Below are 72,089 nucleotides of genomic sequence, written 5' to 3' on the forward strand. Positions count from 1 at the left end.
CTCATAAACTAGAGTCATTCATGACAATTATAACCCTGAGTTGTTCATAGTATCTAGAGCCTTGAGCTCATGACCTAGAGTCATTCGTGTCAACAACAACTCTGAGTTGTTCATAGCATCTAGAGCCTTGAGCTCACGACCTGGAGTCATTCATGTCAACCATAGCCCTGAGACATTCATAACATTTAGAGCCTTGAATTCACGACCTAGAGTCTTTCAAGTCATCGACAACCTTAAGTTGTGCATAGCATTTAGAGCCTTAAGCTCATGACTCAGAGTCTTTCTTGTCAACCACAACCCTGTGTTGTTCCTAGAATCTAGAGGTCGGAGCTAATGAACTGGAGTCATTCATCTAATCCACAATCCTAAGTTATTAATAACATTTATAGTCATGAGCTCACAACCTAGAGTCTTTCGTGTCATCCACAATCGTTAGTAGTTCATATCATCTGGAAGCTTCAGCTCATGACGCAGGATCATTCATATCATCCACAACCCTAACCAATTCATAGTGTCTAAAGGCTTGAGCTCATGGGATCTTGAGTCATTCATATCATCCATAACTCTGATCTCTTTATAACATTTAGAGCTTTCGTCTCACAACCTAGAGTAGCTCATGTCATCCATAGCCCAGAGTAATTCATAGCATCTAAAGCCTTAAGCTCATGATCTAGATTCGTTCATGTCGACTACAACCCTAAGTTATTCATAGTACCTAGAGCCTTGAGCTCTCGACCTAGAGTCTTTCATGTCATTGACGACCCTAACCCGTGTATAGAATCTAGAGCCTTGATCTCATGACCTGAAGTCTTTCTTGTCATCGACAACCTTAAGTTGTACATAACTTCTAGAGCCCTAAGCTCATGACTATGAGTCTTTAATGTCAACCACAGGGTTGAGTTGTTCATAGAATCTAAAGGTCTAAGCCCATGACACAAAGTTGTTCATGCTATCCACATCCGTAACTTGTTTTTAGCATCTAGATCCTTCAGCTCACTACCCGAAGTGGTTCATGTTAATTACCACCCTAAGTTGTTCATAACTTCTAGAGCCCCGAGCTCACAACCTAGAGCCATTCATATCTTTCACAACCCCGAGCAATTCATAGCATCTAATGGCATGAGCTCATGACACAGAATCATTCAAATCATCCATAGCCTAGAGCGGTTCATAACATCTACAGGCCTAAGCTCATGGGATCCCAAGTCATTTATATCATTCACAACCTTGAGTTGTTCATACCTTTTAGAGCTCTAAGCTCAAGACCCATAGTATTTCATGTAAACCACTACCTTGAGTTATTCAAAATATCTAAAGCTTTGAGCTCATCACCTGGAGTTGGTCATGTCATCCATAGTCTTGAGTTGTTAAGAGCATCTAGTGTCTTGAGCTCAAGACCCAAAGACATTCATGTCAACCACAACCTTGAGCTTTTCATAGCATCTAGAGCCTTGAGATCATGACTCCAAGTCATTCATGTCTTCCATTGCCCTTATTAGTTCATACTATCTAGAGGCTTGAGCTTAGGAAGTAGAATCATTCATATTATCCACAACCCTAAGTGATTCAAAGCCTCTAGAGGATTGAGCTCATGGGATCCTAAGCCGTTCATATCATCCACAACTCTAAGTTATTCATAGCATCCAAAGCCCTAAGCTCATGACCCGGAGTAACTCATGCCATCCCCAACCCTGAGTTGTTCATAGCATCTAGAGTCCTAAGCTCATGACTCGAAATCATTCATGCCAACCACAATCTTGAGTTGTTCATAGTATCTAGAGCCTTGAGCTCGCAACCCAGAGTTGTTCATGTCATTGGCAACCTTAAGTTGTGCATAGCATCTAGAGCCTTATTCTCACGACTTGGAGTCATTCATGTCAACCACAACCTTGAGTTGCTCATAAAATTTAGAGACCTGAGCTCATGACCTGAAGTCATTCATGTTATCCATAACCCTGAGTTGTCAATAGCATCTAAATCCCTGAGCATGCAACCCATAGTCGTTCATGTCATCCATAACATTGAGGAGGTCATAGAATCTAAGGGCTTGAGCTCATAATGAAGAATCATTCAAATCATCTATAACCCTTAATGGTTCATAGCATCTAGAGGCTGAAGCTCACAGGATCCTAACTTGATCATATTGTCCATAACTCTTAGTTGTTCATAGTATCTAGAGCCTTAAGCTCACAACCCGGAGTCTTTCATGTCAACCACAACACTAAGCTATTCATAGCATCTAGAGCCTTGAGCTCTCAACCCAAATTCTTTCATGTCATCGAAAGCCTATACATGTGTATAGAATCTAGAGCCCTCAGCTCATGATATGAGTCTTTCATGTAATCGACAACTTTAAGTTGTGCATAACATCTAAAGCCTTGAGCTAACAACTCAGAGTCATCCATGTCAACTAGAATCCTTAGTTGTTCATAGAATCTAAAGGCTTAAGCTCATGACTCGGAGTCGATCATGTCATCCATAACTCTATGTTGTCAATAGCATCTACATCACAAAGCTCATGACCCGGAGTCAATCATATCAATTACAACCTTGAGTTGTTCATAGCATCTAGAACCTTAAGCTCACGATTGAAAGTTGTTTATATCTTTCATAGCCATGAGCAGTGCATAGCATCTAGAGGCTTGAGCTCATGACATAGAATCATTCATATCATCCACATCCTGAGCGGTTTATAACATCTAGATGACTAAGCTCATGGGATCCCGAGTCATTCATATAATCCACAACTCTAAGCTATTCATAGCATCCAAAGCCCTAGGATCACGACTTAGAGTAGTGCATGTCATCTACAACCCTAAGTTAATCATAGCATCTAGAGCCCTAAGATTATGACCCAGAGTCATTTATGTAATCCACAACTGAGCTATTCATAATATCAAGGCCCCTGAGCTCATGACCTGGACTCTTTCATGCCATCGATAGCCTAGACTCGTGTATAGCATGTAAAGCCCTAAGCTCATGACCCGGAGTGATTACTACTCAAAAAGTGCTATTTCATAGCTTTTAATTAACTATTTTAAACACTTTTGAGTAGTAGTTATTGCCTTTTAACCCAATTAACATGTTAAGGACCCTTGCAATCGTTTCTAATCAATTTGTGTTAAGTTTTGGTGTTTTGATAGCTTTTTGATCACCAAAGCAATATGAGATTGAGGAGAGTTATTTGGAATCCATGGCAAAGCAATGGAAAGCTCAGAAACATAAAGAACCAAAGCTTTGAAGTCCTTTTCCATAAGCAAAATCCGGAATGCAAGGAGGAGAAGCAAAGAGAAATCTGCCATGAAACATTCTTGATGACAGTCATGTCAGCCAGTTTTGGAGCACTTCATGGAGTCCAAATTATGCATGCTATAAGTCTTTTGAAGCTCAGGAAGTCAGAAATCCAATGCTTCAAACGGTACACAATTCGGAGATGAAATGAAGGAGTTACAGCCATTGGAAGCCAATCACTCCAAGCTGAAGGAAGAATTTTGCACGGCTGCGAAATCACCCTTTTGCTGCGAAATGATTTCGCAGCCATTTTGCACAGTGCTGTGGAATTCCTCCTCGAACACTGCAAGCTGAAAGCCAACTTTGCAGCACTGCGAAATCAGCCTTTTGCTGCGAACTGATTTCGCAGCCCTTTTTGTGCGTCTGCGAAATCTCGCGACCTCGTTTTCACCTGCGAAATGGTCCTTAGTGCTTCTCGATATTTGTGACCGACACTTTTGGATATTTTGCTTCAGATTTTTGATGTCTAAATCCCCATTTTCGCCTTGTAACCCGCCAATTATAGGATTCCTTAGTTATTAAGTTTGGAAAAGGGGTGAATAACCTCAGATATTTTGTTTTGTAATTTTCTTTATATATAGCTCTCGGGAGCCTGTTCTCGGGAGGAGAAAAGGAGGACGATGGATCCTTTGTACAGTTTTGCAAGGAAGTAAAATATAGAGCCTTTGCTCTGCCTTACCTTCTCGTTTTGATTGTATTGTATATTATTTACTTTTTCTTTCTAGCCAACCAAACTCTGAGGATTTTTCCTCAGAGGATGAGAGGCTAGGCTCTTTGTCTCTTGGAGCTAAGGTAACCGGGTAAGTTTTCGAATGCATAAATTGGAAGTTTTGTTGTTTTAGTTTTTTATGAAGAGAAAGTGTGACCCATTAATGGTTTTTATCTTTTTAGTTAACTTAAAACGCCTTTAAATCACCTGGGCCAACACTTGGTAAGGCAAGTGATCTCCGTCCATGGAGATTCACTAGTTTATCTCTTGCGAGCCTTTGGGAGGTGGTTTGAAGGTAGGATTTTCTAGAACAGCCAACACTTGGTAAGCTTTTGGACTCCAAGGAGACATCCATTAGTTATCTCTTGCGAGCTTTTGACGGGTAATCCAAGGTTAAAGATCACCTTGAATGGAAAGTGCTAGGTGAGAGGTACGAGCCATTGCAAGGTGCATCAGTAAGAGGGATTGAATGTTTGAACCCATTAATGGGAAGCATCTGTACAACACTGGTTAGAGAATTAACTATATGTTAATTCTCTAATGCGAGGAAAAGAAACAAGTGACCAGAACTCCCTTTTTGTATGAGGAATCTGAGCCTAGTGATCTGAAACTCCAAGAAACACTTTTCTTTGTAAGTAAAATCAGTTACTATTTTTGGTTAGTTTAAATCTAAACCTTTTTCATTCAAACATCTTTATGTTTTCTTTTAAAGCTAACCTTGAAATGAAAAGACACCAATTCAGCTTTGAATTAATATCATTTGCAAAGTGAAAACCCATCCTAATGAACGATCCTAGAGCCACTATGCTATAGTAGTTTTGTCTTTGCTACCCTAGTATATGGTGTAATAGGTTATAAATTTTGTTGATTACTCCCTCAATCAAGGAGCACTAGCTGGACACGAATCAGCTGAGACACCAATTGGGCACGAATCAAATGGCGCCGTTGCCGGGGATGGTGCCACTTTACATTGATATCACCTTTCTAGAGTACTTGTGATCTTCATCACAAGTTTGGTGACTTTTCTTTTTCTTTTACTAATTCTTTTATATATGTTTCTTTTTATTTGTTCATATTATAGTATACCTTTTATTTAGTTTTTAGTTTACCTTAATTTTTTCCTTAGAATCATTTTTCTTTTGTTTTCTTTTGTTTTCTCTGTTTTTAATTCACAAATTACTAGTTGTGCATGCCATGTTGAATACGAGATAGCAGAGGAAGCTATGAACTTCATGAGTTATGTGGCTGAAGTTTCAAGAGGATGTGATGAACCAAATGCTAGAGATATGGGGAGAATGAAGTCTCAACCTAATGCTAAGGGTGAGATGTATATTTTAAATGACGGCATAGACATGAAGGCAAAGATTGCAGCTATGGCAAGGAGATTGGAAGAGCTAGAAATGAAGAATATGCAAGAAGTGTAAGCCATCTCTTAAACACCATTGCTACCTATGCCTTGTTCCATTTGTCGATCATATGAGCACTTGGTGGATGAGTGTCTTACCATTCCAGCCGTGAGGGAAATGTTTGGTGATTGCAACACCTACAATTCCAATTGGAGGGACCATCCAAATTTCTCTTGGAAACCACAGCCGCCTCAATACAAGCAACCTGCTCAAGCACCATAGCAAGCCTCAAACCTTGAACAAGCTATGATGAATCTTAGCAAGGTCGTGGGAGACTTTGTTGGAGCTCAAAAATCCATCAATGCTCAGCTCAGTCAAAGAATTGACAGTGTAGAGAGTTCACTGAACAAAAAAGATGGATGAAGTGTAAAATGATCTATCTCAGAAGATAGATAATCTCCAAGATTCAATCTCAAGGTTTGCCAACCTCAACGCAGTGCAAGAGAAAGAAAACTCTCCTTCTCAACCTTATGAAAATTCCATGAGTATCCATGAAATGGAGGCTAAGGAGGGAGAATCTTCACAAAAGAGGGAAGTCAAAGAAGTGATCACTCTAAGGAGTGGTAAAGAGATTGATCTGCCCACATGCAAGATAGATCATAAGGAAGAGAGTGAAACAGAGAAAGAAAAGAGGGAGGAAATCAAAGGAAATAGAAAGAGGAAAAACATAGAGAAAGATGACTATGATCTAAGTATAGATGAAAAATCACAGAGGATAGTCATCAAGGAAGAAATGATGAAACACATACCTCCACCTTTCCTCCAAGCTTTGTATGGCAAAATCATACAGAGAAAGCCCCAAGTGAGAAATGCAAGCTTCATATGGGATCCAGGCAAGCTAAATCAGGAGCAAATTTTTTTATGGACTTAGTCTTTTTAAAGACTAGTGATTACTACTCAAAAAGTGCTATTTGATAGCTTGTAATTAACTCTTTTAAACACTTTTGAGTAGTAGTTATTACCTTTTAACTCAATTCGCATGTTAAGGACCCTTGCAATCAATTCTAATCAAATTGTGTTAAGTTTTGGTGTTTTGATAGCTTTTTGATCACCAAAGCAATCCGAGATTGAGGAGAGTTATTTGGAATCCATGGCAAAGCAATGGAAAGCTCAAAAACATGAAGAACCAAAGCTTTGAAGTCCTTTGCCATAAGCAAATCCGGAATGCAAGGAGGGGAAGCAAAGTGAAATCTATCATGAAGCATTCTTGATGACAATCATGTCAGCCACTTTTGGAGCACTTTCTGAAGTCCAATTTATACATGCTATATGTTGTTTCGAAGATCAGGAAGTCAAAAATCCAACGCTTTAAACGGTTTGCAAATCAGAGTTGAAATGAAGAAGTTAGAGCCATTGGAAGCAGATCACTCCAAGCTGAAGGCCAATTTCGCAGGGCTGCGAAATCAGCCTTTGGCTACGAAATGATTTCGCAGCCATCTTGTTTGTCTGCGAAATTTCGCAGCCATTTTGTGTGCCTACGAAATTCTCCTAAAGCTTCCCGATAGTTGCGACTGACACTTTTGGATATTTTTCTTCAGATATTTTTGTATAAATTTCCATTCTTTTCCTTGTAACCCACCAATTATAGGATTCCTTAGTTATTAAGTTTGGAAAAGGGGTGAATAACCTCAGATATTTTGTTTTGTAATTTTCTTTATATATAGCTCTCGGGAGCTTGTTCTCAGAGCATCATGTAATCCAACAGAATATATAGATAGAAAAATATATAGAATATACAAAGCCTTGCTCTGTTTTTCCCTTCTCTTTCATTTTCATTTCTTTTTATTTCTAGCCAACCAAAATCTGAGGATTTTTCCTCAAAGGATGAGAGGCTAGGCTCTTTGTCTCTTGGAGTGAGGAAAGTCGGGTAAGTTTCCACATGCATAATTTGGAAGTTTTGTTGTTTTAGTTTTTAATGAAGAGAAAGTGTGACCCGTTAATGGTTTTTATCTTTTTAGTTAACTTAAAACGTCTTCAATTCACCTGAGCCAACAATTGGTAAGGCAAGTGATCTCCGTCCATGGAGATGCACTAGTTTATCTCTTGCGAGCTTTTGGGAGGTGGTTTGAAGGTAGGATTTTCTAGAATAGCCAACACTTGGTAAGCTTTTGGACTCCAAGGAGACATCCATTAGTTATCTCTTGCGAGCTTTTGACGGGTAATCCAAGGTTAAAGATCACCTTGAATGGAAAGTGCTAGGTGAGAGGTACGAGCCATTGCAAGGTGCATCAGTAAGAGGGATTGAATGTTTGAACCCATTAATGGTAAGCATCTGTACAACACCGGTTAGAGAATTAACTATATGTTAATTCTCTAATGCGAGGAAAAGAAACAAGTGACCGGAACTCCCTTTTTGTATGAGGAATCTGAGCCTAGTGATCTGAAACTCCAAGAAACACTTTTCTTTGTAAGTAAAATCAGTTACTATTTTTGATTAGTTTAAAACCAAACCTTTTTCATTCAAACATCTTTATGTTTTCTTTTAAAGCTAACCTTGAAATGAAAAGGCACCAATTCAGCTTTGAATTAATATCATTTGCAAAGTGAAAACCCATCCCAGTGAACGATCCTAGAGCCACTATGCTATAGTAGCTTTTTCTTTGCTACCCTAGTATATGGTGTAATAGGTTATAAATTTTGTTGATTACTCCCTCAATCAAGGAGCACCAGCTGGACACGAATCAGCTGAGACACCAATTGGGCACGAATCAAATGGCGCCGTTGCCGGGGATGGTGCCACTTTACAATGATATCACCTTTTCAGAGTACTTGTGATCTTCATCACAAGTTTGGTGACTTTTCTTTTCTCTTTACTAACTCTTTTTATTTGTTTCTTTTTCTTTTTTCATATTTTAGTATACCTTTTATTTAGTTTTTAGTTTACCTTAATTTATTTTCTTTGAATTGTTTTTCTTTTGTTTTCTTTTATTTTCTCTGTTTTTAATTCACAAATTACTAGTTGTGCATGCCATATTGAATATGAGATAACAGAGGAAGCCATGAACTTCATGAGTTATGTGGCTGAAGTTTCAAGAGGATGTGATGAGAAGAATGACGTATCAACCTAATGCTAAGGGTGAGATGTATATTTTGAATGACGACATAGACATGAAGGCAAAGATTGCAGCTATGGCAAGGAGATTGGAAGAGCTAGAAATGAAGAAGAGTGTCCTACCATTCCAGCCGTGAGGGAAATGTTTGGTGATTGCAACACCTACAATTCCAATTGGAGGGACCATCCAAATTTCTCTTGGGAACCACAACCACCTCAGTATCAACAACCTATTCAAGCACTTCAGCAAGCCTCAAACCTTGAACAAGCTATGATGAATCTTAACAAGGTCATGGAAGACTTTGTTGAAGCTAAAAAATCCATCAATGCTCAGCTCAGTCAAAGAATTGACAATGTAGAGAGTTCGTTGAACAAAAAGATGGATGAAGTGCAAAATGATCTATCTCAGAAGATAGATAATCTCCAAGATTCAATCTCAAGGTTTGCCAACCTCAACACAGTGCAAGAGAAAGAAAACTCTCCTTCTCAACCTTATCAAAATTCCATGAGTATCCATGAAATGGAGGCTAAGGAGGGAGAACCTTCACAAAAGAGGAAAGTCAAAGAAGTGATCACTCTGAGGAGTGGTAAAGAGGTTGATCTGCCCACGTGCAAGTTAGAGCATAAGGTAGAGAGTGAAACAGAGAAAGAAAAGAGGGAGGAAATCAAAGGAAAGAAAAAAGGGAAAAGTACAGAGAAATATGGCTATGATGTTAATGTAGAAGGAGAACCACAGAGGATAGTCATCAAGGAAGAATTGATGAAGAAACACATGCCTCCACTTTTCCTCCAAGCTTTGTATGGCAAAATCATACAGAGAAAGTCTCAAGTGAGGGATGCAAACTTCATATGGGATCTGGGCAAGCTAAATCAGGATCAAATATTTTGATGGACTTAGTCTTTTTAAAGACTAGCTAGTCCATATCTTTTTGTTTTATTTATTACTTGTTTTGATTTTGATTTCAATACTTTAATTTTGATTTCAATGCTTTAATTCTAATTTGTTCTAATGTAATATAGGTTTTTGGATGATCAAAATCAAGAGGAATGTCAAAAGAAGTGAAAGAAGGAAGTTGGGAATCAAGAGGAGCTCAAAAGCATAAAAATTCAGTGGTCTGCGAAATCTCGCAGCCCCAAGAAGTTGCTACGAAAACGCCACTTTGCTGCGAAATGATTTCGCAGCCCCATGGCCCCCTCTGCAAAAAATTTCGCAGCTGCAAAACCACCTCTTGGCACACGAGTGCCATTTTGCAGCCTCATACCCTCATTTCGCAGCTGCGAAATGGCTGCGAAATCTCCAAAGCGTAAAAACTCCCAATTTTCGCAGCTAAAGCCCTATTTCGCAGGGTGTTTCGTAGCTGCGAAACCACCCTTTGGCACACGAGTGCCATTTCGCAACCCCGTACACTCATTTCGCAGCTACGAAATGATTGCGAAATCTCCACACACCATGAAGGAAATGTTGCAGCTGCATCCCTGTTGGACACATTTCAAAGTACTTCCTGAAGTCCATTTCATGAATACCATATGTCATTTTAAAGCTTGGGAAGTCAGGAGTCCATAGCTTCAAACGGTACTCAATTTAGAGTTGAAACAAAGAAGTTATGGTCGTTTGAAGATGATTGTGCACACCATGAACGGAAATGTTGCATTTTTCTATTGTTGGACACATTTTTGAAGCACTTCCTGGAGCTCAAATTATTCATACTATATCTCGTTTCAAATCTGGGAAGTTAGGAGTCCATAACTTCAAACGCTGCTCGATTTGGAGTTGAAAAAAAAAAGTTATGGCCGTTTGAAGACAATCGCTCAAAGCACCAACGAAAATTTCGTAGCCAAAGCCCCATTTTGCAGGGTGTTTCGCAGCTGCAAAACACCCCTTTGGCACACGAGTGCCATTTCGCAGCCGCCCAACCCCATTTCGCAGCTGCGAAATGGGCTGCGAAAATGGCACCCGACTGCGAAAATCCCATTTGGCTGCGAAATGTTTTCGCAGCCCCATAGCTACCCCCTGCCAAATCCTCCATTTGCTACGAAATTGGCTGTTTGTTGCCAAATGATTTCCAAACTTCCAAATGGCTATGAAATGATCTCCAAGCTTCGAAATGGCTATGAAATTATTTTCAAGTTTCAAAATGGGCTGCGAAAATGTTTCTATTTTTTCCATGGGCTACGAAATGGTCTGCGAAAATGCCCCTTGGTTGCGAAATGACCTTCAAGCTGTGAAATCACCTCCAGGCTTCGAAATTGACTTGCAAAATGAAGAGAGGTTTGCAAAAACACTTTGAAAATCTAAGGGAAGTTACAAAAATGCTAACATAGCCCCGCAACCATGCATCTAAAGAGGAGGGCCCTCTCACTGAGATCACACACATGAAGCCTCTCACTCCATGTCTTACCTCCTTAAAACCATAAGAGCCCATAGCTCCAGTTGAGGAGACTATGCCATCTAAGGAGACTACCAGAACAGAGGCCAAAGTCCTGATTCAACCCATTCAAGAGGTCACCACAGACGCATCAACTCCACAGGACCCTACCATTACTTGATCATCTCTTTATTTTTTTGTCTTTACATATTATATTAGTGTAAATAATTTCATATTTTGATGTATTATGTTCTGGGATTGGATGTATTACTGATGATACATCATATATAGGCATCATTTTTGTTTAAACTTGGCATTTTTCTATTCCCTCTACTCACTAACTCTTTTGTTTTTTTTGAAACATGTGGTTTCTCCTATACGACTCAGACTCCATGTCACTAAGGAGGTACCACTTCCTCCCTATTTTTCAATCGCTTTTGTCACATTGAGGACAATGTTCAGCTTGGTTGGGGGGAGAGTTGAGGAAGTAAGTATTGTTAATAATGCTAAGTTATTTTGGTAATTTAGTTGCTTTTTGCTTAATTTTTAAAAATTTTTAAAGTTTTTATTCTACTCTCCATGGTTATTAAGGAAAAATTTTCAAAATGAAAAGGGAGAAATTGAATTTTTGTTTTTTTACTTGACTTAGAGTTTGTATTATGCTTACTAAAGTTGATGAATTATTGAAACTTCTATTGAATTCAACCTTAGTTCTTCCACTTTAAGCTATTCACACACTGTGCACAATAGGTTCCGATTATAAGATGAAAAACTATTTTCCTCTTGACTTAGGAAAATTTTAGACTTGGTACCTTTGACCTCATTTAATAGTGTTGGGACACCTTGTAAAAGGCCAATGAGTCTTTGAAAAAAAGAAAAAAAAAAGAAAGAAAGAAAAAATGTTTGCTTACCTTGAAACCCGAGCAAGGTCTGAGGGATATATGGTGAAAATCTTTAAAGCCTGGTGCCCTAAGCCTTAATTGGTTGGGAGTCACCGACCTCAATGCTCGTTACATGGGTGAATAGGTGGAGTTTAACATATTGTAGGTGCTTGGGTATTAAAAATTCGTCCTCAAAAGTCTGGGGTGAAATCCGAGGAGTTAGTGGTTGAAAAATCCTTAAAACTTGATGCCCTAAACCTTAATTGGTTGGGAGTCATCGATGGACCCCCGTTACATGGACAATTTACAAAAGAATACCTTTAAGCCTTGTACCCCTACAATGAAAAAAAATTGTGAGAAAAGAGGTGCGTTCTTAGCCTATTGGAGGTTGATCAGTTTGCTAAGCTTTGAAAAAAAAAAAACTAGGTTGAGGGGAGAGATTAGTTCAACATACTATATTCGTAAACTAATAAATAACACTTAGATTTTTGTGGAAGAGTAAGGTTTGACCCTTTGGGAGTGGAAACTCTTTTAAAGCTTAAATTTGCATAATGCCTTCTCTTTAAGAATTGTGATTAGATAAGTTATTTGATAACTCTTGTTGAAGTTTGAGTTTTATTTCTTTAATGTTCCATGTGAGAGTTAGATCATCATGCCACTTGAGAATTGTTTTTTTGATCAGCATGATGTTGTAAATTATAGTAATGTTTATTTTTTTTTCTCTCCTTCATTGCTAAGGGACTAGCAATATGTCGGTTGGGGGGAGTGATTACTACTCAAAAAGTGCTATTTGATAGCTTGTAATTAACTCTTTTAAACACTTTTGAGTAGTATTTATTACCTTTTAACTCAATTGGCATGTTAAGGACCCTTGCAATCAATTCTAATCAAATTGTGTTAAGTTTTGGTGTTTTGATAGCTTTTTTATCACCAAAGCAATCCGAGATTGAGGAGAGTTATTTGGAATCCATGGCAAAGCAATGGAAAGCTCAGAAACATGAAGAACCAAAGCTTTGAAGTCCTTTGCCATAAGCAAATCTGGAATGCAAGGAGGGAAAGCAAAGTGAAATCTGTCATGAAGCATTCTTGATGACAGTCATGTCAGCCACTTTTGGAGCACTTCCTGAAGTCCAATTTATACATGCTATATGTCGTTTCGAATATCAGGAAGTCAACAATCCGACGCTTCAAACGGTTCACAAATCGGAGTTGAAATCAAGAAGTTAGAGCCATTGGAAGCAGATCACTCCAAGCTGAAGGCCAATTTCGCAGGGCTGCGAAATGATTTCGCAGCCATTTTGTTTGTCTGCGAAATTTCGCAGCCATTTTGTGCGCCTGCGAAATTCTCCTGAAGCTTCCCGATAGTTGCGACCGACACTTTTGGATATTTTTCTTCAGATATTTTTGTATAAATTTCCATTCTTCTCCTTGTAACCCACCAATTATAGGATTCCTTAGTTATTAAGTTTGGAAAAGGGGTGAATAACCTCAGATATTTTGTTTTGTAATTTTTTTTATATATAGCTCTCGGGAGCTTGTTCTCAGAGCATCATGTTATCCAACAGAATATATAGATAGAAAAATATATAGAATATACAGAGCCTTGCTCTGTTTTTCCCTTCTCTTTCATTTTCATTTCTTTTTATTTCTAGCCAACCAAACTCTGAGGATTTTTCCTCAAAGGATGAGAGGCTAGACTCTTTGTCTCTTGGAGTGAGGAAAGCTGGGTAAGTTTCCACATGCATAATTTGGAAGTTTTGTTGTTTTAGTTTTTAATGAAGAGAAAGTGTGACCCGTTAATGGTTTTTATCTTTTTAGTTAACTTAAAACGTCTTCAATTCACCTGAGCCAACAATTGGTAAGGCAAGTGATCTCCGTCCATGGAGATGCACTAGTTTATCTCTTGCGAGCTTTTGGGAGGTGGTTTGAAGGTAGGATTTTCTAGAATAGCCAACACTTGGTAAGCTTTTGGACTCCAAGGAGACATCCATTAGTTATCTCTTGCGAGCTTTTGACGGGTAATCCAAGGTTAAAGATCATCTTGAATGGCAAATGCTAGGTGAGAGGCACGAGCCATTACAAGATGCATCAGTGAGAGGGATTTAGTGTTTGAACCCATTAATGGGAAGCATCTGTACAACATCGGTTAGAGAATTAACTATATGTTAATTCTCTAATGCGAGGAAAAGAAACAAGTGACCGGAACTCCCTTTTTGTATGAGGAATCTGAGCCTAGTGATCTGAAACTCCAAGAAACACTTTTCTTTGTAAGTAAAATCAGTTACTATTTTTGGTTAGTTTAAAACCGAACATTTTTCATTCAAACATCTTTATGTTTTCTTTTAAAGCTAACCTTGAAATGAAAAGGCACCAATTCAGCTTTGAATTAATATCATTTGCAAAGTGAAAACCCATCCCAGTGAACGATCCTAGAGCCACTATGCTATAGTAGCTTTTTCTTTGCTACCCTAGTATATGGTGTAATAGGTTATAAATTTTGTTGATTACTCCCTCAATCAAGGAGCACCAGTTGGACACGAATCAACTGAGACACCAATTGGGCACGAATCAACTAGCTAGTCCATATCTTTTTGTTTTGTTTTTTTTTTTCTTGTTTTAATTTTGATTTCAATGTTTTAAATTTTGATTTAAATGTTTTAATTTTGATTTCAATGCTTTAATTCTAATTTGTTTTGATGTAATATAGGTTTTTGGATGATCTCAGTTAGGAGAAAATGCAAAGAAATTAAAAGGAAGTCTTTCGGAGCAAAAACGGAGCAAAAACAGGGCAAAAACAAGGGTCTGCGAGATTTCGCAACCTCTGTGAAATCGGCACTTTGCTGCGAAACCAGTTCGCAGCCTTAGGCCCCTCTCTACGAAAATTTTCGCAGCTGCGAAACCACTTTTGGCACACGAGTGCCACTTCGCTGCACAGGAGCCCTCATTTCGCAGCTGTAAAACCAACTTTTGGCACACGAGTGCCATTTCGCAGCACAGTGAACCTCATTTCGCAGCTGCGAAATGGTTGCGAAATCCAAAAAAAAAAAATCGCAGCCAAAACCCCATTTCGCAGGGTATTTCAAAGCTGCAAAACCACTTTTTGGCACATGAGTGCCATTTGAAAGCCCTGTACACTCATTTCGCAGCTGCGAAACCTCAACACCTTAAAATCCTTCAGCGAGCACACCATGAGCTGACATGTCACAGCCGCACCCCCATTTCGGCAATTGTTGGACACATCTCGATCGCTTCTTGAAGTTCAAATTATACATGCAATATCTCGTTTCAAATCTTGGGAAGTCAAGAGTCCATAGCTTCAAACGGTGCTCGATTTGGATTTGAAACGGAAAAGTTATGGCCGTTTGAAGATGACTATGCAAACCATGAGCGGAAATGTCGCACCTCCATTTCGCTACTATTGGACACATTTTTGAAGCACTTCCTGGAGCTCAAATTATGCATACCATATCTTGTTTCAAAGCTTGGGAAGTCAGGAGTCCAATGCTTTAAACAGTACACGATTTGGAGGTGAAATGAAGAAGTTATGGCCGTTTGAAGACGAGCGCGCAAAGTTGAGCGGGAATTTCGCAGCCGAGACGCCATTTGGAAGGGTGTTTCGCAACTGCGAAACCACTCTTTGGTACACGAGTTTCATTTTGCAGCACAGTTCCCCTCATTTCGAAGCTACGAAATGGCTGCGAAATGGGTTGCGAAAATATTTCTCCACTGCGAAATCACCTTTGAGCTTCGAAATGGCTGCGAAATCATCTCCAAGCTTTGAAATGGCTGCGAAATCACCTCCAAGCTTCGAAATGGCTGCAAAATCACCTCCAATCTTCAAAATGGCCTTCAAATTGCAAAATTGACTTTCAAAATGGAGGGAGGTTTGCAAAAACACCTTGCAAAGCCAAAGGAAGTTGCTAATATGCCATCATAGCCCTGCGACCATGCATCTGAAGAGGAGAGCCCCGCACACCTTGAGATCACACACACAAAGTCTTTCACTCCATTTTTGACCTCCTTAAACCATCAAATCCCATAGCTCCAACTGAGAGCTCCAGTTAAGGAGACTACCAGAACAGAAGTCAAAGTCCTAATCCAGCCCACTTAAGAGGCCACCACAGACGCATCCGCTCCACAGGACCTTACCATTACTTGATCATCTCTTTACTTTTTATCTTTACATATTATATTAGTATAGATAATTCCATGTTTTGATGTCTTATATTTTGGGATTGGATGTATTATTGATGATGCATCATATATAAACATCATTTTTGTTTAAACTTGGCATTTTTCTATTTCCTCTACTCACTAACTCTTATGTTTTCTTTGAAACATGTGATTTCTCCTATACGACTCAGACTCCATGTCACTCAGGAGGTACCACTTCCTCCCTATTTTTTAATCGCTTTTGTTACATTGAGGATAATGTTTAACTTGGTTGGGGGGAGAGTTGAGGAAGTAAGTATTGTTAATAATGCTAAGTTATTTTGGTAATTTAGTTGCTTTTTGCTTAATTTAAATTTTTATTTTATTTTATTTAGTTTTTATTCTACTCTCCATGGTTATTAAGGAAAAATTTTCAAACTAAAATGGGAGAAATTGAATTTTTGTCTTTTTACTTGACTTAGATTTTGTATTATGCTTACTAAAGTTGATGAATTGTTGAAACTTCTTTTGAATTCAACCTTAGTTCTTCCACTTTAAGCTATTCACACACTGTGCACAATAGGTTCCGATTATAAGATGAAAAACTAATTCCCTCTTGACTTAGGAAAATTTTAGACTTGGTACCTTTGACCTCATTTAATAGTGTTGGGACACCTTATAAAAGGCCAATGGGTCTTTGAAGAAAAAAAAGAAAGAAAGAAAAAATGTTTACTTGCCTTGAAACCCGAGCAAGGTCTGAGGGGTATATGGCGCAAATCTTTAAAACCTAGTGCCCTAAGCCTTAATTGGTTGGGAGTCACCGACCTCAATGCTCGTTACAAGGGTGAATAGGTGGAGTTTAACATACTGTAGGTGCTTGGGTATTAAAAATTCATTCTCAAAAGTCCGGGGTAAAATCTGAGGAGTTAGTGGTTGAAAGATCCTTAAAACTTGATGCCCTAAACCTTAATTGGTTGGGAGTCATCGATGGACCCCCATTACATGGACAATTTAGAAAAGAATACCTTTAAGCCTTGTACTCCTACAATGAAAAAAATTATGAAAAAAGAGGTGCGTTCTTAGCCTATTGGAGGTTGACTAGTTTGCTAAGCTTTGAAAAAAAAAAACTAGGTTGGGGGGAGAGATTTGTTCAACATACTATATTCGGATAAATAACACTTAGATTTTTGTGGAAGAGTAAGGTTTGACCATTTGGGAGTGGAAACTCTTTTAAAGCTTAAATTTGCATAATGCATTCTCTTTAAGAATTGTGATTAGACAAATTATTTGATAACTCTTGTTGAAGTTTGAGTTTTATTTCTTTAATGTTCCATGTGAGAGTTAGATCATCATGCCACTTGAAAATTGTTTTTTGATTAGCATGATGTTGTAAATTATAGTACTTTTTAATTTTATTTTTCTCTCCTTCATTGCTAAGGAACTAGCAATATGTCGGTTGGGGGGAGTGATTACTACTCAAAAAGTGTTGTTTCATAGCTTGTAATTAACTCTTTTAAACACTTTTGAGTAGTAGTTATTGCCTTTTAACCCAATTAACATGTTAAGGACCCTTGCAATCGTTTCTAATCAATTTGTGTTAAGTTTTGGTGTTTTGATAGCTTTTTGATCACCAAAGCAGTATGAGATTGAGGAGAGTTATTTGGAATCCATGGAAAAGCAATGGAAAGCTCAGAAACATGAAGAACCAAAGCTTTGAAGTCCTTTGCCATAAGCAAAATCCGGAATGCAATGAGGGGAAGTAAAGAGAAATCTGCCATGAAGCATTCTTGATGATAGTCATGTGAGCCACTTTTGGAGCACTTCCTGGAGTCCAAATTATGCATGCTATATGTTGTTTCGAAGCTTAGGAAGTCAGAAATCCAATGCTTCAAATGGTGTGCAATTCGGAGCTGAAATGAAGGAGTTACAGCCATTGGAAGCCAATCACTCCAAGCTAAAGGAAGAATTTTGCACGGCTGCGAAATGATTTCGCATCCATTTTGCACAGTGCTGTGAAATTCCTCCTGAAGTTTCCCGATATTTGCGACACATTGGAAGGTGAACACTGCAAGCTGAAAGCCAACTTCGCAGCGCTGCAAAATCAGCCTTTTGCTGCGAAGTGATTTCGTAGCCCTTTTTGTGCGTCTACGAAATCTCGCAAACCTCGTTTTCACCTACGAAATGGTCCTTAGTGCTTCCTGATATTTGTGACCGACATTTTTGGATATTTTGCTTCAAATTTTTTATGTTTAAATCCCCATTTTCTCCTTGTAACCTGCCAATTATTGGATTCCTTAGTTATTACGTTTGGAAAAGGGGTGAATAACCTCATATATTTTTTTTTGTAATTTTCTTTATATATAGCTCTCGGGAGCCTGTTCTCAGGAGGAGAAAAGGAGGACAACGGATCCTTTGTACAGTTTTCCAAGGAAGTAAAATACAGAGCCTTTGCTCTGCCTTACCTTCTCGTTTTGATTGTATTGTATATTATTTACTTTTTCTTTCTAGCCAACCAAACTCTGAGCATTTTTCCTTAGAGGATGAGAGGCTAGGCTCTTTGTCTCTTGGAGCTAAGGTAACCGGGTAAGTTTTCGAATGCATAAATTGGAAGTTTTGTTGTTTTAGTTTTTTATGAAGAGAAATTGTGACCCGTTAATGGTTTTTATCTTTTTAGTTAACTTAAAACGCCTTTAAATCACCTGGGCCAACACTTGGTAAGGCAAGTGATCTCCGTCCATGGAGATTCACTAGTTTATCTCTTGCGAGCCTTTGGGAGGTGGTTTGAAGGTAGGATTTTCTAGAATAGCCAACACTTGGTAAGCTTTTGGACTCCAAGGAGACATCCATTAGTTATCTCTTGCGAGCTTTTGACGGGTAATCCAAGGTTAAAGATCACCTTGAATGGCAAGTGCTAGGTGAGAGGTATGAGCCATTGCAAGGTGCATTAGTGAGAGGGATTGAGTGTTTGAACCCATTAATGGGAAGCATTTGTACAACACCGGTTAGAGAATTAACTATATGTTAATTCTCTAATGCGAGGAAAAGAAACAAGTGACCAAAACTCTCTTTTTGTATGAGGAATCTGAGCCTAGTGATCTGAAACTCCAAGAAACACTTTTCTTTGTAAGTAAAATCAATTACTATTTTTGGTTAGTTTAAATCTAAACCTTTTTCATTCAAACATCTTTATGTTTTCTTTTAAAGCTAACCTTGAAATGAAAAGACACCAATTCAGCTTTGAATTAATATCATTTGCAAAGTGAAAACCCATCCCAATGAATGATCCTAGAGCCACTATGCTATAGTAGCTTTGTCTTTGCTACCCTAGTATATGGTGTAATAGGTTATAAATTTTGTTGATTACTCCCTCAATCAAGGAGCACCAGTTGGACACGAATCAGCTGAGACACCAATTGGGCACGAATCACGGAGTCTTTAATGTCATCGACAACCTTAAGTTATGTATAGCATTTAGAGCCCTAAGGTCACAAATTGAAGTCATTCATGTCAACCACATCTCTTAGCTGTTCATATAATCTAGAGGCCTAAGCTCATGACTTGAAGTCGTTCATGTTATCCATAATTTTGAGTTGTTAAAAGCATCTAGAGCCTTGAGCTCATGACCCAAAGTTGTTCATGTCATCCATAACTGTAAAGTTTTAATAGCATCTTGAGCCTTAAGCTTAGGACCCATAGTTGTTCATGTCAATCACAACCTTGAGATGTTCATTGCATGTAGAGCATTGCACTCACATCCCAAAGTCTTTCATGTCAACAACAACCTTGAGTTGTTCATAGAATCTAGAGACCTAAAGTTATAACCCAGAGTTGTCCATGTATCCATAGCCTTGAGTTGTTAACAGCATTGAAAGGCCTTAGCTCATGATCTAGAGTCATTCATGTCAACAACAACCCTGAGTTGTTCATAGCATTTAGAGCCCTAAGCTCACGAGTCAGAGTCTTTCATTTCATTGATAGCTTTAAGTTCTGCATAACATCTAGAGCCTTGAGCTCACAAATTAGAGTCTTTCATGTCAACCACAACTCTTAGTTGGTCATAGACTTTAAAGGCTTGAGCTTATGACCCGAAGTCGTTCATGTCATCCACAAGCCTAAATTGTTAATAACATCTAGAGCCTTAAGCTTGCAACTCGGATTTGCTCATGTCATCCACATCCCTAAGAAGTTTATAGCATCTAAAGGCTTGAGCTCATGACATAGCATTCATATCATCCACAACCCTTAGCAGTTCATAGCATCCAGTGGCTTGAGCTCACGAGATCCTAAGTCATTCATATCATCCACAAATTTGAGTTGTTCATAGCATCTAGAGCCTTGGGCTCATGACCCGTAGTAGCTCATGTAATCGACAACCTAGAGTTGTTCATAGAATTTAAAGCCTTAAGCTCATGACCTTGAGCCATTCATGTCAACCATAACCTAGATTTTTTAATAAAGTCTTTATCCCTAAGCTCACAACCTAGAGTCGTTCATGTCCTCCACAACCTTGAGTTGTTCATAGAATCTAGAGGCCTGAGCACACGAAATCGCAACTCATTCATTTCATCCACAACTATGAGTTGTTCATAGCATCTCGAGCCTTGAGCTCACGATTTAGAGCCGTTCATGTGAACCAAAGGCCTGAGTAGTTCATAGCTTCTAAAGGACTTTCCTCACACGATCCCAAGTCATTCATATCACTCACAACTCTATATTGTTTGTAGCATCCAAAGTCCTAAGCTCACGACCCTAAGTAGCTCATGTCATCTATAGCCCTAAGTTGTTCATAACATCTACAACCTTGAGCTCATGACTCGGAGTAGCTCATCTCATCCATACCCTAGAGTTGTTTATAACATTTAGAGCCCTGAGTTTATGACCTAGAGTCATCCATGTCATCCACAACCCTGAGTTGTTCATAGCATCTATAGGCTTGAGTTCATGATGCAGAATCATTCATATCATCCATAGCCTTGAGCAATTCATAGTATCTAGGGAATGAGCTCACAAGATCTTAAGTTGTTCATATCATTCATAACTCTTACATGTTCATAGCATCTAAAGCCCTCAACTGATGACCTATGGTTTTTTAGGTCAACCACAACCCTGTGCTATTCATAGTATATGGAGCCTTGAGCTCATGACCCAGTGTCATTAATGTCACCCACAACTCTAAGTTATTCACACCATCAAGAGCCCAAAGCTTATAACCCATAGTCATTCATATCATCTACAACCTTGAACTGTTCATCACATCTAAAACCCTAATCTCATGACCTAGAGTCATTCATTTCATCCACAACCCTTATCCATTCATAGCATTTAGAGGCTTGAGCTAATGACATATAAATCGTTAATATCATCCATTTCCCTAAGCGGTTCAAAGCATCCAGAGACTTGAGCTCACGAGATCCCGAGTCGTTCATATCATCCATAACTCTAACCTATTCATGACATCTAGATCCCTGAGCTCACGACCTGGAGTTGTTCACTTCAACTAAAGCCTTGAGTAGTTCATATCATCTAAAGACCTGTACTCACAGGATCCTGAGTTCTTCATATCATTCACAACTCTAAGTTGTTCATAACATCAAAAGCCTTGAGGTCATGACCCGAAGTAGCTCATGTCATCCATAACCCTAAGCTGTTCATAGCATCTAAGCCTTGAGCTCACGACTCAGAGTAGTTCATCTCATTTATGCCCCTAAGTTTTTCGTAGCATCTAGAGCCACAAGCTTATGACCCAAAGTCGTTCATGTCAACCACAATCTTGAGGTGTTCATAGTATCTACAATGCAAAGCTCACAACCTAGAGTCGTTAATGTCATCCACAACCCTAAGCGGTTCACAATATCTAGAGGCTTGAATTGACAGGATCTTGAGTCATTCCTATCATCCATTGTCTTGAGTGGTTCAAAGCATCCAGAAACTTAAGCTCATGGGACCCCAAGTTGTTCATATCATCCATAACTCTAACTTATTTGTGGCATCTAGATCCCTAAGCTCACAACTTGGAGTTGTTCACCTCAACCAAAGCCTTGAGCGGTTCATACCATTTAGAGACCTCCGCTCATGGGATCCTTAGTCGTTCATATCATTCATAACTCTAAATTGTTCATAACATCCAAAGCCTTGAAGTCACGACCCGGAGTAGCTCATGTCATCCATATCCCTGAGCTGTTCATAGCATTGAAGCCTTGAAATCATGACTTGGAGTAGTTCATCTCATCCACACCCATGAGTTTTTCATAGCATTTAGAGCCTTGATCTTAGGACCCAGAGTCCTTCATGTCAACCATAACCCTGAGGTGTTCATAGTATCTAGAGCACTAAGCTCACAATCTAGAGTCGTTAATGTCATCCACAACCCTAAGTGGTTCACAACATCTAGAGGCCTGAATTAATGGGATCTTAAGTCATTCATATCATCCATTACCCCAAGCAGTTCAAAGCATTTAGAGGCTGGAGTTCACGGGATCTTGAGTCATTCATATCATCCATAACTCTAACCTATTCATGGCAACTAAGCTCGAGACCTGGAGTTGTTCACCTCAACTAAAGCCTTGAGTGGTTCATATCCTCTAGAGACCTGCATTCATGGGATCCTGAGTCATTCATATCATTCATAACTCTAAGTTGTTGATAACATCCAAATCCTTGAGGTCACAACCCGAAGTAGCTCATGTTATCCATAGCCCTGAGCTATTCATAACATCCAGGCCTTGAGCTCATGACTTGGAGTAGTTCATCTCATCCACACCCATGATTTTTTCATAACATATAGAGCCCTGAGCTTACGACCTAGAGTTGTTCATGTCAACCATAACCCTGAGGTGTTCATAGTATCTAGAGCGCTAAGCTCACGACCTAGAGTCGTTAATGTCATCCACAACCCTAAGTGGTTCATAGCATTTAGAGGCCTGAATTGACTGTATCCTAATTCATTCATATCATCCATAACTTTGAGTTGTTCATTGCTTTTAGAACCTTGAGCTCACAGCCTAAAGTCTTTCATGTCAATCATAACCATGACCCATTCACAACATTCAATGTCTTGAGCTCATGATGTGAAATCTTTCATAGAATCTGTAACCCTAAGTGGTCTATAACATCTAGAGGCCTAAGCTCATCGAATCCTGAGTCATTCATATCATCCACAATTCTGAGTTGTTTATAGCATCCAGAGCCTTGAGCTCACCACTCGGAGTGGCTCTTATTATCCATAGCCCTGAGTTGTTCATAGCATCTAGAGCCTTAAGCTCATGACTAGAAGTCGGACATGTCAAGCACAACACTCAATTGTTCATAATATCTGGAGCCCTAAGCTTTCAATCCAGAGTTGTTCATGTCATCCACAACCTTGAGTTGTGCATAACATCTAGATCCCTAAGCTCCTAATTCAGAGTCTTTCATAACATTGATAGACCTAAGTTCTGCACAGTATTTAAAGCTCTGAGCTCAGAGCTCATGACCCGGAGTCTTTCATGTCATCGATAACCCTGAGTTGTGCATAGCATCTAGAGGCCTGAGCTCATGTCCTAGAGTATTTCATGTCGATCATAACCTTGAGTTGTTCACAGACCAGAGCTTCTCACCCAGAGTCATTATTGTCTTCCATAACCTTAAGTTGTTTATAGCATTTAGAGCCCTAAGGTCATGACCCGGAGTCGTTCATGTCAACCATAAGCTTGAGTTATTCATAATATCTAAAACCCTGAGCTCATAGCCTTAAGCTGTCAACGACAACCCTAAGCTATTCATAGCATCTAGAGCCTTAAGCTCATAACTCAATGTTGTTCATCTCAACAATAGCAAAGAGGTGTTCATTGCATCTAGAGCCTTGAGCTCGTGACCAGGAGTTGTTCTTGTCATCCATAGCCCTAAGTTATTCATAACACTTAGAGGCTTGAGCTAATAACGTAGAATCATTCATATCATCCACAACCCTAAGCGGTTCATAGTATGTAGAGGCCTGAGCTGACAGGATCCAAATTCGTTCATATCATCCACAACTCTAAGCTATTCATATCATCCGAAGCCTTGAACTCACAACCTAGAGTTGTTCATGTCAACCAAATCCCTGACCGATTCATAGCATCTATAAGCTCAAGCTCACGGGATTATTAATCATTCATATAATTCACAACTCTAGGTTGTTCATATCATCCATAAAATTTACCTCACAATCCAGAGTAGCTCATGTCAACCACTACCTTGAGTAGTTCATAGCACCCAAAGCCCTAAGCTCATGACCCATAATAGCCCATCTCATCCACAACCCCGAGCAGTTCATAGCATCAAAAGCCTTGAGCTCACGACTCAAAGTTATTTATGTCAACCACAACCTTGAGGTGTTCATAGTATTTTGAGCCTTGAGCTCATGACCAAGAATCATTCATGTCATCCATAGCCTTAAGTTGTTCATAGCATTTAAAGGCTTGAGCTCATGATGAAGAATTGTTCATATCATCCACAACCTTTAGCAGTTCATAACATCTTAAGGTAAATAACAACAAGTCACTACATGCTCAGGTCTATGACCTGCTATCCATTGTGTTCAATCTCCCCATGAACTAGTGTGTATAGTCTAACAAGGTGAAAGCTATCAAGACTACCTCTATTATCCTTCAGTTATAGATCCTCCTATAGTGTATTTAACTGACATGTCTTAGCTCTAAAAGATCCTATGTCAAGTTCCACTTAAGGAACTACTACAACCATAGTTTCCATGAACACACCTCTTTAGAATCACCCAAGAGGACACAGTATCTCAATCCCATGAGATATCATGGTGCCTCTATTGAGAATACCTATTGCTACTAGCTTCCATCAATAGTGACCCAATCCATAGGGAATATATGATCAACTTATGATCTCACTCGTAGGTCAACGCCACTACTAACTTTACCACAAACTGAATATTCTCTCATGGTCGAGAGACAACATAATGAAGCAGATTTATAAGGTTATGACTACTTGATAACCTTTAGTCATGACTCACCATAGGTCCTATCCAATGTGTAACCATAGACACTAGTGCACTCACCATGTGAAAACCATCTCAATAACCAAGACCAACCATCCCTCCAATTAGGAGGTGGTGCACTACAACCTCTAATGGGATTACTAAACCCATGAACTAGTTGTGAACAAGTCATTTATTTGCAAGGAACTCGTGACTTAGATCTTTTGTGCAACTCCTAATGCACCTAAGTTATGTACAGTGCAAAGATATAAGCAAGAATACTCATAATGTATAATACATGGAATAATGATAGATAAAAGTGAAATTAGAACATCATTAAATAAGTAATGAATTCTAAATTTATTACATCATGTTATGGTTTTAAGGGCTCTGTCCTAATATTCTTTCACTATCCCTCAAAGCATCATGCCTATAAAGCATGCCAAATACTCATCTAAAACCTATGTTATCCCTACCATCAACATAGACTATCCCTGCCAATGTCTTGGTGAAGGGATCTACCAAGTTCTCCACATAAGGTATCTTGTTAACCATCGTCACCCTCTAAACTATCTCAACAATTTGGAGCAAAACCACATAATCCCTCATTCTCAAAAGATGCTAGAATATATGCTTGACATAGCATAACTTTCCTATTTTTGTTATCCCTGATAACTTTAAAGCCAAGAATATATTGCATCCCTTCAAGATTTCCATCTAGAACCAAGTAGACAACCAGATCTTAACTGATGATAGTATCCCTATATCATTCTCAATGAGTAGATTGTCATCTACCTACAAGATCCTAGAACACCACCATGCTTCCTTATATTTTCTTGTACACACAAGGCCCTTTGCTATGAAAATATTTGGTTACATCATATTGCAGTATCTCGTAAATCAGATGCACTACAATGGGTAGGAGTACTCTGATGGATCTGAATATGGCTACTGGTGAAAAGGTTTCCCATATTTGAAACAATGTTTTGAACTATAACCTTTAGCTACAGCCTATCCACATAAATCTCAACTTTTCCATCTACTTTGTTGTTCCTCTTGTAGACCAACTTACACCTATGGGTTTTATTCCTTTATGTGCTTCTACAGGAACCTATATTACATTAGAATCACAAGGATTCTAACTCTTCCTCCATAGTCTTTTTCCAAAAAATGTGTATACACATCGCTCATTGTATCATCATACTATATGGGATTGATCTCATGTTCCTTTAGAATGACCTAAAAAGACTTTCCCAAATACATGAACTCCTAAGTGGTAAACTGGCGGCTCTCAGCGCCTAATGAGAAATGGCTATGAACGCTCAAGTGAGAAAGTTGCCCTCAATGCCTAAGTGAGAAAGCTGCTTTGAACACCTAAGTGAGAAAGTGACTTTGAATGTCTGATTGAGAAAGTGACTTAGGACGCCTAACTAAGAAAATGGTTATGAATGTTGAAGTGAGAAAGTTGCTCTCAATACCTAAGTGAGAAAGTGACTCTGAATGCCTAACTAAGAAACTGACTTAGGACACTTAATTGAGAAAATGGTTCTAATCACTTAAGTGAGAAAGTGGTTGTGAACATGATTCGTTTAATCCAGTTGGGTCTTTTAATAAAAAACATTTATAAATCCTATGACCTCACACTAGCGTAGCAAAGCTACTATAGTATAGCGGCTCTAAGGTCGAACTCTGGGATGAGTTTTCATTCTACCAGTGATACTCTCAAGATTAGAGATTAAGTCTGATGATTTCCTTTGTAAAAAACTTAAAGTTTAAAAGAAAATAAAATTTGTTTTGAAATTGGTGTTTGAAACTAAACTAATATAGAAATAGATAAAAATGGAAGAAAAAAAGTTTCCCGGAGCTAGAGGTTGCTAGGATCAAGTTCAGAATGCAAAGTGGGAAATTCCGGATTTTTCTTCTCGCATTGGGGACAACAACATAAAGGATGGTTGTTTCCCGAACTGGTATAGGTTTAACAATGAAGATTTAATCCATAAAAAGTCAATAGAAATGGTAGTCAGGTTCCATTAATGGCTTTAGACACTATGGGTCTTCACCTTGAGCCACTTTCCAATGGCTCGTACATGATAACTAATGGACTGATATGGATCTAGCAATAAGTATCCACAAAGACCTGAAGCTTACCATGTATTGGCCATTCAAAGTGATTCTAAGGGATTTAAAGCAAAACTTTAGATTTAAAAGTCATTTATGAACTCCAACTACCTATATTTAATGCACGAGAGTTTTCCACTTTAGAATCTGGACTTTTCACCTAGCTTCCTTCACTCCAAAAAACCAAAAGTTTAGTCTCTCATCCTTTGGGAAAACATCCTCAGAGGTTGTTTGGCTTCCAAGAAAAAGAAAATAGCAGAGAGAAAAGGAAAGCAAAGAGAGCCTTGTATTTCACTAAGTGTAAAACATAACATATGTTCGTCTCTGTACGAGAGATGATTTCCACCCCTCTTATAGTCTTTACAAAAGCAAAGCCTGTGATTGACTAATTACAGGGATAAGAAAGGAATTTACATCAAAAAATATAAAAGAAAATATCTCATGTGGAGTCAGCAAAACAGAGGAGATTTCGCACCAAAGACGCATGGGCTGGTGCGAATTTCGCACAAGGAGAAGGTGTTGTACGAATTTCGCACAAGCTGAAGGTGTTGTGCAAATTTCGCACAAGCTTGGAGCAGTTGTCTTCCGAAGGCCATATCTTCCTCATTTCAGCTCCAAATCCTACAAGGTTTGAAGCGTTGGATTCTTGACTTCCTAAGCTTTGAAATGGTATATAGAATGTAGGAAAGTGCTCCAAAAGTGCGAAGTAAGACTGTAGTTGCTGTCCTTTATTTTCTTCACTCTGTTTTCCTCTTTGCTTCCCTCCTTTACTTGACTTGTCTTAATGATCCAAAAAGCTGTCAAAACACTAAAACTAGCCACAAATATGATTAGAAGTCATTGCTTGGTCCTTAACATGCCAATTGGAATAAAGATGGAGAACTACTACACAAAAGTGCTTAAAACATAATGAATTAAATGTGCAAAATAGCACTTTTTGGGTAGTAATCACTCCTCCCAACCGACACATTGCTAGTCCCTGAGCAATGAAGGAGAGAAAAATAAAGAAAAATAGATAATATAATATTTTATAAAATCATGCTGATCACTCAAAAAAAATAATCAAGTGGCATGATTGGATCAAACTCTCACATGGCAAGTCAAGGATATAAAACTCAATCATCAACAAGAGTCATCAAATAACTTACCTATCACAACATACAAAGAGTGGGCATTATGCAAATTTGAGTATCACAATAATTTCCACTTCCAAAGGACCAACTCTTAATCTTCCACAAAAATCTAAGTATTAAGGTGCTTAGTTTCCAATTATAGTATGTCAAACTACATTCTCCCCCCAACTAAGGTTTTTCTCTAACTTTAGCAACTCTAACTCACATATAAAAGGCTAAGAACGCACCTCTTTTTTTATTATATATATATATATATATATATATATATATATATATATATATAAATACTCCACCCATCCACCCATGTAACGAGCAGTAAGGTCGGTGACTCCCAACCAGTAAAGGCTTAGGGCACCAGGCTTTAAAGATTTTCACCATATACCCCTTGGACCTTGCTTGGGTTTCAAAGCAAGTGAAGCAATTTTTTTTTTTTTCATAAGACACATTGGCCTTTTATAAGGTGTCCCAACACTAATAGAATGAGGTCAATGGCACCAAGTCGAAAATTTCCTAAGTTTAGGGGGTGAGAAAGTTTTCCATCTTATAACTGGAATCTAATGTGTTCAGTGTGTGAAAAGGTTAGAGTGGAAGACTTAAGATTGAAATCAAAAGGAGCTTCAACAATTTATCAACTTTAATAAGCATAATACAAACTCTGAGACTATGGCAATAAGATAAGAATTTAATTTCTCCCATTTACTTTTGAGAATTTATCTTTGAGAAACAAAGAGAGTTTGCAAAAAATTTGTTAGCAAAATAACTTAACCAAAAAATTCAACAAATTACTTCCTCAACTCTCCCCCCAACTAGGATGAACATTCTCCCCAATGTTCCAAAAGCAAGTGATAACAAAAGGGAGGAAGTGATACCTCCTGATAGTAAGAGACTTTGAATGAATAGGAGAAACCACATGTTGCATAAGAAAAGAAAAATCATAAGAGTGATGATTAAAGGAAATAAAAAGGAATAGCTAAAATACACAAAAAAAGAAGATGTCTATATAAACTGAGAGAGTACAATATACAAGATAAACATGGAATACATCCAATCCCAGTATAAAAGTAGTCCAAAATATATAACACATCCAAAAACATAGAGTATAGATACAAATAAAAAAGGGAGAGGAGGGATCGTATGATCAAGTAGTAAGCTCCTCTAGTGGATAGGAGGGGTCCTCCGCTGCAACTGTGGAAGGTACCGCTACAGGTGGAGCTGGTGGCAAAAGACCGAGGTGCTGCTGAATCTCACGGAGAATGAGAGTCTGCTGGTCCTGCCGAAGCTGGAAGTGGTCCATTCGCTCCATAATAGCCGTTTGAGTAGTGGTCAGAGTTTGGAAAGAAACGAGCAAGGCACGATACTCTGCACCAGGGATAGTAATGGGCGGCTCTGAGGTAGGAGGAACAGCAGGTGGGGCGTCAGATGATGCTGCCTCTACTACGGGCTTCGAGGGAGCTAAAGTGGACGAAGTAGATATAGATGGTAAAGGCTGTGGAGGAACTTCCCTTGGTTCGGGAAGTTCTGGGGAATGCTGATGGAGCCATACCTGATTCCATTGGTCAAGAGAGAAGCTCTCTCGACAATGGCAACGGGGCTCAGAATGAGGGTCTGCAGGAAAACCCATATGCGCCAGAACATGGCATAGCAGCAAAGGGAAAAGTAAAAGAATGGAGTATGCCCTCGTAAGACGCCGCTTATGCACCTTCTCCTCAAAATAGAGGAGGACGGCCATAATCAAATGATGGGGGCCAAAGTAGTAGCCCTCAGAGATACGGAATAACGCCTCTAGAATAGCCCCTCGCCTTTGCACTCTATGCTGAAGAGGAAAAAGATTGGCGCGAAGCACCACATCAACTAGGAGCATCCTAGGGAGAAGCTCCTTCCTCATAATGATCCTTTGGGAGATGTCCCTCGAGATAGGATATGAACCATGTCCCACTCAGAAAGTGGGGCCCAACATCTAAATGCAGCGGGATCTGCTGGTGCATAAGGGATATGGAAAGCCTCGACAATCTGTCTAGCCCCCAAAATACCCTAGCGTCCATCAATGGTAAAAAGGATCGAGGCTGGTACCGGGACGCCACGAGTAGTCATAGACTGGTAAAAGTCTAAAGCTACTTGAGGATAAAAGAACTGGGACGGAGTCATAAAGGGTACAAGATGGTACCTCTCAAGTAGGCGGTATGAATCTCTCAACTCAGGCTGCTGTCGCAAAATAGAGTGATCAAAATATGCCTCGACATGGAATGCTCTCGATTGGCAATCGGAGTTGCCCTCAATGGGCGAGCTGGCTATAGGGCGCCTAGTGGGAGGAGGTTGAGACTGTGAATCTCGAGGTGCTCTAAAGGACTCTCCTGGCTCTGAAGTCTTGGCCTTCTTTGTGGGAGGACTCCTAGGTGGAATCTGAGTAGGGGCCACAGTCGTGGCAGCTGCTCTCCTCGTATGGTATCTGTGCTAAGGGGCAGAATCAGGTAAATGTGGAAGTGCATCAAGTGGGGCCCGCACAGGGGCAGCTCTCTGACTGCTCTAGGGAGCTGAGGCATAGCCTTCTTGGGTCTTAGGCATGAGGAAGCAACGAAATGAGGCTTAGGGGCTTGGGATTGGGGAGGGTAGGGATGGAGAAGCTCAAAAATTCGCACAAGGGAGGGTGTTGTGCGAAAATTTTGCACAAGGGGATGTGTTGTGCGAATTTCGCACAAGCAAATGTGTTGTGCGAATTTCGCACAAGCAAATGTGTTGTGCGAATTTCACATAAGGCACTATTCACCCGCCCAAATGCGAATTTTTGTGGTGCTTTCAAATAGGAAAAATTCTTGGTTTTTGAGGGTGGGAAACGATGGCTGAGGTAGGAAAGGAGTTTTTCATGGCGGCTAAGCTTGGAAATGGGAGCTTTATAAGAAGAGAATGGAGAATTTGGAAGCTCCCATAGCCGGCGGAAATGGGTTTCTTATGAAGAAACCGTGGCTTTGATGGCTATGCTTGAGGTTTTGATTTGGAAAAATCAAGGTGGGGTTGGGTTTAGGGATGAATTTGGAGTGTTGAGTGAAGAAATGAAGGGTTTTTTATGGTGGAAGGAGGAGAATGAGCTGAAGATGGAAGGTGTGGACTGTTGTGAATAGTAATGGTCGTGGCTATGGAATGAAGCTATGGAGATGGGCTGCCATGGTGGGGTTGATGATGAGGGATGATGAAGGAGAGGACCTTGTGGATGGAAAGGGGTGATAGGAAGAGAGGTGTTGAGAGAATTGAAGAAGAACAAGCTTAGAATTGAAGAAGAGAAAATGACTTTTAAAGAGAAATGCGAATTTCGCACAAGGAATAGTGAAGTGTGAAATTTTCGCATTCCTGTGGTTCTCCATGACAGAGAGCATGGTTTTGAAAATTGGTCACAAAAGCGAATTCGCACAAGGTTCGCACAAGGTTCGCATTCCTGTGATTTTTGCACTAAGATTTTGGGAGGGACTGAGAGCATGCTTTTTGAAAATTTGTCACAAAAGAGAATTCGCATAAGGGGATGTGTTGTGCGAAAATTTCGCACAAGGGGAATGGGTGGTGCGAATTTTGCTGAGTCTTGGGTTTTCCCCCCTGTTTTCCCTTGTTTTCATTCTTCAAGCTTTCCTACCTACATGTTAACACAAAAACCAATTCAAACCACATTAGAATGAACTCAAGGGCAAAAATAAAAATCAAAACATGCATATACACAAGAAAAGAAAAAGAAAAACTAGATTAAACTAAAATCAACTTAAAAGAAAACAAAAAGAGGATGAACTTGTTAGTCTTTGAAGAGACTAAGTTCAACCATGAACTGAGTGTTTTCATGTTGGAGGTGGATCAAGGAGGATGAATTCCTCCTTGTCTCGGGAAAATGATTCCATATAGGGCTTGAGACGATGCCCATTCACTTTGAAAGTTCGAGTGCTATTGAAGTTGAGTAGTTCCACTACTCCATTTGATTGCACATCATGAATTATGAAAGGACCTGTCCACCTTGATTTCAATTTTCCTGGAAAAAGATGAAGCTTAGAGTCATAAAGCAAGACTCTTTGTCCCTTGGTAAAATTCTTCTGATTTACCAACTGATCATGCCATTTCTTCAACCTCTCTTTTGCAATTTTTGAATTGAGGTAAGCATCATTCCTCATTTCCTCCAATTCATTCAAATCCAAACATCTTTTCAACCCGGCTCTTGTCAAATCCATGTTGAGCTTCTTGATTGCCCACCATGCTTTATATTCAACCTCTACTGGAAGATGGCACGCTTTGCCATAAACAAGGCGATAAGGAGACATTCCAAGAATGGTCTTGTAAGCGGTCCTATAAGCCCATAATGAATCCAGGAGCTTAATAGACCAATCCTTCCTATTCACATTCACCACCTTCATCAATATGTTCTTGATCTCCCGGTTGGCTAACTCAACTTGGCCACTTGTTTGAGGGTGATAAGGTGTAGCTACCTTGTGCTTGACCCCATATTTGGCTAGAAGAGTCTCAAAAGGCTTATTGCAAAAGTGGGTTCCTCCATCACTTATAATAGCCTTAGGCACTCCAAATCTTGCAAAGATGTTCTCCTTGAGGAATTTAAGAACCACCTTCTAACCATTGCTCCTACATGGGATTGCTTCTACCCACTTAGAGACATAATCCACTCCCACCAAAATGTAGGAGTGTCCAAACGACATTGGAAATGGTCCCATGAAGTCTATCCCCCAAACATCAAAGACATCCACTATCAAGATGAGGTTCAAGGGCATCATATTTCGGCGTGTTAGCTTCCCAAGCTTTTGACACCGATCACATCCTTTGCACATAGTGTGGGCGTCCTTGAAAAGAGAGGGCCACCAAAAACCTGATTGGATCACTTTCATAGTTGTTTTCTAGGAAGCAAAATGACCTCCACATGCACTATCATGACACTGGGATAGAATTCATGATTGCTCTTATTCAGGAACACATTTCCTTATGATTTGATCCGCATAATATTTGAAGAGAAAAGGCTCTTCCCAATAATAGGCATGGATCTTAGCAAAGAAATGCCTCTTGTCTTGGGCACTCCACTCACTTGGAACTTCTTCAGTAACCAAGTAATTTGCAATGTGAGAATACCATGGAGCTACCTCTATTGACATGAGAGACTCCTCAGGGAAGTCATCATTGATAGGTAGACCATGTGAGTCATGTGCTATCACAAGTCTTGACAAGTGGTCAGCTACCACATTTTCTACTCCCTTTTTATCCCGGATTTGGAGATTGAATTCTTGAAGCAAAAGGATCCATCTTATCAATCTTGCCTTGGCATCTTGCTTGGTTAGCAAGTACTTCAAAGTGGAATGGTCAATGAACACCACTATAGAGGACCCTACCAAATAGGCACGAAACTTATCCAAGGCAAAAACTACTGCCAACAACTCCTTCTCAATAGTTGTGTAGTTCCTTTGAGCCCCATTCAAAGTTTTGCTTGCGTAATAAATCACATAGGGCTTTCCATCTTCTCTTTGCCCCAAAACAGCCCCCATAGCAAGATCACTTGCATCACACATTACCTCAAAAGGTAATTTCCAATTTGGGCTCTCACTATTGGTGCAGTTGTGAGGAATTGCTTTAGTTCCTCAAAACTCTTCTGACATTTCTCATCCCACACAAACTTGGCATCCTTTACCAAAAGTTCACAAAGAGGTTTTGAGATTTTTGAGAAATCCTTAATGAACCTCCTATAGAACCCGGCATGTCCTAGGAATTGCCTAATTCCTTTAACATTTGTGGAAGGTGGCAACTTAACAATTAGCTCCACCTTTGCCTTATCTACCTCAATGCCATTCTTGGAGATTATATGTCCTAAGACAATTCCTTGTTGTACCATAAAATGACACTTCTCCCAATTTAGCACTAGGTCTTTCTCAATACATCTTTGGAGAATAGCTTCTAAATGCAACAAACACTCTTGATAAGAACCTCCATATACAGTAATATCATCCATGAAGACTTCCATGATGCGCTCTACCATATCACTGAAGATGCTTAGCATACATCTTTGGAAAGTTGCAGGTGCATTACATAGACCAAAGGGCATCCTCCTATAGGCAAAAGTACCAAAGGGGCAAGTGAAGGTTGTCTTTTCTTGATCTTCCAAATCAATCTATATTTGGAAGTACCCCGAGTAACCATCCAGAAAACAGTAGAAAGGATGTCCTGATACTCTCTCAAGGACTTGGTCCATGAAACGCAATGGGAATTGGTCCTTTCTAGTCATTGAATTCAACCTCTTGTAGTCTATACACACCCTCCATCCTGAGGTAGGACGTGTAGAGACTTCCTCACCTTTCTCATTCTGGATCACAGTAATTCCAGATTTCTTTGGGACTACTTGGGTTGGGCTCACCCACAAGCTATCTGAAATGGGATATATGATCCCTGCTTGAAGTAGTTTCAGAACTTCACCCCTTACCACTTCTTGCATGTGAGGATTCAACCTCCTTTGGGGCTGCCTCACTGGTTTTGCATCCTCCTCCATATAGATATAGTGGGTGCATACCAAAGGGCTAATCCCTTTCAGATCAGAAATTTGCCATCCAATGGCTTTCTTGCATTTTCTGAGGACTCCCAAAAGACTATCCTCTTGATCACTTGTGAGATTTGAAGAAATCACCACTGGACATTTCTCATCTTCCTCCAAATATGCATACTTCAAATCAACAGGAAGTGGCTTCAAAACAAGCTTTGGAGGGTCCTCCATAGCTGCTTTTTGTGAGTCCTCCTTATTGAACAGTGGTAAGATCTCTTCCCGTCTCCTCCAAGGAGACATGATGGCTAGCACATCAGAGGGTTCAGGTAACCCATCTTCAAGCACTTCAAGGCTTTCATTCAAGCTCTCTTCTAAATTCTTGTCACAATGCTCTTCAACCAAGGTGTTGATCAAGCACACCTCCTCCAATCCTTCCTCCTCTTCTGGGTGAAGATGCCTCTTGCATAGGTGGAATATGTTTAATTCCAAGGTCATGTTTCCAAATGTGAGCTGCATCACCCCATTCCTACAATTGATGATGGCATTAGAGGTAGCTAGGAAAGGTCTCCCAAGGATGATTGGCACATAATTTGTTTCCTTAACAGTGGGATCCGTATCAAGCACAACAAAATCCACAAGATAGTAGAATTTATCCACTTGAACTAGAACATCCTCTATCACCCCCCTTGGGATTTTTACCGACCTATCAGCTAAGGAGAGAGTGATGGTTGTGGGCTTCAATCCTCCAAGTCCCAGTTGCTTATACACAGAGTATGGGAGCAAATTCACACTTGCCCCTAAGTCTAGTAAAGCCTTCTCCACATGTGTCCCTCCAATGTTGATTGAAATGGTGGGACATCCCAGATCTTTGTACTTAATTGGAGACTTACTCTGAATGATGGCACTTACTTGCTCAGTGAGGAATGTCTTCTTTGTCACATGTAACCCTCTCTTGACCGTGCACAAGTCCTTTAAATTTTTTTGCATATGTGGGGACTTGCTTGATCATATCAAGTAAGAGTATATTCACCTTCACTTGTCTCAAAACTTCAAGAATTTCTGATGAATTCTTGATTTCCTTCTTTCCATGTAAAGCTTGAGGAAAAGGGGGAGGCATATGTTTCTTCATCATATCCTCTTTAATCACTATCCTTGGCTCTTCTTCAATGCTTGATTTGGATGCACTTTTCTTCCCACTCTCCTTTTCTTGGTTATTGCTCTCTTTAACCAAGGTTCTTGATTCATGCCTAATTGGTGTGCCAGCTGATTCGTGTCCAGCTGGTGCTCCTTGTTTGAGGGAGTAATCAACAAAATTTATAACCTATAACACCATATACTAGGGTAGCAAAGAAAAAGCTACTATAGTATAGTGGCTTTAGGATCGTTCACTGGGAAGGATTAACAAGCTATCAATGATACCAATTCAAAGTGAATTGGTCTTGTTTCATTTCAAGGTTAGCTTAAGAAATAAAACACAAACTTTGATTGGTAAAGATTTAGACTTAAACTAACTAACACAACAAGTAATGGGAATAACTTAGGAAGAAAAACATTCCTTGGAGAGTTAGGTTTACTGGGGTGGTTCCTCATGCAAAAGACATAGCTCCGGTCAGATGGTTCGTTTCCTATCGTTAGAGATTCAACATATAGTCAATTCTCTAACCGGTTTTGTACATATACATCCTTTAATTAGATTTCAACTTTAGTTCTCTCACTGATGCAACTTGCAATGGTTCAAGCCTCTCACTGAGCCTTAACCATTCAAGGTGATCTTTAACCTTGGACTTCCCTTCTCAAGCTCGCAAGAGATAACTACCTTGGAGTCCAAAAGCTTACCAAGTGTTGGCAATTCCAGAAAATCCTACCTTAAAGTCACCTCCCAGAGGCTCGCAAGGGGTAAACTAGTGCATTTCCATGGTTAGAAATCACTTGCCTTACCAAGTGTTGGCCCAGGTGACTCTAAGGTGTTTTAAGTTAACTAAAAACATAGAAATCACTAAAGGATTTCACTTCCTCTTCATTATTGGCTGAAACCACAAAGCTTTGCATTCTTGCACTTGGAACCTTCCCCGGCAACCTTAGCTCCAAGGAATTAGAGGTTTAGTTACTCATTCTCTGGGGAAAACTCCTCAGAGAGTTCATAACTTAGTAAGAAAATAAAAATACAAAGTGAGAAGGTAAGGCAATACAAAGAGCTGAACTTTACTTGCTTACCCAAAACTTTTACAAAAGGATCTCCTCCTGAGAACAGGCTCCTGAGAGGTACTTATATGAACATAATATAAAACTAATTATTACATAGATATTTTCTCTTTTTACTAACTTAAAAGCTAAGGAATCTTGTAATTGGTGGCTTACAAGGAGTATTTTGGGATTTAGACAACAAAAAATCTGATGTAAAATATCTCCCAATGTCGGTAGCAAATATCGGGATGCTCCAGGAACCATTTCGCAAGAGAAAATGGTGTCTGCGAGATTTCGCAGACACTCAAGAAGGGCTGCGAAATCACTTCGCAACAAAAAGCTATTCTCACAGGGCTGCGAAGTTGGCTTCCACCTTGAGGTTCTCAGCTCCCAGCTTGCGGCATATATCGGGCAACTTCAGAAGGAAATACACCCTACTGTACAAAAAGGTTGTGGAATCACTTCGCAACAAAAGGGTGATTTCGCAACACTTTGCAAAATGCTTCCTTCAGCTTGGAGTGATTGGCTTGCAATGACTGCAACTTCTTCGTTTCAACTCCAAATTGCGCACTGTTTGAAGCATTGGATTGTTGAATTCCTGAGCTTTGAAATGGTATATAATCTGCATCAATTCAACTCCAGAAAATGCTCCAAAAGTGGCTGCTACGACTGTCATCAAGAATATGTTTCATGGCAGATTCTCTTTACTTTTTCTCCTTGCATTCCGGATTCACTCTTGGCAAATGACTTCCAAGCTTTGCCCAAGATTCCTCATAATTCTCCTCAATCTTGAATTGCTTTGGTGATCAAAATACTAACAAAAACACCAAAACTTACACAAAGTGATTAAAATTGCTTTCAAGGGTCCTTAACATGCTAATTGAGTTAAAAGGCCAAAACTACTACTCAAAAGTGTTTAAAAGGATTAATTATAGGCTATAAAATAGCACTTTTTGAGTAGTAATCAGTTCTCTTTGACATGAGTTCTTCATCTTGCCTCACCTTAGGCAAGGGTTGATCAACCTCCTTCCCACTCCTCAAGGTGATCACAGCTTTGACCTCCCTCAACTTTGAAGACTCCCCATCTTGGGTTTCAACTTCATGAACACCCTTGGGATTTTGACTTGGTTGAGAGGGAAACTTTCCTTTCTTATTCACTGTGTTGAGGTTGGTAAGCCTAGAGATGGAGTATTGAATATTATCTATCTCCTGAGATAGATCATTTTGCATCCCATCCATTCTCTTAATTTAAGAACTCTCAACATTTTCAATCTTTTGGTGCAATTGGGAGTTGATTGCCTTTTTTTCACCCACAAAGTCACCCATGACTTTACTTAGGTTCACAATGGCTTGCTCCACTGAAGAGGTTTGTTGAGGTGCTTGGGTTTGGGCTTGTGGTTGGTATGGAGGTGGCCTTGGTTTCCAAGAAAAATCTAGATGGTTTCTCCAGCTTGAATTATAGGTGTTTCCATAAGGTGCACTGTTGTTGGGCCTAAATTTCCCCACAACATTGGCTTGATCATCTAACATCTCCCTCACAGCTAGCATGGTTGGGCACTCATCCACCACATGATCACATGATTGGCAAATGGTGCATGGCATGACATGGGCTTGTGTCTCGGAAATGGCTTGGACTTCATGCATCTTTTTCAACTCAAGTTCTTCCAACCTCCTTGCCATTGTTGCCACCTTAGCTTTCATGTCCATGTCTTCACTTAACATGTACATTCCACTCTTTGGATTTACTGGTGCTTTCATCCTTCCCATTTCTCTTGAGTTGGGCTCATCCCATCCTTTTGATACCTCAGACACATAACTTAAAAAGTCCATGGCTTCTTCCGGATTCTTACTCATAAAATCTCCCCCACACATGGTTTCAAGAATTTGCTTCATGGAGGAAGACATCCCATCATAAAAATAGCTCACTAAGAGCCATCTATCAAAGCCATGATGAGGACAAGCATTGATGGCCTTCATATACCTTTCCTAACATTCATAGAACTTCTCATTTTCTTTGGTAGAAAAGTTTGAGATTTGTCTCTTCAACCCATTTCCGTATGCTCCTTGGCTTTAAAGAATTAAGCCATATTTTTGCCTTGTCCTTCAAAGTAAAAGGGAATAGCTTTAGTCTCATCAAGTCTATTGAAGCTCCTCCCTCTCTAAAAGTATTGCACACATCCTCAAACTCCTTGATATGGGCATATGGGTTCTCACTCTCCATTCCATGGAAATTTGGTAGGAGGGGCACAATATGGGGCCTTATAATTAGCTGCTCAAGATGAGGTACGATGCATGAGGGTGCACTCATCCTTGGTTGATGCATTCTATCCCTCATGGATAGATATGCATTTGGATTACCCCCTTGACCGTGTTGAGAATTCTGATCCTCTGGTGGAGGGTCCATGATGTTTACACAGATGTCCAACTCTGTGTCTTGAGGATTCTCTATCCTTACTAGTCTTCCCTCTTGGTCCCGAATCCAATAGGGCATGCACAAGTTACAACTTACCTGAAACAAAACAAAGACAATAAAAACAAAAGAAAGCTAGAAGAAAGTTAAGGTTAGAAAGAAAATGAAAATAAACTTAACAAAAGGAATTCTACAATAAAAAAAAATGAAGTTAGTGAAAAAGGAATTCACCAAACTTGTGATGGAAATCACAAGTAGCCTCTAAAAATTTGTATCACTGTATCGTGGCACCATCCCCGACAACGGTGCCATTTTGATTCCGTGAAAGTCCAGTCGGGTCTTTTAATCAAAAACATTTATAAATCCTATGACCTCATATACTATAGTATAGCGGCTCTAGGGTCGAACTCTGGCATGGGTTTTTGATTACTACTCAAAAAGTGCCATTTCATAGCTTGTAATTAACTCTTTTAAACACTTTTGAGTAGTAGTTATTGCCTTTTAACCCAATTAACATATTAAGGACCTTTGCAAGCACTTCTAATCAATTTGTGTTAAGTTTTGGTGTTTTGATAGCTTTTTGATCACCAAAGCAATATGAGATTGAGGAGAGTTATTTGGAATCCATGGAAAAGCAATGGAAAGCTCAGAAACATGAAGAACCAAAGCTTTGAAGTCCTTTGCCATAAGCAAATCCGGAATGCAATGAGGGGAAGCAAAGAGAAATCTGCCATGAAGCATTCTTGATGACAGTCATGTCAGCCACTTTTGGAGCACTTCCTGGAGTTCAATTTATGCATGATATATGTCGTTTCAAAGCTCAGGAAGTCAACAATCCAATTCTTCAAATGGTGTACGATTCCGAGTTGAAATGAAGGAGTTACAGCCATTGCAAGCCGATCACTCCAAGCTGAAGGAAGAATTTTGCATGGCTGCAAAATCACCCTTTTGCTGCGAAATGATTTCGCAGCTATTTTGCACAATGCAACGAAATTTCTCCTGAAGTTTCCCGAAATTTGCGACCGACACTTTTGGATATTTTTCTTCAGATTTTTTGATGTCTAAATCCCCATTTTCTCCTTGTAACCCACCAATTATAGGATTCTTATTTATTAAGTTTGGAAAAGGGGTGAATAACCTCAGATATTTTGTTTTGTAATTTTCTTTATATATAGCTCTCGGGAGCCTGTTCTCGAGAGGAGGACGACAACCTTTGGTAATAGTAAGGAATATATTTTACAGAGCACTTGCTCTGTTTTTCCTATATATGTTTGTTTTCTCCTTATTTTTATTTATAGCCAATCAAACTTTGAGGATTTTTCCTCAGAGGATGAGAGGCTAGGCTCTTCGTCTCTTGGAGCTAAGGTAACCGGGTAAGTTTCCACATGCATAAATTGGAAGTTTTGTTGTTTTAGTTTTTAATGAAGAGAAAGTGTGACCCGTTAATGGTTTTTATCTTTTTAGTTAACTTAAAACGCCTTCAATTCACCTGGGCCAACACTTGGTAAGGCAAGTGATCTCCGTCCATGGAGATGCACTAGTTTATCTCTTACGAGCTTTTGGAAGGTGGTTTGAAGGTAGGATTTTCTAGAATAGCCAACACTTGGTAAGCTTTTGGACTCCAAGGAGACATCCATTAGTTATCTCTTGCGAGCTTTTGATGGGTAATCCAAGGTTAAAGATCACCTTGAATGGCAAGTGCTAGGTGAGAGGCATGAGCCATTGCAAGGTGCATTAGTGAGAGGGATTTAGTGTTTGAACCCATTAATGGGAAGCATCTATACAACACCGGTTGGAGAAGGAACTATATGTTAATTCTCTAATGCGAGGAAAAGAAACAAGTGACCAGAACTCCCTTTTTGTATGAGGAACCTGAGCCTAGTGATCTAAACTCCAAGAAACACTTTTCTTTGTAAGTAAAATCAATTACTATTTGTGGTTAGTTTAAAACCAAACCTTTTCCAACTCAGGTTTATGTTTTCTTTTAAAGTTAACCTTGAATGAAAAGGCACCAAGTCAACTTTGAATTAATATCATTTGTGAAGTGAAAACCCATCCCAGTGAACGATCCTAGAGCCACTATGCTATAGTAGCTTTTTCTTTGCTACCCTAGTATATGGTGTAATAGGTTATAAATTTTGTTGATTACTCCCTCAATCAAGGAGCACCAACTGGACATGAATCAGCTGAGACACCAATTGGGCACGAATCAGTTTTCATTCTACCAGTGATACTCTCAAGATTAGAGATTAAGTCTGATGATTTCCTTTGTCAAAAACTTAAAGTTTAAAAGAAAATAAAATTTGTTTTGAAATTGGTGTTTGAAACTAAACTAATATAGAAATAGATAAAAATGGAAGAAAGAAAGTTTCCCGGAGCTAGAGGTTGCTAGGATCAAGTTCAGAATGCAAAGTGGGAAATTCTGGATTTTTATTCTTGCATTGGGGACAACAACATAAAGGATGGTTGTTTCCCGAACCGATATAGGTTTAACAATGAAGATTTAATCCATAAAAAGTCAATAGAAATGGTAGTCAAGTTCCATTAATGGCTTTAGACACTATGGGTCTTCACCTTGAGCCACTTTCTAGTGGCTCGTACATGATAACTAATGGACTGATATGGATCTAGCAATAAGTATCCACAAAGACCTGAAGCTTACCATGTATTGGCCATTCAAAGTGATTCTAAGGGATTTAAAGCAAAACTTTAGATTTAAAAGCCATTTATGAACTCCAACTACCTGTATTTAATGCACGAGAGTTTTCCATTTTAGAATCTGGACTTTTCACCTAGCTTCCTTCACTCCAAGAAACCAAAAGTTTAGCCTCTCATCCTCTGGGAAAACATCCTCAGAGGTTGTTTGGCTTCCAAGAAAAAGAAAATAGTAGAGAGAAAAGGAAAGCAAAGAGAGCCCTGTATTTCACTAAGTGTAAAACATAACATATGTTCGTCTCTATTCGAGAGATGATTTCCACCCCACTTATAGTCTTTACAAAAGCAAAGCCTATGATTCGCTAATTACAGGGATAAGAAAGGAATTTACATCAAAAAATAAAAAAGAAAATATCTCATGTGGAGTCTGCAAAACAGAGGAGATTTCGCACCAAAGACGCATGGGTTGTACGAATTTCGCACAAGGAGAAGGTGTTGTGCGAATTTCGCACAAGCTGAAGGTGTTGTGCGAATTTCGTACAAGCTTGGAGCAGTTGTCTTCCGAAGGCCATATCTTCCTCATTTTAGCTCCAAATCGTACACGGTTTGAAGCGTTGGATTTTTGACTTCCTGAGCTTTTAAATGGTATATAGCATATAGAAAATAGACTTCGGAAAGTGCTCCAAAAGTGTGAAGGAAGACTGCAGCTGTTGTCCTCTATTTTCTTCACTCTGTTTTCCTCTTTGCTTCCCTCCTTTACTTGGCTTGTCTTAATGATCCAAAAAGCTGTCAAAACACTAAAAATAGCCACAAATATGATAAGAAGTCATTGCTAGGTCCTTAACATTCTGATTACTACCAAAAAGTGCTATTTTGTAGACCTAATTATAATGGTTTTAAGCACCTTTGTGTAGTAATCATATTCATTTAACCCAATTAATTCATTAAGGTCCTTAGTAATTGGTTTTAACCATTTTGTGGCAAGTTTACATGTTTATATCAGCTTATGAATCAATTCAAGCATGCCAAATGATGGAGGAGCTACTTGGACAAGTTAAAGCAAGCTTTTAGCTACACCAAAGCAAGCCAACAAAAGGAGAAAAGCAAAGTGAAGCAAAGAGAAGCAAAAAGAAGCAAAGAGGAAAACAGAGGACAGCAGCTGCAGTCTTCTTTGGCACTTTTGGAGCACTTCCCGAAGTCCATTTTCTACATACTATATACCATTTCAAAGCTCAGGAAGTCAAGAATCCAACGCTTCAAACCGTGTACGATTTGGAGCTGAAATGAGGAAGATATGGCCTTCGGGAGACAACTGCTCTAGGGGTGTGCGAAAATTTCGCACAACACCTTCCAAATTCACACACCCCCTTGCGTGGTGCGAATTTTCCCCTGTTTCTGCCGACTTCACACGAGATCTTTTCTTTTGGATATTTTTGTATAAAATTTCCATTCTTCTCCTTGTAATCCACCAATCATAAGATTTCTTAGCTAGGAAGGTTGGAAAAACTTCTCTATTTATATCCCCTTGCATCCGTTGTAACAAATATTATTAATATCGATCAATATATAGATATATGAATATATAGAATATACAGAGCCTTGCTCTGTTTTTCTCTTCTCCTGTTCTTCCCCATTTCTATTTTCTTAGTAGCCAAACAGCCTCTGAGGGCTTTTCCTCAGAGGATGATTGGCTAAAACTTTTAGTTTCTCAAAGTATGGATGTTATGTGATGACTTGGATGCAATCCCATGGAAATTTCTCGCACGTGGAAGGTAAGGTAGTCGTTTTTCATTAAAGGTTCATTAATGCAAAGTTTGGTTTTTATTTCCTTTGGACAACTTCCAACGGCCAATACTTGATAAGCTTTTGGATTTCTATTCATTAGTTATCTCCTACGAGCTATTGGAAGGTGAGGTTTTCAATTCCAAGTTTGCATTAATCCGTTAGAACCAATTTCAATGGCCATTGAAAGGTGAGTTTATCACCTGGAATGACTTTGAGTTGCCAATATTTGGTAAGCTTTTAGCTTTAGACTACTAGTTATCTCTTACGAGCCATTCAAAGGAAGTCTAAGGTGAATAACCATTGATGAAATTCACTACCATCTGTTTTGCCATTTTAAAGGATTAAAACTTGATTTGCTAAATCCATACCGGTTTGGGAAGCAAGCATCACCATAGTTGCAACCCCAACGCGAGGAGCCTATCCTGAGATTTCCAATTTGCATAAGAGCCAGAGCATAGCTATCCTATCTTTGAGAAACTTGTTTTTACACCCTTTCATTTTAGTATTTAATGTTAGCTTAGATTAGTTTAAATCTTTTTAAAACATTTACATCTTCTTTTAAAGCTAACATCCATAAGAAAATCACCTATTTTCCTAATTTGAATATCACTTGTGTTTGCAAAAACCCTTCCCAGTGAACGATCCTAGAACCACTATGCTATAGTAGCTTAGCTACTTTAGTAATAGTATTCAAGGTATAAATTTTGTTGATACGCCTTTAAAGCTAAGCTACCATGAGTCGAATCAAATGGCGCCGTTGCCGGGGAAGGTGCCACAAGCACAGTGAAGCAACCATTAAGGGTAACTTGTGATCTTCATCACAAGTTTGGTGATTTTTCTTTTCTTTTACTAACTCTTTTTAATTTTTCTTTTTCTTTATTTATGTTTTAGTTTACCTTTCAGCTAGTTTTAGTTAGTTTTAATTTTTTTTTAGAATTGTTTTTCTTTTTTTTTTTTTCTCTGTTTTTTCACAAATTGCTAGTTGTGCATGCCATATTGAATACGAGATAATAGAGGAAGCCATGAACTTCATGAGTTATGAGCACTTGGTGGAAGAGTGTCCTATCATTCCAGTGGTGAGGGAAATGTTTGGTGATTGCAACACCTACAATTCCAATTGGAGGGACCATCCAAATTTCTCTTGGAAACCACAACCCCCTCAGTACAAGCAACCTACTCAAGCACCTCAGCAAGCCTCGAACCTTGAACAAGTTATGGTGAATCTTAGCAAGGTCATGGGAGACTTTGTTGGAGCTCAGAAATCCATCAATGCTCATCTCAATCAAAGAATTGACAGTGTAGAGAGTTCATTGAACAAAAGGATGGATGAAGTGCAAAATGATCTATCTCAGAAGATAGATAATCTCCAAGATTCAATCTCAAGGTTTGCCAACCTCAACACAGTGCAAGAAAAAGGAAAATTTCCTTCTCAACCTTATCAAAATTCCAAGGGCATCCATGAAGTGGAGGCTAAAAAGGGAGAATCTTCAATGGTGAAGGAAGTTAAAATGGTTATCACTTTGAGTGGTAAAGAGGTTGACTTGGCCACATCCAAACAAGAGCATGAAACAGAGAATGAAACAGAGAAAAAGAAGAGGGAGGAAATTAAAGGAAAGAGAAATGGAATTGTTTCCATTGCCATCATACAATGCAAATATCTAATGAAGGATGCTAACTTCATATGGGATCCGGGCAAGCTGAAACAGGACAACAATTTTTTTTATGGACTTAGTCTTTCTAAAGACTAGCTAGTCCATCTCTTTTTGCTTTATTACTTGTTTTAATTTTGATTTCAATGCTTTAATTTTAATTATTTTTTATTTAACATATGTTTTTGGATGATCATTGTAGGAGGAAATGCAAAAATGATGAAAGAAAAGGAAGAGAAGAGAGAATTCTGGCCATTGGTTCTATTGCCACTTTGGGACATATTTTGGAGCACTTTCTCGAGTCCATTTTATACATACTATATACCGTTTCGAAGCTCAGGAAGTCAGAAGTCCAACGCTTCAAACGGTGTCCGAATCGGAGTTGAAACGAAAAAGTTATGGTCATTGCAAGAAAATTGGACTGAGCTGAGCGGGAATTTCGCACACCTCAATTCAAGGTGCGAAAATTTTCGCACCATGCGAAACATCTCCTGGCACACGAGTGCCATTTCGCACACCTCAAGCCCATTTTCTCACCGTGTGAAACAAGGTGCGAAAATTTCGCACACCACTATTCAAGGTGCGAAATTCATTCCAAGGTGCGAAAATCTCAGTTCAAGGTGCATCAATTTCGCACACCTCAATCCAAGGTGCGAAAATTTTCGCACCGTGCGAAACCACCTCCTGGCACACGAGTGCCATTTCGCACACCTCAAGCCCATTTTCGCACCGTGTGAAACAAGGTGTGAATTCCTCAGTCCAAAGTATGGAAATTTCGCACGATGCAATTCAAGGTGCGAAATTCTCATTTTAAGGTGCGAAAATTTTGCTACTGTTGGACACATTTTTGGAGCACTTCCTGGAGCTCAAATTATGAATATGATATGTCATTTTAAAGCTTGGGAAGTCAGGAATCCAGTGCTTCAAATGGTGTATAATTTGGATTTGAAACGAAGAAGTTATGGCCGTTTGAAGACGACTATGCAAAGCTGAACGGAAATGTTGCAGCCGCACCAAATTTTGCTACTGTTGGACACGTTTTTGGATTACTTCCTGGAGCTCAAATTATTCATACTATATATCATTTTGAAGCTTGGGAAGTCAGGAATCCAGTGCTTCAAACGGTGTATGATTTGGATTTGAAACGAAGAAGTTATGGCCATTTGAAGACAGACTACACAAAGCTGAGCGGGAATTTCGCACCTTGAAATCCAAAGTGCGAAAAATCCTTTCCAAGGTGCAAGAATTTCGCACCTTGAAATCCAAAGTGCGAAAATGTCCAAATGTCTTTTAAACCAATTTTTAAACACCCAAGACTCTGTTTTTCATTCCTAAAATCCATTTTCGACTTCTGAAAGAGTTTTTAAACGTGTGACCATCCAAATTCCACCCCTCCCTCTCTATTTGAAGCCTCCGGAACATGCATTAGAGGAGAGAATACCCCCATGCACCTTGGGATCACACACCAAGCCTCTCATTCCATTTCTTACCTCCTAAAACCATCAAAGCTCATAGCTCCAGTTGAGAGCTCCAGTTGAGAAGACTATGCCATCCAAGGAGAATACCAGAATAGAGGCCAAAGTCCTGATCCAACCCACTCAGAAGGCCACCACAAATGCATCAGCTCCACAGGACCCTTCTATTACTTGATCATCTCTTTATTTTTTGTATTTACTTATTATATTAGTATACATAATTCCATGTTTTGATGTCTTATATTCTGGGATTGGATGTATTACTGATGATACATCATATATAGACATCATTTTTGTTTAAACTTGGCATTTTTCTGTTTCCTCTACTCACTAACTCTTATGTTTTCTCTGAAACATGTGGTTTCTCCTACATGACTCAGACTCCATGTCACTTAGGAGGTACCACTTCCTCCCTATTTTTTAATCGCTCTTGAAACATTGAGGACAATGTTCAGCTTGGTTGGGGGGAGAGTTGAGGGGGGGAGAGTTGAGGAAGGAAGTTTTGTTATTAATGCTAAGTTATTTTGGTAATTTAGTTGCTTTTTGCTTAATTTTAAAATTTTTTAAGTTTTTTATTCTACTCTCCATGGTTATTAAGGAAAAAATTTCAAAATGAAATGGGAGAAATTAAATTTTTATCTTTTTACTTGAAACTTAGAGTTTGTATTATGTTTATTAAAGTTGATGAATTATTGAACTCCTATTGATTTCAACCTTATTTCTTCCACGTTAAGCTTATCACACACCGTGCACACTAGGTTCCGTTTATAAGATGAAAAACTTTTTCCCCCTTGACTTAGGAAAATTTAGACTTGGTACCTTTGACCTCATTTTAATAGTGTTGAGACACCTTATAAAAGGCCAATGAGCCTTTGGAAAAAAGAAAGAAAAAGAAAAATGTTTTACTTGCCTTGAAACCCGAGCAAGGTCTGAGGGGTATATGGTGAAAATCTTTAAAACCTGGTGCCCTAAGCCTTCAATGGTTGGGAGTCACCGACCTCAATGCTCGTTACATGGGTGAATAGGTGGATTTTAGCATACTGTAGGTGCTTGGGTATTAAAAATTCATTCTCAAAAGTCCGGGGTGAAATCCAAGGAGTTAGTGCTTGAAAAATCCTTAAAGCTTGATGCCCTAAACCTTGATTGGTTGGGAGTCATCGATGGACCCCCGTTACATGGACAATTTAGAAAAGAATGCCTTTAAGCTTTGCACTCCTACGAGAAAAAATTGTGAAAGAAAAGAGGTGCGTTCTTAGCCTATTGGAGGTTGATTAGTTTGCTAAGCTTTGAAAAGAACTAGGTTGAGGGGAGAGATTAGTTTGACATACTATATCCGGAAACTAATAAATAACACATAGATTTTTGTGGAAGATTAAGTGTTGATCCTTTGGGAGTGGAAATTATTTTGAAGCTTAAATTTGCATAATGCCTACTCTTTATGAATTGTGACTAGGCAATTTATTTGATAGCTCCTATTGAAGTTTGAGTTTTATTTCTTTCATGTTCCATGTGAGAGTTTGATCAGTCATGCCACTTAAACATTTTTTGGAGTGATTTACATGATCCCTTTTATGTATATTATTATAGTTTACTTAGTTCTTATCTCCTCCATTGCTAAGGGACTAGGAATGAGTCGGTTGGGGGGTGTGATTACTACCAAAAAGTGCTATTTTGTAGACCTAATTATAATGGTTTTAAGCACCTTTGTGTAGTAATCATATTCATTTAACCCAATTAATTCATTAAGGTCCTTAGTAATTGGTTTTAACCAATTTGTGGCAAGTTTACATTTTTATATCAGCTTATGAATCAATTCAAGCATGCCAAATGATGGAGGAGCTACTTGGACAAGTTAAAGCAAGCTTTTAGCTACACCAAAGCAAGCCAACAAAAGGAGAAAAGCAAAGTGAAGCAAAGAGAAGCAAAAAGAAGCAAAGAGGAAAACAGAGGACAGCAGCTGCAGTCTTCTTTGGCACTTTTGGAGCACTTTCCGAAGTCCATTTTCTACATGCTATATACCATTTCAAAGCTCAGGAAGTCAAGAATCCAACGCTTCAAACCGTGTACGATTTGGAGCTGAAATGAGGAAGATATGGCCTTCGGGAGACAACTGCTCCAGGGGTGTGCGAAAATTTCGCACAACACCTTCCAAATTCACACACCCCCTTGCGTGGTGCGAATTTTCCCCTGTTTCTGCCGACTTCACACGAGATCTTTTCTTTTGGATATTTTTGTATAAAATTTCCATTCTTCTCCTTGTAATCCACCAATCATAAGATTTCTTAGCTAGGAAGGTTGGAAAAACTTCTCTATTTATATCCCCTTGCATCCGTTGTAACAAATATTATTAATATCGATCAATATATAGATATATGAATATATAGAATATACAGAGCCTTGCTCTGTTTTTCTCTTCTCCTGTTCTTCCCCATTTCTATTTTCTTAGTAGCCAAACAGCCTCTGAGGGCTTTTCCTCAGAGGATGATTGGCTAAAACTTTTAGTTTCTCAAAGTATGGATGTTATGTGATGACTTGGATGCAATCCCATGGAAATTTCTCCCACGTGGAAGGTAAGGTAGTCATTTTTCATTAAAGGTTCATTAATGCAAAGTTTGGTTTTTATTTCCTTTGGACAACTTCCAACGGCCAATACTTGATAAGCTTTTGGATTTCTATTCATTAGTTATCTCCTACGAGCTATTGGAAGGTGAGGTTTTCAATTCCAAGTTTTGCATTAATCCGTTAGAACCAATTTCAATGGCCATTGAAAGGTGAGTTTATCACCTGGAATGACTTTGAGTTGCCAATATTTGGTAAGCTTTTAGCTTTAGACTACTAGTTATCTCTTACGAGCCATTCAAAGGAAGTCTAAGGTGAATAACCATTGATGAAATTCACTACCATCTGTTTTGCCATTTTAAAGGATTAAAACTTGATTTGCTAAATCCATACCGGTTTGGGAAGCAAGCATCACCATAGTTGCAACCCCAACGCGAGGAGCCTATCCTGAGATTTCCAATTTGCATAAGAGCTAGAGCATAGCTATCCTATCTTTGAGAAACTTGTTTTTACATCCTTTCATTTTAGTATTTAATGTTAGCTTAGATTAGTTTAAATCTTTTTAAAACATTTACATCTTCTTTTAAAGCTAACATCCATAAGAAAATCACCTATTTTCCTAATTTGAATATCACTTGTGTTTGCGAAAACCCTTCCCAGTGAACGATCCTAGAACCACTATGCTATAGTAGCTTGGCTACTTTAGTAATAGTATTCAAGGTATAAATTTTGTTGATACGCCTTTAAAGCTAAGCTACCATGAGTCGAATCACATTCCAATTGGAATAAAGATGGAGAACTACTACACAAAAGTGCTTAAAACATAATGAATTAAAGGTGCAAAATAACACTTTTTGGGTAGTAATTAGAACGCCTAACTAAGATGGTGGCTCTGAATGCCTAACTAAGAAAGTGGCTCTCAAATTCAAACAGAGAAAGTGGCTTAGTACGCCTTAGTGAGAATGTGGCTCTGAATGAATAAGTAAGATAGTAGCTTTAAATACCTAATGGAAAAAGTGGCTCTAAACGCCTTCTTGAGAAACTTGCTCTCAACGCCTAACTGAGAAAGTGGCTCTAAATTCCTAACTGAGAAAGTGGCTCTAAATGCCTAACTGAGAAAGTGGCTCTAAACGCTTAACTAAGAAAGTGGCTCTCAACGCCTAACTAAGAAAGTGGCTCTAAATGCCTAACTAAGAAAGTTGCTCTAAATGCTTAATATGTATAACTCTAGGTTGTCGATGATGTGAAAGACTCTAGGTTGTGAGATTAGGGCTCATGATTCTATGAAGAGCTCAAGGTTGTGGATGACATGAATGACTCTGCGTCGTGAGCTCAGAGCTCTAGATGTTATGAATGACTCTATGCTATGGTTGACATGAACGACTATGCGTCGTGAGCTCAGAGCTCTAGATGCTATGAACAACTCTATGATATGGTTGACATGAACAACTCCTAGTCAGGAAGTTGGAGCTCTATATGCTATTAACTGCTCAAGGTTGTCGATGACATAAAAAACTACAGGTCGTCGGCTTAGGGCTCTTAATGCTATGAACAACTCAAGATTGTGCATGACATCAGCTACTCTAAGTCGTGAGCTCAGGGCTTTAGATGCTATGAATAGCTATGGGCTGTGGATGACATCAACTACTCTGGGTCAAGATAACAAGGCTTTAGATGCTATGAATAGGTTTGAGCTATGGCTGACATGAATAAATCTGGGTCATGAGCTCAGAGTACTTAATGTTATGAATCGCTATGGGTTGTGGATAACATAAGCTACTTTGGGTCATGAGCTAAGGGCTTTTGATGTTATGAACAGCTTTAGGTTGTGGCTAACATGAACAACTTCGGGTCATGAGCTCAAGGCTCTAGATGCTATTAATAACTTATGGTTGTTGATGACATGAGCTACTCTAGGTTGTGAGTTCAGGGCTCTAGATGCTATGAACATTTGTCAGCTTCGATTGATGTGAATGACTCTCGATTGTGAGCTCAAGCCTCTTAATGCTATAAACAACTCAGGGTTGTTGATGACATGAAAGACTATGGATCGTGAGCATAGGGCTCTTGATGCTATGAACAACTGAGGACTGTGGATTACATGATCTACAATGGTTTTTGAGCTCAAGGCTCTAGATTCTACGAACAACTCTAGGTTGTGGTTGACTTGAACAACTCTGAGTCATGAGCTTTGGGCTTTATATGCTATGAACAACTTAGGGTTATTGATGACACGAAAAACTCTCGGTCATGAGCTTAGGGCTCTAAATGCCATGATCACCTCAGGGTTTCTGCATGATATGAATGACTCGGGGTTGTGAGCTTAGGGATATAGATACTATGAACATCTCATGGCTATGGTTGAAATGAATGACTAGGGGTCGTGAGCTTAGGGCTATAGATACTATGAACATCTTAGGGTTGTGGTTGACATGAGTAACTCTAGGTCATAAGCTTAGGCCTTTAGATACTATGAAGAGCTCATGGTTGTCAATGGCATGAGCCACTCTAGGTCGTGAGCTCAGGGCTTTAGATGATACGAATAGCTCTGGGTTGTGGTTTACATGAATGACTACAAGTTGTGAGATCAAGCCTTTAGATTTTATGAACATCTTAGGGATGTGGATGACATGAACGACTTTGGGTCTTGCACTCAAGGCTCTAGATGCTATGAATAATGCTAGGCTATAGTTGAAAGGAACGACACCAGGTCGTGAGCTCAAGGCTTTAAATGTTATGAACAACTCAAGGCTTTCGATGACATGAGCTACTCTAGGTTGTGAGGTTAGGGTTTTAAATGCTTTGAATAGCTTTGGGTTGTCAATGATATGAAAGACTCTAGGTCATGAGTTAAAGGCTAATGATTCTATGAACAACTCAAGGCTATGGATGACATGAATGACTCTAGGTCAAGAGCTCAGAGCCCTAGATGCAATGAACAACTATGAGTTGCGGTTGCATGAAAGACTCAGGGTTGTGAGCTTAGGGCTTTAGATGCTATGAACAACTCAAGGCTATAGATAACATGAGCCACTCTTGGTCTTATGCTCAAGTCTTTAACGGCTATGAAAAACTCAGGGTTGTGGTTGACATGAAAGACTCGAGATTGTGAGCTCAAATCTCTAGATGTTATGAGCAACTCAAAGCTATTGATGACATGAAAGACTCTAGGTTGTGAGCTCAACGCAATAGATTCTATGAATAACTCAAGGTTGTGCATGACATGAACGACTCTAGATCATGAGCTCATGGCCCTAGATGTAATGAATAACTCTAGGTTGTGGTTGACATGAAAGATTCTTGGTCGTGAGTTCAAGGCTCCAGATGCTATGAACAACTCAAGGATGTGGAATACGTAAGGCACTCTAGGTCTTGAGCTCAGGGTTGTAGATGCTATGAATAACTTAGGCCTATGGTTGACATGAACAACTTCGGGTTTTTAGCTCATGGCTTTAGATGCTATCAACAACTCAGAGTTATCAATGATATGAGCCACTCTTGAGCATGAGCTCAAAGGTTTAGATGCTAGGAACAACTCTAGGTTGTGGTTGAGATGAACGACTTTGGGTCATGAGCTTAAGGCTTTAGATGCTATGAACAAATCAGGGCTATCGATGATAAGAAACACTCTGGGTCATGAACTCAGGGTAGTAGATGCTATGAACAGCTTAGGGCGATGAATGACATGAACGCCTCTAGGTCGTGAACTTAGGGCCTTAGATTGAATGAATAGCTATAGGTTGTTGTTGACATAAATGACCTCGGATTGTCTACTCAAGGCTCTAGATGCAATGAACAACTCAGGGATGTGGATGAGATGCGCCACTTTAGGTCTCAACTCAATGCTTTAGATGCTAAGAACAATTCTGGGTTGCTATGAATAACATGAACAATTTTGGGTTGTGAGCTATGGGCTCCAGATACTATTAACTGCTTAGGGCATTAAATGACATGAGCTACTCTGTTTCATGATCTCAGGGCACTAGATGCTATGAACAACTTTGGGTTGTGGTAGACATGAACAACTCTAGGTCATGAACTCAGGACTCTTGATGCTATGAACAACTTAGGGTTGTCGATGACATGAAAGACTTTAGGCCGTGAGCTTAGGGCTCTTAATGTTTTGAATAGCTGAAGGCTGTGGATGACATGAGCTACTCTGGGTGGTGATCTCAGGGCTCTAAATGATATGAATAGCTCAAGGATATGGATGACATGAGCTCTTCTAGATTATGAGCTCAAGGCTCTAGGTGCTATGAACAACTTTGGGATATGGTTGACATGAACGACTCCAAGTCATGAGCTTAAGGGTTTAAATGGTATGAACATCTCAAGGCTATGGATGACATGAATGACTTTGGGTCATCAACTCAAGGCCATAGATGCAATGAAAAGTTCTAGGTTGTGGTTGACATATAAGACTCTGGGTCATAAGCTCAGGGATTTAGATCATATGAAAAAATCTGGGTTATGATTAGCATGAACGACTCCTGGTCATGAGCGCAGGGCTTGAGATGCTAAGAATAGCTCAGGGCTATCAATGACATGAGCAACTTTTGGTCGCAAGCTCAGGGCTTTAAATGCTCTTAACAACTCTGAGTTGTGGTTGACATGAATGAATCTGGTCTATGAGTTCAAGGCTCTAGATTTTATGAACAACTCAAGGCTAATGATGAGATAAAAGACTCTAGGTTGTGAGCTCAAGGCTCTAAATTCTATGAACAACTTATTGTTGTGGATGATATCAAAGACTGGGTTGTGAGCATAGGGCTCTAGATGCAATGAACAATTCTAGGTTGTTGATGACATAAGCCACTCTTGGTCTTATGCTCAAGCCTTTAGAAGCTATGAATAACTCAAAATTGTGGTCGACATCAACGACTCTAGGTTGTGAGCTCAGGTCTTTAGGTGATGACTTGAAAGACTTTGAGTCGTGACCGAGTGCACTAGATTCTATGAATAAGTCAAGGTTGTGCATGACATGAAGAACTCTAGGTCGTGAGTTCAAGGCCTTAAATGTAATGAACAACTCTAGGTTGTGGTTGACATGAAAGATTCTTGGTCGCGAGATCAAGGCTCTAGATGCTATGAACAACTCAAGGATGTGGAACACATAAGCCACTCTAGGTCTTGAGCTCAAGGTTGTAGATGATATGAATAGCTTAGGCCTATGGTTGACATGAACAACTTTGGGTTCTTAGCTCATGGCTTTAGATGATATCAACAACTCAGATTCGTTAATGATATAAGCCACTCTCTCAAGAGTTTTGATGCTATGAACAACTCTAGGATGTGGTTGAGATGAACAACTTTGAGTTGTGGTAGACATGAACAAATCTAGGTCATGAGCTCAAGGCTCTTAATGCTATAAACAACTCAAGGTTGTCGATGACATGAAAGACTTCAGGTTGTGAGCTCAGGGCTCTTAATGTTATGAATAGCTAAAGGCTGTGGATGACATGATCTACTCTGGGTGGTGATCTCAGGGCTCTAACTGCTATGAATAGCTCAAGGATATGGATGACATGAGCTCCTTTAAGTCATGAGCTCAAGGCTCTAGGTGCTATGAACAACTTTGGGATGTGGTTGACATAAACGACTCCAGGTCGTGAGCTCAAGGGTTTAAATACTATGAACATCTCAAGGCTATAGATGACACGAATGACTTTAGGTCATTAACTCAAGGCCCTAGATGCAATGGAAAGTTATAGGTTATGGTTGACATATAAGACTCTGGTTCATGCGCTCAGGGATTTATATGATATAAAAAACTCTAGGTTGGGGTTAGCATGAACGACTCCGGGTTGTGAGCATAGGGCTTGAGATGCTAAGAATAGCTCAGGGCTATCAATGACATGAGCAACTCTAGGTCGCGAGCTCAATGCTTTAGATGCTCTTAACAACTTTGGGTAGTGGTTGACATGAATGACTTTGGGTTGTGAGCTCAAGGCTCTAAATTTAATGAACAACTCAAGGCTAATGATAACATGAAAGACTCTAGGTCGTGAGCTCAAGGCTCTAACTTCTATGAACAACTTATTGTTATGGATGATATGAATGAGTGGGTTGTGAGCACGGGGCCCTAGATGCAATGAACAACTCTGGGTTACACTTGACATGAAAAACACTAGGTCGTGAGCTCAAAGCTCTAGATGCTTTGAACAACTCAGGGTTGTGGGTGACATGAGTCACTTTGGGTCTTAAGATCAAGGCTCTAAATGCTATGAATAGCTCTAGGATATGGTTGACATGAACAACCCTAGGTCATGAGTTGAGGGCTTCAGATGCTATGAACAACTTAGAGCTATTAATGACATGAGCCTCTCTGGGTCCTAAGTTGAGGGCTTTAGATGCTATGAACACCTCTGGGTTGAGGTTTACATGAACAGCTCTAGGTCATGAGCTTAGGGATATGAATAGCTCAAGGCTATCAATAACATGAAAGACTCCAAGTCATGAGTTTAAGGCCTTTGATTCCATGACCAACTTGATTACTACTCAAAAAGTGCTATTTTATAGCTTGTAATTAACTCTTTTAAACACTTTTGAGTAGTAGTTATTACATTTGAACTCAATTGGCATGTTAAGGACCCTTTCAATCAATTCTAATCAAATTGTGTTAAGTTTTGGTGTTTTTGATAGCTTTTTGATCACCAAAGCAATCTAAGATGAAGGAGAGCTTGATATAATCCATGGCAAAGCAAATGGAAGCTCATTTACATGAAGAATTCAAGCTTTGGAGCTTCGTAGTTCTTTCCAAGTTGTGAAATCACCTCCAAGTTGCGAAATCACAAATTCAACTTGCAAAATCAGAGTTCAAACTTGCAAAATGGATAATTCAACATGTGAATCACCTTGCGAAATCCACTTGTGTAAACTCAGAGATTTGCAACCGACTTAGTTAGATTTTTTTTCTCAAGATATTTTCTCCTTGTAATCAGTCAAAGATATTATTGGGATATTTCTTAGAAAATATCTTCTCTATATATATCTTTGAACCAATGTAAAGAATGGATGATATATCATATATCAGATATGTAATCCAACGAGAGGAGGATCGTAGTAAGAAATATATTTTACAGAGCACTTGCTCTGCTTTTCCTTCATATTTTTGTTTTCTCGTTATTTTTATTTCTAGCAAATCAAACTCTGAGGATGTTTCTTCAGAGGATGAGTGGCTAGGCTCTTTGTCTCTTGGAGTGAAGAAAGTCGGGTAAGTTTCCACATGCAAAAATTAGAAGTTTTGTTGTTTCAGCTTTTAATGAAGAGAAAGTGTGACCCGTTAATGGTTTTTATCTTTTTAGTTAACTTAAAACGCCTTTAAATCACTTGGGCCAACACTTGGTAAGGCAAGTGATCTCCATCCATTGAGATGCACTAGTTTATCTATTGTGAGCCTTTGGGAGGTGGTTTAAAGGTAGGATTTTCTAGAATAGCCAACACTTGGTAAGCTTTTGGACTCTAAGGAGACATCCATTAGTTATCTCTTGCGAGCTTGTGAAGGGAAATCCAAGGTTAAGGATCACCTTGAATGGTAAATGCTAGGTGAGAGGCACGAGCCATTCCAAGATGAATCAGTGAGAGGAATTTAGTGTTTGAACCCATTAAGGGGAAGCATCTGTACCACACCGGTTCGGGAAATAACTATATGTTAAATCCCCAATGTGAGGAAACGAAACAAGTGACCAGAACTCTCTTTTTGTATTAGGAACCTGAGCCTAGTGATCTGAAACTCTAAGAAACACTTTTCTTTGTAATTAAAATCAATTACTATTTTTAGTTAGCTTAAAACCAACCTTTTCAAACATCTTTATGTTTTCTTTTAAAGCTAACCTTGAAATGAAAAAGCACCAATTCAGCTTTGAATTAATATCAATTATGGAGTGAAAACCCATCCCAGTGAACGATCCTAGAGCCACTATGCTATGCTAGCTAAGGCTATCCTAGTACATGGTGTAATAGGTTATAAATTTTCTTGATTACTCTCGTCTGAGGACCGGAATCAAGGTACACCAGTTGGACACGAATCAAATGGCATCGTTGTCGGGGACCATTGAGAGGACATGAATCAGTTGATACACCAATTGGGAACGAATCAAATAGCACCATTGTCGGGGACCATTGAGAGGACATGAATCAACTGATACACCAATTGGGAACAAATCACAACTCAAGTTAATCGATGACATGAAAGACTCTCGGTTGTGAGATCAGGAATCTAGATTCTATGAATAGCTTAGTGTTGTAGAAGACATGAATGACACTGGGTCATGAGCTTATGGCTCTAGATGCAATGAAAAATGTTGGGTTATGGTTGACATGAAAGACTTTGGGTCGTGAGCTCAAAGCTCTAGATGCTATGAACAACTCGAAGCTATGGATGACTTGAGCCACTCTTTGTCTTAAGCTCGCAAATCTAGATGCTATGAACAATTCTGGGTTGTGGTTGACATGAATGACTCCAGGCCATGAGCTTAGGGATTTAGATGCTATGAACAACTTAGGGTTATTAATGACATGAAAGACTTCGAGTCGTGAGCTTTGGACTCTAGATTTTATGAGCAACTCAGAGCGGTGGATAATGTGAACAACTCTGAGTCATGAGCTTAGGTACCTAGTGATTCGTCCCCAATTGGAGTACTCTTGATTCAGTCCTCAGATGGGAGTTATCAACAAAATTTATAAACCTAATTCACCATATACTAAGGTGGCATAGCATAGTGGCTCTAGGGTCGTCAGCAGGGATGGGTTTTCATTTCACACCTGATATTAGTTTAAAGAATAGGATTGGTGTTTTTTCTTTTACAAGTTAGTTTTAAAAGAAAACATAATCTTTGGTTTGAAAAAGTTTGGTTTTAAACTAACCAAAAATAGTAATTGATTTTTAATTACAAAGAAAAGGTTTCTTGGATTTTCAGGTCACTAGGTCCAGGCCCCTTATACAAAAGAGGAGATTCCGGATCTTTTCCTTGCATTGGGTATTTAACCTATAGTTATCCTCCCAACCGGTGTGTTACAGTTGCTTCCCATTAATGGTTTCAATGCTAAATCCCTCTCACTAATGCATCTTGCAATGGCTTGTATCTCTCACCTAGCATTTTCCATTCAAGGTGATCCTTAACCTTGGATCACCCTTCAAAAGCTCGCAGGAGATAACTAATGGATGTCTCTAGGGAGTCCAAAAGCTTACCAAGTGTTGGCTATTCTAAGTAATCCTACCTTTAAACCACCTCCCAGAGGCTCGCAAGAGATAACTAATGGATCTCTATGGATTGAGTCTGAAAAGCTTACCAAGTGTTGGCCCAAATGATTATAATGGATTTTAAGTTAAATAAAAATATAAAAACCATTAACGGGTCACAACTTCCTCTTCATTAAAAATTGAGACAAGGAAAACTCCCACTTTTATAGTTGGGTCCCTTACCTAGCTTCCTTCCATCCAAGAAACAAAAAGTATAGCCACTCATCCTCTGAGAAAACATTCTCAGAGATTGTTTGGCTAGAAAGAAAAATACAATCAAAGTGAGTAGGTAATATATTTCTTACTAAAAAATGTATAAGTGATCCCCAAGAATGTCTTCCGAGATTCTGAGATGATCTATTACAAAGAGATATCTTAAGATATATATAGAGAGATATTTTCAACCCCTCAATTAGATATCCTAAATATCTTTAAAAAATCTTCAACTGATTACAAGGAGAGAATAGATAATTACACAAAATATCTTAAGCTAAAAATCTAACGGAGTCGGTGCAAAATATCTGAAGATTACATTTCACAAGTGAGATATGGTGCTGCAAAAATTTAGCAAGAGGAAAAGGTGATGTGAAAATTTCGCAACTGAAAAAGAGTGATGCGAAATTTTCGCATATGAGAAAGGTGATGCAAAATTCATTTTCAACTTGGTACAGTTGCCTTCAAATGGCTATAACTTCTTCATTTCAGCTCTGATTTGCACACTGTTTGAAGCGTTAGACTCCTGAATTCCCGAGCTTTGAAATGATATATAGTATGTATATAATAGACTCCAGGAAGTGCTCTAAATTTGTCTTGCAGCTGCTGTCCTTTTGAATTTCACATAGCATGTGAAGATTTTGCATAGCCATGTGAAATTGCTTCATGTTAGATTTATCTCTCTGATTCTCTTCCTTGCACTCTTGATTGGCTTGGAAACTTATTGCCAAGGGTTGCACAAAATTCTCCCTCATTCTTGGCTTGCTTTAATGATAAAAAAGCTATCAAAAACATCAAAACTAGCCAAAAACTTATTAGTAACACTTGCAAGGGTCCTTAACGTGCCAATTGAGTTAAAAGGTATTAATTACTTCTCAAAAGTGTTAAAATAGTTTATAACAAGCTATAGAAGAGTACTTTTTGAGTAGTAATCACCTAGATGTAATGAATTGCTCTAGGCAATGGTTGACATGAAAGTCTTTAGGTCATGAGCTTCGGGCTTTAGATGTTACGAATAGCTCAATGTTGTGGACAACATGAGCCACTCTATGTATTGAGCTCAAAGCTCTAGATGCTATGAGCCCTAGGTTGTGGTTAACTCTGGTTCATCAGCTCAAGCCTCTAAATGCTATTAATAGCTTAGGTTGTTGATGACATGAACTACACTATGTCGTGACTTGAGAGCTCTAGATGCTATGAACAACTTTGGGATATGGTTGACATGAACAACTATGGGTCATGTGCTCAATGCTCTTTATGCTATGAATAGCTCAGGGCTATTGATGATATGAAGGACTATGAGTCGTGAGCTCAAGGATCTTGATCCTCTGAATAGCTTAGGTTTATGGATGACAAGAGCTACTCTAAGTCATGAGCTCATGTCTCTAAACACTATGAACAACTAAGGTTCAAAGAGAACATGAGCTTTTCTCAATCATCAGCTTAAGGCTTTAGATGCTATGAACAACTTTGGGCTATGGTTAACGAGAACGACTTCGGGTCATCAACTCAAAGCTATAGATGTTATGATTACCTCAGGGCTATGGATGACATGAGCTACTTTGGGTCATGAGTTGAGTCCTCTAGATATGATGAATAGCTCAAGGAAGTGGTTCACGTGAATGAATCTAGGTCATGAGCTCAAGGCTTTAGATGTTATTAACAACTCAGGGCTATGGATAACATGAACGACTCTATGTCGTCAAATTAAGGCCCTAAATGTAATGAAAAACTCCAAGTTGTGGTTGATATGAAAGACTCTAGGTCATGAGCTTAAGGCTCTAAATGCCATGAACAGCTCAAGGTTGTGGATGACAGCCACTCTAGGTCTTAAGCTTAGGGCTATAGATGCTATAAATAGCTCTGGGTTGTGGTTGGAATGAATGACTCTAGGTCATAAGCTTTGGGCTTTAGATGCTATGAACAACTCAGGGCTTTCGATGACATTACCCACTTTAGGTCGTGAGCTCAGGGCCTGATATGATTTGAATAGCTTTGGGTTATGGTTGACATGAATGACTCCAGGTCGTGAGCTTAGGACTTTAGATGCTATGAATAGCTGAAGGTTGTTGATAACATGAAAAACTCTTGGTCATGAGCTCAAGGATTTAGATTCTATGAATAGATCACGGTCGTGGATGATAAAAATGACTCTCGATCGTGAGCTCAAGGCCTTAGATGCAATGAACAACTTCGGTTTGTGCTTGACATGAAAGACTCTAGGTCATGAGGTTAGAGCTCTAGATGCTATGAACAACTCAGGGTTATGGATGACATGAGCCACTCTAGGTCTTAATTCGTTCCCAATTGGTGTATCGGCTTATTCATGTCCTCTCAATGGTCCTCAACAATGGTGCCATTTGATTCGTGCCCAGCTGGTGTTCCTTGATTTTGGTCCTCAAACGGAAGCAATCAACATAATTTATAACCTATTACACCATGTACTAGGATAGCCTCAGCTAGCATAACATAGTGGCTTTAGGATCGTTCACTGGGATGGGTTTTCATTTCACAATTGATATTAATTCAAAGATGAATTGGTGCTTTTTCATTTCAAGGTTAGCTTTAAAGGAAAACATAAAGATGTTTGAAAAGGTTGGTTTTAAGCTAACTAAAAATAGTAACTGATTTTAATTACAAAGAAAAGTGTTTCTTGGAGTTTCAGATCACTAGGCTCAGGTTCCTTATACAAAAATGGAGTTTCGGTCACTTGTTTCTTTTCCTCACATTGGGGATTTAACATATAGTTATTTCCCAAACCGGTGTGGTACAGATGCTTCCCATTAATGGGTTCAAACACTAAATCCCTCTCACTGATGCATCTAGCAATGGCTCATACGTCTCACCTAGCATTTGCCATTCAAGGTGATCTTTAACCTTGGATTACCCGTCAAAAGCTCGCAAGAGATAACTAATGGATGTCTCCTTGGAGTCCAAAAGCTTGCCAAGTGTTGGCTATTTTAGAAAATCCTACCTTTAAACCACCTCCCAAAGGCTCGCAAGAGATAAACTAGTGGATCTTAATGGATGGAGACCAATTGCCTTACCAAGTGCTGGCCCAGGTGATTTAAAGGCGTTTTAAGTTAACTAAAAACATAGAAACCATTAACGGGTCACACTTTCTCTTCATTAAAAGCTGAAACAAACAAAACTTCCAATTTTGAATTCGAAAACTTAACCCGGCTTTCTTCACTCCAAGAGACAAAGAGTAAGTTTGATTGGCTAGAAATAAAAATAATGAGAAAACAAAAATATGAATGAAAAGCAGAGCAAGTGCTCTGTAGATATATTTCTTACTATGATCCTCCTCCCGTCGGATTACATATCTTACAAGATGGCTTTCTTTACATTGTTTCAAAGATATATATAGAGAAGATATTTTCTAAGAAATATCCCAATAATATCTTTGACTGATTACAAGGAGAAAATAGAAATTTACACAAAATATCTTGAGAAAAAATCTAACTTAGTTGGTAGCAAATATCTGAGATTGCAAAAGTGGATTTCGCACGTTGAATTGTCCATTTTCCAAGTTTGAACTTTGATTTTGCAAGTTGAATTTGTGATTTCACAACTTGGAGGTGATTCCGCAACTTGGAGATGATTTGCAACTTCATTCACAGCTTAGAGGTGATTTTTCAATGTGGTTCGCAGCTGCGAAGATGGAGACATGGGCTGCGAAATGGCACTCGTGTGCCAAAGGTGGGTTTCGCATCTCATTTCACAGCTGCGAAATGGGCTTTGGGCTGCAAAATTTCCGCTCAGCTTTGTGCGGTTGTCTTCAAATAGCCATAACTTCTTCGTGTCAACTCCAATTCGTGCACTGTTTGAAGCGTTGGACTCCTGACTTCCCAAGATTCAAAATGAGATATATTATGCATGAAATGGACTCCAGTAAGTACTCAAAATGTGTCCAACAGTTGCCATCCTCTTGAATTTCATGTTAGATTCCTCTCTTTTTCCTCCTTGCATTCTTGATTGGCTTTGGCAAAGAACTAAAAAGCTCCAAAGCTTGAATTCTTCAGGTAAATGAGATTCCATTTGCTTTGCCATGGATTATATAAAGCTCTCCCTCATCTTAGATTGCTTTGGTGATCAAAAAGCTATAAAAAACACCAAAACTTAACACAATTTGATTAGAAACGATTGCAAGGGTCCTTAACATGCCAATTGAGTTAAAAGGTAATAAATACTACTCAAAAGTTTTTAAAAGAGCTAATTACAAGCTATAAAATAGCACTTTTTGAGTAGTAATCAAGTCTTGAGCTTAAGGCTTTAGATTCTATTAATAATTCTAGGTTGTGGTTGACATGAACGACTCTAATTTGCTAGCTTAGGGATTTAGATGCTATTAACAACTCATGGTAATTGATGACATAAGCCACTCTCGCCCATGAATTTAGGGCTTTAGATGTTATGCATAACTCTGGGTTATGGTTGACATGAACAACTCTGGGTCGTGAGCTCAAGGCTTTAGATGCTATAAAACACTTAGGGTTATCGATGACAAGAAAATTTGTAGGTTATGAGATCAGGACTTTAGATTCTATGAAGTGCTTAGGGTTGTGGATAACATGAATGACTTTGAGTCATGAGCTTATGACCCTAGATGCAATGAACAACTATAGGGTGGGGTTAACACGAAAGACTTCGGGTCGTGAGCTAACGTCTCTAGATACTATGAATAACTTAGGGTTGTGGATGACATAACCATTCTGGGTTTTGAGCTCAAGGCTCTAGATGCTGTGAACAACTCTAGCCTATGGTTGACATGAATGACTCTGGTTTGTGAACTCAGGGCTCTATATTCTATTAACAACTTAGGGTTTGGATGACATGAGCTACTCTAGGTCGTGAGCTCAAGGCTCTAAATGCTTTGAACAACTCTAAGTTGTGGTTGACATGAACAACTTCGGGTCATAGGCTTAGGGCTCTTGATGCTATGAACAACTCAAGGTTATCGATGACATGAAAGACAATGGGTCATGAGTTAAGGGCTCTTGATACTTTGAAGAACTTAAAGTTGTGGTTAACATGAATAGTTGAGGATTGTGGATAACGTGGGCTACTTTGGGTCATGAGCTCAAGGCTCTAAATACTATGAACAACATTGGCCAGTGGTTGACGTGAACAACTTTGGATCGTGAGCTCAGGTCTTTAGAAGTTATGAACAACATTACGTTATGGTTGACATGAACGACTCAGGGTCATGAGCTCAAGGTTCAACATTCTATGAACAACTCAAGGTTATGGATGACATGAACGAATCTGGGTAGTGAGCTCAAGGCTCAAGATTCTATAAACAACTCAAAGTTGTTGATGACATGAACGACTCTATGTTATGAGCTTAGAGCCCTAGATGCAATGAGCAGCTCTATGCAATGGTTGGCATGAAAGACTTTAAGTTGTGAGCTTATGGCTATAGATGCTATTAGCAACTCAGGGCTATGGATGACATTAGCCACTCTAGGTCTTAATCTTAGGGCTCTAAATGCTATGAACAACTCTAGGTTATGGTTGACATGAATGACTCCGAGTCGTGAGCTCTAGGCTCTAGATGCTATTAATAGCTTAGGATTGTGGAAGACATGAGGTACTCTAGGTTATGAGCTTAGGCCTCTAGATGCTACGAATAACTTTGGGCTATGGTTGAGATGAACAACTCCGGGTTGTGAACTCTGGTCTCTTGATGCTATGAACAACTTAGAGCTTTCAATGACATGAAAGACTATGGGTCATGAGCTCAGTGCTATAGATACTATGAACAACTCAGGGTTATGGTTGACATGAATAACTCTTGATCATGAGCTCAGGGATCTAGTTGCTATGAACAGCTAAAGGCTATGGATAACATGGGATACTCTTGGTTGTGAGCTCAAGGCTCTAAATGCTATCAACAACATTAGGTTGTGGTTGAATTTAATGACTTTATGTCGTGAACTCAGGGTTCTACATGCTATGAATAGCTCCAAGTTGTGGATGACATGAACGACTCTAGGTTGTGAGCTCAAGGCCCTAGATGCAATGAACAACCCTAAGCTATGGTTGGCATGAAAGACTCTGAGTTGTGAGCTCATGGCTCTAGATGCTATGAAATACTTGGGGCTATGGATGACAATAGCCACTTTAGGTCTTGAGCTCAAGGCTCTAAATGCTATGCACAACTCTGGGTTGTGGTTGACATGAATGAATCCGAGTCATGAACTCCAAGTTATAAATGTTATTAATAGCTCAAGGTTGCGAAAGACATGAGGTACTTCAGGTCGTGAGCTCAATGCTCTAGATGCTATGAACTAATTTTAGGCTATGATTGAGATGAATGACTCCAGGCCATGAGGTCAGAGCTCTTAATGCTATTAACAACATAAAACTGTCAATGACAAGAAAGACTACAGGTCATAAGCATAGCATTATAGATACTAAGAACAACTCAGGGTTATAGTTAACATGAATGACTCTTAATCATGAGCTTAAGGCTCTAGTTGTTATAAAAAACTAAAGGTTATGGATAACATGGGATACTCTTGGTTGTGAGCTCAAGGCTCTAAATGCTTTGAACAATGTTGGGCTATGGTTGACATGAATAACTCCGTGTCATGACCTCATGGCTCTAGATGCTATGAACAAGTTAGGTTATGGATGACATGAACGACTCTAATTCGTGAGGTCAGAGCTCTAGATTTTATGAACAACTCTATAATATGGTTGAGATGAATGACTGTGGATCTTGAGCTCAGGGCTCTAAATGTAGTGAACAATGTTGGGTTGTGGCTGACATGAACGAATCTGGGTTGTGAGCTTAGGGCTCTATATGCTATTAACAACTTAAGGATGTGGATGACATGAGCTATTTTAGTTCATGAGCTTAAGGCACAAGATGATATGAACAACTTTGGGCTATGGTCAACATAAATGACTCCTGGTCCTGAGCTCCAGGCTTTAAATGCTATGAACAACTCAAGGTTGTCGATGACATGAGCTAATTTGGGTCATGAGCTCAAGGCTTTAAATGCTATCAACAGATTTAGGCTATGGTTGAGATGAAGGACTATGGCTCATGAGCTCAAAGCTCTAGATGTTGTGGACAACTCAAGGTTGTCGATGAGATGAAAGACTTTGGGTCATTAACTGAGGGCTCTAAATTCTTTTAACACTCAGGGTTGTTGATGACATCAGTTATTCTAGGTCTTGTGCTCAATGCTCTAGATGCTCATTAACTGAGTTGTGGTTGACATGAATGACTCTAGGTCATGATGAAATGAGTTTTTCTTGCTGGTGAGCTCAGGGCTCAAGATGCTATGAACAACTCTAGGTTATGGTTGACAAGAACCACTCCGGGTCATGAACTCAGGGCTTTTGATGTTCTGAACAACTCAGGGTTGTCGATGACATGAAAGACTATGGGTCATGAGCTCAAGGCTTTAGATACTATTAACAACTCACAGTTGTGGTTGACATGAATGACTCTTGGTCATGAGCCCAAGGGACTAGTTGCTATAAAAAGTTGAGCCTTATGGATAACATGGGTTACTCTGGGTCATGAGCATAGGGCTCTAGATGCAATGAACAACGCTGGGTTATGGTTGATATGAATGACTCTATGTCATAAGCTCAAGGCTCTAAATGCTATGAACAACTCAGGACTGTTGATGACACGAAAGACTTTAGGTCATGAGGTCAGGGATCTAAATGCTATGAATAACTCTGGGTTGTGGTTGACATGAATGAGTCTAAGTCATGAGATGAGGACTCTAAATACAAAGAATGGCTTAGGGATGTGGATAACATCAGCTACTTTGGGTCATGATCTCAATACTCAAAATGTTATGAACAATGTTCGGTTGTGGTTGACATAAACGACTTCAGCTTGTGAGATTAGGGCTCTAAATGCTATTAACAACTTAGGGTTTTCCATAACATAAAAGGCTACGGGTTGTGAGGTTAAGGCTCTAGATACTATGAATAGCTCAAGGTCGTGTTTGACACGAACAATTTTGGGTCATGAGCTCAAGGCTCTTGAAGATATGAATAACTTAGGGTCGTGCATAACATGGGCTACTCTAGGTTGTGAGCTCATGGCTCTAGATGCTATGAACAACATTGGGCTATGGTTGACATGAACGACTCTGTTTCATGAGCTTAGGGACCTAAATGCTACGAATAACTCTGGGTGGTGGTTTACATGAATGACTCTAAGTCGTCAGATCAGGGCTTTATATGCTCTAAACAGCTCTGGTAATGGTTGACATGAATGAGTCTGGGTTGTGAGCTTTAGACTTTAGATGTTATGAATAGCTCAAGGTTGTTAATGACATGAAAGACTCCGAATCATGAGCTCAGGGTTGTGGATGACATCAATGACTCGGGGTTTTGAGTTAAGGCCTACAGATACTATAACATCTTAAGGTTGTGGTTAACATAAACAACTTTAGGTTGTGTGTTCAAGGCTTTAGATGCTATAAACAACTAAAGGTTGTCAATGACATGAGCCACTCTAGGTCTTGAGCGTAAGGCTATAGATGCTATGAATAACACTAGGTTGTGGTTGATATAAATGACTCCAGATCATGAGCTCATGACTCTGGATGCTATTAAAAGCTTAAGGCTATGTATGACATCAACTACTTTTGTTCATGAGCTCAAGGCACTAGTTGATATCAACAACTATTTGTTATGGTTGACATGAACGACTCTAGGTCATAAACTGAAGGCTCTTAATGCTATGAACAACTTAGGGTTGTCGATGACATAAAAGACTAGAAGTCGTGAGCTTAGGGTTCTTGGTGCTATGAACAACTTAAGGCTATGGATGACATGAGGTACTCTAGGTTGTGAACTCAAGGCTCTAAATGCTATGAACAACTCAGGCATGTAGGTGACATGAGTTAAGGTCTTTAAATGCTATGAACAAGTCAGGATTGTGGATGACATGAATGACTTAGGGTCGTGAACTAAATGCTATATATACTACGAACATCTCAAGGCTGTAGTTGACATGAACAACTTTGGGTCATGATCTTAGGGCTTTAGTTGCTATGAACTTCTTTAGGATGTGGTTGACATGAATGACTCCAGGGGGTCAGGGTTCTAGGTGCTATGAACAACTCAAGGTTTCTTGATGACATGAAAAACTCTAAGTCGCGAGCTCAAGGCTCTAGATTCTAATGGCAACATAGGGTTGTGAATGACATGAACGACTCTTGGTTTGGAGCTTAGGGCCCTAGATGCTATGAACAGCTCTGGATTTTGGTTGACATTAACGACTCCGGGATTGAGCTGAGGGCTTTAAATGCCATGAACAACTCAAGGCTGTCAATGACGTAAACCACTATAGGTCGTGAGCTTAGGGCTTTAGATGCTATGAGAAGCTTTTGGATATGGTTGGCAAGAATGACTCTGGGTCATGAGCTCAAGGCTCTAGATACTATGAACAACTCAGAGTTGTTGATGACATTAAAGACTTCGGGTTGTGAGCATAGGGCTCTAGATTCTATGAATAGGTTACGGTTGTGGATGACATGAATGGCTGCCGATCGTGAACTCTAGGCTCTAGATGTAGTGAACAACTCTAAGTTGTGGTTAAAATGAAAGACTTTGAGTTGTGAGCTCATGGCTTTTGATGCTATGAATAGCTCAGGGCTATCGATGACATGAACCACTCTGGGTCATGAGCTCAAGGCTTTAGATGCTATGAAAAGCACTAGACTGTGGTTAACATGAACAACTCTGAGTCGTGAGCTTACGGCTCTAGCTGCCATGAACAGTTCAGGGCTTTTATGACATGAAATACTTAGGGTTATGAGCACAGGGCTCTAGATTCTATGAATAGGTCAGGGTTATGGATGACATGAAATGACTCTCAATTATGAGCGTTGGACTCTAAATGCAATGAGCATCTCAGGCTTGTCATTGATATGAAAGACTTTGAGCTGTGAGCTTATGGCTCTAAATGCTATGAACAACTCTAGGCTATGGTTAATATGAATGAGTTTGGCTCATGAGCTTAGGGTTCTAGATGCTATTAATAGCTCAGGGTTGTCGATGACAAGAGATACACTAGGTCATGAGCTCAAGGCTCTAGATGCTATGAACAACTTTGGATTATGGTTGACAAGAATGATTCATGCCCAGTTGGTGTACCTTGATTTCGGTCCTCAGACAAGAGTAATCAACAAAATTTATAACCTATATCACCATGTACTAGGATAGCCTTAGCTAATATAGCATAGTGGCTCTAGGATTGTTCACTAGGAAGGGTTTTCAACTTACAACTAATACCAATTCAAAGTTAAATTGGTGTTTTTTCATTTCAAGGTTAGCTTCAAAAGAAAACATAAACTTTGGTTTAAAAATGATTGGTTTTAAGCTAACTAAAAATAAAGTAACGGAAATTACTTATAAAGAAAAGTGTTTCTTGGAGTTTTAGGATCACTAGGGTTAGGCTCCTAATATAAAATCAGAGTTCCGCTCACTTGAATCTTTTCCTCGCATTAGAGAATTAACATATAGTTATTTCTCTAACTGGTGTGGTACAGATGCTTCCCTTTTATGGATTCAAACACTAAATCCCTTTCACTGATTCATCTTGCAATGGCTCATGCCTCTCACCTAGCATTTGCCATTCAAGGTGATCCTTAACCTTGGATTTCCCTTCACAAGCTTGCAAGAGATAACTAATGGATGTCTCCTTGGAGTCCAAAAGCTTACCAAGTGTTGGCTATTCTAGAAAATCCTACCTTCAAACCACCTCCCAAAGGCTCGCAAGAGATAAACTAGTGCATCTCAATGGACGGAGATCACTTGCCTTACCAAGTGTTGGCCCAGGTGATTTAAAGGCGTTTTAAGTTAACTAAAAACATAGAAACCATTAACGGGTCACACTTTCTCTTCATTAAAAACTGAAACAACAAAACTTCCAATTTTGCATTCGGCACCTTACCTATCTTCCTTAACTCCAAGAGACAAAAAGTCTAGCCACTCATTCTCTAAGGAAACATCCTCAGAGCTTGTTTGGCTAGTAAGAAAAATACAATCAAAGTGAGTAGATAAGGCAGAGCAAAGCTCTGTATATTACTTCTATCAGAACTATACAAAAAGTTGTCTCTGAGAACAAGCTCTCAAGATATATCTGTAAAGAAAATTACAAACTATATATATGAGGTTATTCACCCCTTTGTTCTTACTTATTAACTAAGAGATCCTATGATTGGTGGATTGCAAGGAGAGAATGGGGATTTAAACAACAAATATCAGAAGAAAAAAATCTAAAAGAGTCGATCGCAAATATCTAGAAGCACTCAGGTGGATTTCGCAGGCATGCAAGATGGGCTGCGAAATTTCACAAGCTGAAAGTCTCCATTTTGCAGCCAAAGGCTGATTTCTCAGTTGGCACCTTGTGATTTCGCAGCTGTGAAATTGGCTTTCAACTTGGTATGATTGGCTTCCAATGGATATGACTTCTTCATTTCAACTCCGATTTCTGCACCATTAGAAGCGTTGGATTCCTGACTTCCCGAGCTTCGAAACAACATATAGTATGCATGAAATGGACTTCGTGAAGTGCTCTAAATGTGTCCAACAGTTGCTGTCCTCTTGAATTTCTCATGTTAGATTTCTCTCTTTGCTTTCCTTCCTTACATTCATGATTTGTTTTTGGCAAAGGACTATAAAGCTTCAAAGCTTGGGTTCTTCATATAAATGAGCTTCCAATTGCTTTTCCATGGATTCTATAGAACTCTCCTCAATCTTGGATTGCTTTGGTGATAAAAAAGCTATCAAAAACACCAAAACTTAACACAATTTGATTAGAAACGATTACAAAGGTACTTAATATGCCAATTGAGTTAAAAGGTAATAACTACTACTCAAATTTTTTTTACAGAGTTAATTACAAGCTATAAAATAGCACTTTTTGAGTAGTAATCAAAGAACGACTCTAGGTTGTGAGCTTAGGGCTCTTGATGCTATGTACAACTCGGAGTTGTCGATGAGATGAAAGACTATGGGTCATGAGCTTAGGATTGTAGATACTGTGAACTACTTAAGGTTGTGCATGACATGAACTACTTTAGATCCTGAGCTCAAGGCTCTAGTTGCTATAAACAACTAAGGGTTGTCGATAACATGGGCTACTCCGGGTTGTAAGCTTAGGGCTCTAAATGCTATGAACAACATTGGGTTGTGGTTGACATGAAAGACTTCATGTCATGAGGCCAAGGTTCTAAATGATATGAACAAGTCGGGGCTATGGATGATAGGAACGACTCTAGTTCATGAGGTAAGGGCTTTAGATTCAATGAATAGCTCTGGGTTGTGGTTGAGATAAATGACTTTAGATTATGAGCTTAAGGCTCTATATGCTAGGAATAGCTCAAGATTATGAATAACATGGGTCACTATGGATCGTGAAATCAGGGCTCTAAATGCTATGAATAATGTTGGGTTGTGGTTAACATGAATGACTTCAGGTTGGGAGCTTAAAGCTCTAGACGATATGAACAGGTCAGGGCTGTCGATGACATGAAAGATACTAGGTTGTGAGCTCAGGCTCTAGATTCTATGAACAACTCTAGGTTATGGTTGACATGAAAGACTTCAGGTCAGGAGCTCAAAGCTCTAGATCTTATGAACATCTTAGGGTTGTGGATGACATCAGCAACTGTAGGTTTTGAGCTCAAGGCTCTAGATGCTATGAATAACTCTAGGTTGTGCTTGATATGAATGACTCTGGGTCATGAGCTTAAGGCTCTAGTTGCTATTAACAGCTTAGGGCTTTCGATAACATAAGCTACTCTAGGTCGTAAGCTCAGGGCTCTAGATGCTATGAACAAGTCAGGGCTCCTAATGCTAGGAACAAATCAAGGCTTTCAATGACATGAAAGACTATGGGTCATAAGCTCAAGGCTCTAGATATTATGAATAGCTCAGAGTTATAGTTGACATGAACGACCCTAGGTCGTGAGATAACGGTACTAGTTACTATGAATAGTTGAGGACTGTGGATAACATGGGCTACTCTAGGTTGTGTTCTTAGTACTCTAGATGCTTTGAACAACGCTCGGTTATGGTTGACATGAACAACTCTATGTCTTCAGCTCCGAGCTCTATATGCTATGAATAGCTGAGGGATATGGATGACATGAAAGACTCTAGGTCATGAGGTAAGGGCTTTAGATGCAATGAACAAATCTGGGTTGTGGTTGACATGAATGACTCCAGGTCATGAGTTGAGAACTCTAGATGCAAAGAATGGCTTATGGATGTGGATAACAGTTGAGGAAGGAAGTTTTTGTTATTAATGCTAAGTTATTTTGGTAATTTAGTTGATTTTTGCTTAACTTTAATTT

Source organism: Vitis vinifera, chromosome 1 (assembly GCF_030704535.1).
Source record: "Vitis vinifera cultivar Pinot Noir 40024 chromosome 1, ASM3070453v1".
NCBI classification, from domain to species: domain Eukaryota; kingdom Viridiplantae; phylum Streptophyta; class Magnoliopsida; order Vitales; family Vitaceae; genus Vitis; species Vitis vinifera.